The sequence below is a fragment of the Mobula birostris genome, chromosome 19 (genome assembly GCF_030028105.1).
Source record: "Mobula birostris isolate sMobBir1 chromosome 19, sMobBir1.hap1, whole genome shotgun sequence".
Lineage (NCBI taxonomy): Eukaryota > Metazoa > Chordata > Chondrichthyes > Myliobatiformes > Myliobatidae > Mobula > Mobula birostris.
In genome coordinates, this window is record NC_092388.1 from 14,811,667 (window position 1) to 14,883,755 (window position 72,089).

The following is a 72,089-nucleotide window of genomic DNA, read 5'->3' on the forward strand; positions in this document are numbered from 1 at the left end:
AAAGGTCACTATTAACGCCTTCACAATCTCTTCAGCTCCGTCTGTCAGGAGCCTGGGCTATGGTCCATTTGACTTACTGTATCTACCTTCAGACCTTTCAGCTTCCCAAGCATCTTCTTAGTAATAGTGACTACACTTGCTTCTGACCCTTGCCTTTTTTGAATTTCTGGCTTCTGATAACATTTCCAAAATGATAGTAAAGTGTGGAAGATTTCATACAATTGGTGAAAGATTAATAAAGCCTGCTGTATCAAAAGTGCTCACCACTGTTCTCAAAATGGATACCAGTATTTTAAAATCAATTCCTCTGAGTAATAACTCTGTTGCTCGTGGTATTGACGAAATGAATAAAGACATTGAGTATCAGCTATGCACAGAGCTACAAAAAAGAGAATTAAGGATACAACTAGATGAGTCATCTGTGCAAGACAATGAGATATTGCTAATGGCATATGTATACTTGATCAAAAATGGAAAAGTGTATGAAAAGATACTCTTTTGCAAAAATTTAAAAACAAGTATCAATGGAGAATCAATCTACAATGACCTCAAAATTAATATTGAGGATAAAAGTGTTCCAATTCGGAACATGATTTCTTGTCCAACAGATGGAGCCACCATATATGACAGGTCGCCATGCTGGTTTAGTGGCATCTATGAAAAGGGAAATTCCAAGTCTGTTTGTAATCTATTGTGTAATTTATCATCAACATCTTGCAATCAAAAACCTCACCCAGCGACTTTTTTCAAGCATGACTTTTGTAATATCTGCTATCAACAAAATTAAAGCTCATCCATTAAATAGCAGACTATTTCATCATTTATGCCAAGATAACAATGAAAAGTTTGGACACTTGCTTCTTCACACTGAAGTGTTTTGGATGTCAAAAGGCTGCTGCTTAAAACATTTCTTTGATCTTTTTGACACTGGTTGAATTTTTGCTAGAGGTCAACAAGAACATGGGAACAAGATTGAATTGCTACGTGGAGATGTGGCATATCTAGCTGATCTGTATGACAAAATGAACATTGTAAATATGAAACTGCAGGATGAGAATTTCAATTTAATCCACAAAAAAAGTGGAGTGTCCACTTTTATCAGAAAATTGGAAATATATAAGCAAAACATTGAGAGAAGAATGTTCTCATAGTTTCCCTGCGAGGAAAGTATGGCACTTTCTTTCACAGATGGTGATTTGCAAGAGTACTGCTTACACCTGCAGTCACTGAAGAAGGATTTTCAGAATCAATTCAAAGATTTGAATGATCTGGAAATTCCAGACAGGGTAATTAACTCATTTCTTTGCAAGGTGGAAGAACAGGATGATAGCTTGCAAGAAGAAATTAACAAAATTCAGAATGCTGAAGAAACAAAAATGCTTTTCAAAAACATCGGTTTTTCTGGCATGTGACTACACTGCCATATGAAGTTTCCTGGTCTTTGGAGAAGAGACAAACTGCTCTTCATTGCATTTCCATCCTCCTACCTTGTTGAAAGAGGCTTCAATGCAGTGAACCACATACTCACAAAATATAGAAACCGCTTGTTCATTGTTATGCCTAGGGACTTGATGTCACAACTTGAATCAGATATTTCAACTCTTGGTTAAAGCCATCAAGCTCAAAGATCACATTGATATTGAAGCTGCTGTACAGTGTACAGATACTGTGTAAGCTAGTTTTAAAGACAAATAAAAATTTAAAGCAGAATCATTTTTCTTATGTTAGCATATGGTAGACATGTTTTTACACTATTGGGGCGCCGGAAAGTATATTGTGCCTTAAAAAAGGATTGGCAAATATGAAGGTGCTTTAGGGGGGCATTGGGCTAAAAAAAAAAGGTTAGGAAACACTGCCCTAACCTAATCATGGAACAATTTACAATGACCGATTAACCTACCAGTACATCTACCTGGTAGACTATCAGAGGAAACCGGAGGACCTGGAGAAAACCCACACATTCCACAGGGAGGATACACAGCGACGATGTTTAGAGGGCGCCAGAATTGAACTCTACATTCCGATGACCCGAGCTGCAACAGAGCCGCAGTATTCACAGCAGAACAAAGAAATACAATAGAATCAATGACAAACTACACGCAAAGTCAGACAAATAATGTGCAAATAAACTGTGCAAATACAAAATAATTAGATGCATGAATTAGTGAATAAATAAATGGATTGATAAATAAGTAATACTGAGAACATGAGTTGTAGAGTCCTTGAAAATGAGTCCATAAATTATGGAACCAATTCAGTGTAGAGGTGAGTGAAGCCTGATGGTTGAAGGTTAATAACGATTACTGAAACTGGTTGTGTGGGTCCTAAGGTTCTTGTACCTCCTTCCCGATGGCAGCAGCAAGAAGAGAGCATGGCCTGGATGGTGGGACTACTTGATGATTTTATATAGCAGCATTCTCCTTTCAGATGTGCTCAATGGCGGGGAGGGTTTTTCCTGTGATGGACTGGACTGTATCCATTAATTTTTGTAGGCTCTTCCATTCTTGGGCATTGGTGTTTCCATACCAGGCTGTGATGCAACCAGCCAGGATACTGTCCACTGCGCATCAAAAGAAGTTTGTCGATGTTTTAGATGACATGCTGAATCTAGGTGTACTTCTAAAGAAGAAGAACCTCCTTCTCTGTAATGGCCTTTACGCACTGGACCCAGGACAGATCTTCTGAAGTGATAATGCCAAGAAAGTTAAAGCTGCTGACACTCTTCACCTCCAAAAGCCTAATGAGGATGTGCTCACAGACCTCCATTTCTTTCTCAAGTCGTCACTGTAGTATTCTCCCAGTGCTATGAAGGAATTGTAAGAATATAGAGGATTAATGGCACAAACAGATTGCTTCTTTGGGATGTACTTTGAAACTGGAATTGGCTTACTGTTGTCACATTTACTGAGGTGCAGTAAAAAGTTCCTCCTCTAACAGCCAGGTAGAAGCTGCCCATGAACCCAAAAGTACGTGATTTCAGACATTCTGCCCAACGGAAGAGGGGAGAAGAGAGAACGTTTGGGATGGGTGGGGTTTTTTATTATGCTGGCTGATGAGCGAGAAATCTAGACAGAGTTGAGAGGGGAGGCAGGTTTCTGTGAGGTGCTCGGCTGTGTCTACCACTCTCTACAGTTTTCCTGTGGCCACATGCAGAGCATTTGCCACAGAATTCAAGTCAGAACATCAAGAGTGACTTAAAGGAGAACCTGCAGGCGGTGAGGCTCCCATCTGCCCACAGTTCCTGACCTTCCTGGTGCTGGAGGGTGTGGATTGGGAGTGGATACAGAAGAACAACTGAAACGTGTAGATGGAACAGATGCAGTCACTGTCATAGTCGTAGTCATAGTCATACTTTATTGATCCCGGGGGAAATTAGTTTTCATTACAGTTGCACCATAAATAATAAATAGTAATAAAACCATAAATAGTTAAATAGTAATATGTAAATTATGCCAGGAAATAAGTCCAGGACCAGCCAATTGGCTCAGGGTGTCTGACCCTCCAAGGGAGGAATTGTAAAGTTTGATGGCCACAGGCAGGAATGACTTCCTATGACGCTCTGTGTTGCATCTCGGTGGAATGAGTCTCTGGCTGAATGTACTGCTGTGCCCAACCAGTACATTATGTAGTGGATGGGAGACATTGACCAAGATGGCATGCAACTTGGACAGCATCCTCTTTTCAGACACCACTGTCAGAGAGTCCAGTTCCATCCCCACACCAAGAGCACGGACACAGTATATGACCCCAGCAGACTCACAGGTGAAGTGTCGTCTCACATGGAAGGACTGCTTGGGGCCCTGAATGGTAGTGAGGGAGGAGGAGTACGGGCAGGTGTAGCGTTAGTTCTGCTTGTAAGGATAAGTGCCAGGAGGGACATCAGTGGGAAGGGACGAATGGACAAGGGAGTCGCACAGAGAGTTATCCCTGTGGAAAGCAGAAAGTGGGTCGGGGGGAGAGGAATGATATGCTTGGTGGTGAAATGATGGAAGTTACAAATAATTACGTGCTGGATGCGGAGGCTGGTGGGATGGTAGGTGAGGACAAGACGAACACTATCCCTGGTAGGGTGGCGGGAGGATGGGGTGAGGGAAGACATGCGCGAAATGGAAAAGATGTGGTTGAGGGCAGCATTGATGGAGGAGGAAGGGAAACCTCTTTCTTTGAAGAAGCAGGACATCTCCTGAGTTCTGGAATGAAAAGCCTCATCCTGAAAGCAGACGCAGTGGAGATGAGCAATTGAGAGAAGAAGATAGACATCTGTAGATAAGCTCTCTCCAGTGACAGAGCAGCGAGATCAAGAAAGGGGAGGGAGGTGTCAGAAACAGACCAGGTAAATTTGAGGGCAGAGTGGTAGTTGGAGGCAAAATGGATGAAGTCGATGAGTTTGCATGGGTGGAGGAAGCAGCAATGCAGTTGTTGATGTAGCGTAGGAAAAGTGCGGGACGGTCACCAATGAAGGCTTGAAACATAGACTGTTCCACGTAGCGTACAAATAGGCAGGCATAGCCAGGACACGTGTGAGTACCCATGGCTACACCTTTTGTTTGTAGGAAGTGCGAGGAGCCAAAGGAAAAATTATTTCGAGTGAGGATAAGTTCCATTTGGCAGAGGAGGGTGGTGGTGGAAGGGAACTGGTTGGGTGTGGTGTCTAGAAAGAAATGGAGAGCTTTGAGGCCTTCCTGGTGAGGGATGGTGGTGTATAGGGAATGGACATCCATGGTAAAAATAAGATGACAGGGGCCAGGGAACCTGAAATCGTTGAAAAGATCCAGAGCATGCGAAGTGTCACAGATGTAGGTAGAAAGGGACTGAACTAGAGGGGATAAAACATGAGTTCAGTGGAGCAGGAACAAGCTGAATCAATGGGTTTACCTGGACAGCGGGTTTGTGGATATTGGAGGTAAAAACAGGAGGTGTGGGGTGCGGGAACTATGAGGTTGGTGGCAGTGAGTGGGAGATCCCCAGAGTCAATAAGGTAGGTGATGGTGTAGGAGACAATGGTTTGGTTTTCCTTAATGGGGTCCTGTTCAAGGGGTAAGTAAGAGGAGGTATCTGAGAGTTGGCACTGGGTCTCAGTGAGGCAGAGGTCAGTTTGCCAGATTACTACAGTACCTCCCTTATCTGCGGGTTTGATGGTGAGGGTGGGACTGTTGCGGAGGGAGTGGAGAGCAGAGCCTTCGGAAGGAGCCAGGTTGGAATTGGAGACAGAGGTGTTGAAGTCTAGACAGTTAATGTTCCGTCGGCAGCTGGCAATGAGAAGGTCTGGAGCAGGCAGGAGAACAGGATGAAGTGTCCAGGAAGAGGAGGAGGGCTGAAGCCAGGGGAAGGGGTCATCGGTGTGGGGTAGAGAGTCCTTGCCAAAGAAATAGGCTCAGAGACGGAGGCAGTGGAAGAAGAGCTCAGCGTCATGGCGGGCACGGAACTCACTGAGGGTGGGTTCTTACTGAGGACAAAATGTTCTGCCTCAGAGAGGGAAGGTCAGAGGAGATGGTGAAGACGGCACGGATGAGAGCTGGGTTTGGAGGAGGGAAGGGGGGATGGCAGTGTCTGAGGGGAAGGGGGGTTTGGGGTGAGAGGAAGATGGAGTCTCCGAGGACCAAACAGCTGGCGGTGGGACCTGAGAGAGACGGGATTGCGGAGTGGCGGTGGGGAGTGGGGAGACGGGGGTTCCAGTGGCAGCGCGTGAAGACCCGGCCTGGAAGTCAAGGCCAGAGTTGGAGTTGGAAGTTGCGCAATCCGCACTTTGGAGGTGTCCGAGGTCGTTGGAACCTGAATTGATGGTGATGAAGTCCGGGTTTTGAAGCTGCTCTGGATCATTCGAGCCGTGGAGTCATCAGCAGGGATTGCGGTCTGGAGACGTCCAGGCCAGCCAGTGTTGGAGACGGCGGGTTCTGCGGTCTGTATCCTTAATTTGCTTCTGCCTGAACTGGGGTGTTGTAATTTATGAACTTGGGTTGGAATACAGACTTTGTTCTGGCTGTAGTTGCAACATCGTGGCCAAGTGGTCAGTGGTCATTTATAAAGATAAGGTTTATTGGGAGTAGCTTTACAAACTTTATTAGCTGAATCAGGGGTTAGGTTAGGGTTTAGGGACATGATATGGGGAAATTAGAGGTCAGGCCAGAACATGTTGTGTTCTGTGTTGTTCTGCCAAACAATTTGAGCATGCTCTGTTGGCATCAGAATGTGCGGTGATCTTGCAGGCTGCCCACAGCACACCCTCGGGAGCGATGGCTGTGAACAGAAACAACACATTTCACTGTATGTTCTAATGTCCACGTGGTTCATCAACTTGAACCTTGGTTCGTCACATGTATGATGCATTTCACGGTATGTTTCAATGTACATCAAATGATACGGTGAAATGTGTCATTTGTATCAACAATCGATACAGTCTGAGAAGTGCTGGGGGTAGCCCAGCCTGCAAGTGTCACTATGCATCCAGCACCAACATACCATACCCACATGGTTTCCTTCCAATTTTATGTTATATAAATGTGATTTGGCGGTTGTTGTTTTCTTTTTCTTCTTTTATATATATATAAAGATGATTGTAAGATGTATTGCTCCGGGAGTTGGTTCCTAATGGGGTTTTTTTTCCTCTTTTTTTTGTTTTATAGTTAGTGGGTTTTTTTTAGTTAGCTGGGGTTCTCTTTTTTCCTTCTTTTTCTTTTATAATTTTTTTTCATTAGCATATATATGCTTTTTTTTCCAGCTTTATTAATTATATATATACTAATTTGTTGAATTTCTGTATTTTATAGCTGTAGAAGATTATATATTAATAAAAAGATTTAAAAATGAGTAACAAACCCACAAGGACACGTTGAGGAGAAATCAGTATCAATAAGGTGGTCTGCCAATGTCTGACACCATTAGGTATTTTGTATCAGTTCTTTAATACACCTTGGACTGCAGTGAAACACATTTGAATGAAGTGCAGTAAACTACGAGGTCATAAGGGCACCAAAGTCACACTGTGTTGGATGCTTAAGTGTCGACATTTCCCAGCTGAGTAACGGGCACAGTTGAACGTATTCTGCCATCAGTTCATATAGATCTCAAGCAGGCAACTTTCATTACATCACTTCCTCTCCAGCTATTTTTTCTCTCTATTTGAAGGTTTGTTTAGCATTAATCACCAGAGTGAAGTCACTCACACCTTTCTTGGAGAACAGTCGTGCATTTATGCCTCTGCTGTCTTGTGGGCAGCTATGCTGTATGAACCATGCCCAATAACTGAGGTAACTTCCTTACTCCTATTACGTAGCACCTCTTAACCACTGACCTTTAAAATACACTTCCCCTCCTGTAAAGTATTACTCTGGAGAAAAATGTCTTTCTAATTCCTGTTAGGGATTACGTTTATCTAAGTTTACTTTATGGTCTGTATTTTATGCATTATGAACAGTTGCATGTAATTTTCAAAAGCTTAGCTGTGTTTTTCAACAGATAATGGTGAAAAGGCATAAATATACTCTTAATATTTGTCACTGGGAATGAAAGTTTGCTGCATGCATACGTATCCATTATCCCAGCTGCTCTGAGAGACCGCCTATGAAGAAGGTATGTAAAGTAAGTGCTATAAAGTTTCTCTCTTACTTCATAGCGCTAGGAATGTATCATTTTGCTTTGGGTGTGGTACTAAATGTATCGCATGTATATCAATTAAACTCTGACACTAAAGAAGTGGATAAGAACTGAACTTCTACAAAGTTGATCCCAAATGTCAAGTCAAGTCAAGTTTATTGTCATTTAACTATATACATGTATACTGCCAAACAAGGCAATGCTTCGCCAGACCAGAGAGCACATGACACACAATGGTTTAGGGTTAGGAAGTTAAGAATTAAATCTACAGGTGAATTACGCCGAGGTAAGCAGAGTAATATGCATAAATTAAATGTTGTAGGCTTCAGGACAAATTATCCGGTGACACTTTGAATGCAATGTGGCAGGGAGTTCAGAAGCCTAAAGGCCTGAGGGAAGAAGCTGTTTCCCATCCTGACTGTTCTTGTCTTCATGCATCGTAGTTTTCCATCTGATGGTAAAATGTCAAAGAGGATACTGGATGGATGAGTGGGATCCATGACAATACATGATAATACTAAGGGCCCTGCACATTCAGCGCTCCTGATAAATGTTCCTGATGGACAGTAGGGTGGCCCCTATGATCCTCTTGGCTGTTCTCACAGTCCTTTGTAGGGACTTCCGGTCTGATGCTCTGTAGCTCCCATACCAGATGGAGATGCAGCTTGTCAGCATGCTCTCAAAGGTGCTCCTGTAAAATTCTGTTAGGATGGTGAAAGATCCAAATCTATTCCCCTCGCCAGATTTACCAGAATTAGAATTACTACTATCGACAAGTGACACAAAATTTGTTGTTTTGTCGTAGCAGTGCGTTACAAAGATAAGTAAATAGTGTAAAACAAAGAAATTATGAGGGTTATTCTTGACAATCCATGAGGAAACAGCAAGGGTTGTCTAGTCAACGTTCATACATGTTTTCTTCTATAACTTCCTATAAAAACTTTCATCTGACTCCTCTTGAACAGAACTAGTGTGTAGATTGATGAGGGTTGTTCATGGGTTCATGGACCATTCTGGAATCTGATGGTGAAGGGAAGAAGTTGTTCCTAGATCAGTGAGTGCTTTAGACTCCTGTACCTCCGCCCTTGTCTGTAGTAATGAGGGTATATAATGATTGATAACACCTACTTGGGGCACCAGCTCTTGATGTCCTTGATGAGGGGAGGGTTGAGCTGTGATCTACCATCTCTGCAGCCTTTTGCAAACCTACATTGGAGCCTCCATACTGGAAGCTTCAATGCATAATGGACCTGGGGTTGAGAGAGTGAACAGCCTTAAGTTCCTCGGCATACACATCACCAAGGATCTCACATGGTCTGTACATACCGGCTGTGTGGTGAAAAAGGCACAGTAGTGCCTCTTTCACCTCAGACAGTTGAGGAAGTTTGGTATGGGCCCCCAAACCCTAAGGACTTTCTTCAAGGGCACGATTGAGAGCATCCTGACTGGCTGCATCACTGCCTGGTATGGGAACTGTACCTCCCTCAATCACAGGACTCTGCAGAGAGTGGTGCGGACTGCCCAGCGCATCTGTAGATGTGAACTTCCCACTATTCAGGACACTTACAAAGACAGGTGTGTAAAAAGGACTGAAGGATCATTGGGGACCTGAGTCACCCCAACCACAAACTGTTCTAGCTGCTACCATCTGGGAAACGGTACCACGGCATAAAAGCCAGGACCAACAGGCTTCGGGACAGCTTCTTTCACCAGGCCATCAGACTGATTAATTCGCGCTGATACAATTGTATTTCTGTGTTATATTGACTGTCCTGTCGTACATACTATTTATTATAAATTACTATAAACTGCACATTGCACATTTAGACGTAAATGTAATGTAAAGATTTTTACTACTGATGTATAAGAAGTAAAGTCAATTCAATTCAATACCAGACTGTGATGCAACCAGGGAAAATTTCTGCAGAAATTAAACTCATTGATCCAAATTTGCCCAAGCCTCCCCATCATTGTTGTATTGTCTCTTTCTTATTTGACGGATCCAAGGAATAAGCGGCCCCCGTTGATGAGCTAACAGAATCAAAATACGCCACCTCACTCTGAGTGGCCATCACATTCACCAAGTCAAATCCTGTGTACAGAGTATTTTAGAGACTGCATCTACATGCAGATACTCGCCAGCCATAAGAGGACTCTGGTTAGGCAATGGTAAAGGAGTATCTAGTGTGAACCAGAAAAGGAAATCACATGCTGGTTCCGTTCAAGAGGAATCAGATGGGGATTTTTATAGACCGTTATTAATGAAAACATATATGTATGCAAATTGACTGGTCTGCGGAAAAGGCTGTGTCAAACATTCAGGCCTATGAGGAAGTCTTATTCCACCAGCTCCCTGTGAGCTCAGAGCCTGGCTTCACAGCACCAGTGTGAAGTGTGGCTCTATGGTAGACATGTGTCATATACAGCAGATGACAACAAAGAGGGAAGACCTCCTGTGTACAGTACTATGTCACCTCCACACACTCCAGACAATGGAATCTCCATAAGTCTATTTCCATCTGCCAAAATGAATAATTAGTTTGTTTGTTATGTACAATATCATGGGTGATCGTGGTCTTTCCATGACTATGATTGTTCCAGGCAGTTTTTCTCCACAGAATTACTTTGCCTTCTTCTGGGCGGAGTCTTTACAAGACAGGTGACCCCAGCCATTATCAATACTCTTCAGTGACTGTATGCCTGGTGTCAGTGGTCGCATAACCAGGACTTGTGCCGTGCACCAGCTGCTCCCATGGCTACATGTGGCCCTGATTTTTTGGGGGGGGGGGGAAGGGGGCTAAGCAGGTACTACACTTTGCCCAAGGGTAACTTGCAGGCTAGCAGGGGGAAGGAGTGTCTTACACCTCCTTTGGCAGAGACATAGAGACATATCTCCACCTCTGTTACCCAAAATGAATAATTACATGGTTAATTGTCAGTGAATTATATGAATTCTATTAATATTATGGTGAATATTCCTGATAGAATATTTGTAATGCAAAAACATTCCAATGGCAATCTAATTTTTTTAAAACAAAATCAGGACAATATTTGAACCCTAGCAGTCAGATTGGATCCACTGGTGACTGTGGGAGGAAATTACACCAGGGAAGCACTTTTCATAATAAAGAAGGTTCACAGATGCAGGTTCTGTTGTTGATATCCTAACTTAATTAGATCTGCCGATGCAGCATTGTGTCTACAAACGGTGCCGCGGTGGAGGGAACTTGGCTTAGTTTTCGCAGTGAACATTTGGTTTCAACTGCACACCCCCAAGTGGACAAGTCCAGGTTGAAATGGAGTTGAATCACCAAGAACAAAACCTCGCGTTCGTCACTTGTTCCGGTGTAATGCTTTATGATTGCACGGGCACGTTGCATGTGGCGCCATAGTAGCGTAGTAGTTCGTGTGACACTATCGCAGTTTGGGACGGTCCAGGGTTTGGAGTTCAGTTCGGGTGCTGTCTGTATGTCCTCTCCATGGAACGCATGGGTTTTCCCTGGGTGCTCCGGTTTCCTCCCACAGTCCAAAGATGTATTGGCTAGGTTAATTGGTCATTGTAAATTGTCCTGTGGTTGGATTAGGGTTAATCGGGTTTATTGGGGTTGCTGGAGGTGGTGTGGCTCAAAGGGCACACTCACTAAATACGTAGATAAACACGACCTGTGACTTCTCTTTCACAATGAAGCGGCTTCTGACTTTTCTCCTGTTCAGTTGCAGCACAAGTTAATGAATAAAGAATGATAACAAGTTATCTTTACGGCTTGAGAAGTAAACCTGGATTAGTGGATGGAACAGCAGTCACTTTGTCTTGTTTCCCTGCTGAGTCCTTGAAGTTATTAAGACAAGGAGGGAATGTGCTTTCATAGTAAGAAAATGCCTCATTTTTCCAAAGGTTGTGGGTGCTTCTGTTATTACCCCACTACTGAAAGCAGGAAAAACAAAATAAACGTATTCAGAACGAGCATAGGAGTAGATCCTTTGTGCCTGCTCTGCCATTCAATAAGATCTTAGCTGATTGCTTTTCTCTGCATTGCACTCTTGCACCAATTCCTTTTCATTTGTGACCTTTAATACACAGAAAATCCATTGACCTTCACCTTACATGTTATGTTATCTGCACGACACATCAACGTCACCACCCTACCCACCATCAAGGAAAGGTGCAGGAAAAGGGCCAGTAACATCATGAAGGATACCACCCGCTGTGCTCAGGGACTGCTTGAACCACTCCCATTGGGGAGGAGGCCATGTAGCATCCACCCTAGGACCACCAGACTCATAAACTGTTACTTTCCCCAGGCAGTAAGGTTGATCAACACCTCCACACACCCTACCACACCCTTCCACTACTTTATCATTTCCTATCAGACTCCAGGATAGGTACATGGAGCTTAGAAAAATAGAGGGCTATGGGTAAACCTAGGTAGTTCTAAAGTAAGGCCATGTTCAGCACAGCTTCGTGGGCCGAAGGGCCTGTAACGTGCTGTAGATTTTCTATGTTACTACTCACCCTATGTACAGACGCTCCTGTGGCTAGTATCACTTTATGGACATACAATCAATCTCGGTATATAAGTTTATCTAATGTATTAATGATAATTGTGATTTTTTATTAGTGTGTTCTTTATCTTATTGTGTGTGTGTTTTTTTAGCTGCATCAGATGTGGAGTAACAATTATTTCATTCTCCTTTGCACTTGTGAGCTGGAAATTTCATTAAACAATCTTGGATCTCGAACCTTGCAACAGCTTTCTTGGGTTAATTCCTAATATTCCCAATGGGTTTACAGATTTCTTCATAATTCACTGTTTTTAAGACTGGTTCCTGGGAACCAGGAAACAGATCAGCCTCTATCTACTCTTCTGGGTACCAGAAGACTTTTGTGCACTAAGTTCTTGTTATTCAGGAGTAATAGTGCTAAGACCCTCTCTGTTGATTTCAATACACCCTCAAGTAATCTTGAATAGGCACTATACTATCCTACGAGCATTAATCAGACATCCCACCCTGCAAAAACTCATTTCAGGGAGGTAGCATCCCCCCTCCCACCCCAGTCAACCTCCAAGGGTGTATGTAATACTTTGTTTAGTGATTTTGTCTAATCTGTAAACCATGTTAGGTTTATGCGGAAAATGCGACATTAAAATATGTACTTCATGTTTATTCATCACGTAGGACATCAATAGAGTAGCTCCTTAGCAGCTAGTCAGGTAGTTTAAATAACAAGCAATACACATAAAAAATGCTGGTGAACGCAGCAGGCCAGGCAGCATCTATAGGAAGAGGTACAGTCGGCGTTTCGGGCCGAGACCCTTCGTCAGGACTAACTGAAAGAAGAGGTAGTAAGAGATTTGAAAGTGGGAGGGGCAGGGGGAGATCTGAAATGACAGGAGGGGGAGGGATGGAGCTATGAGCTGGAAAGTTGATTGGCAAAAGGGATACGAGGCTGGAAAAGGGAGAGGATCATATCATTTCGGATCTCCCACTCCCCCTCCCACTTTCAAATCTCTTACTATCTCTTCTTTCAGTTAGTCCTGATGAAGGGTCTCGGCCTGAAACGTCGACTGTACCTCTTCCTATAGATGCTGCCTGGCCTGCTGTGTTCACCAGCATTTTTTGTGTGTGAAACTTAATGACATATGCCAGTGATATTAAACCTGATTCTGATTGTGAGGAGGAGGAGGATATTAGCTTTTGAGCTTATTGTGGTGGGGAGAGGTGCTAAGTACATATTCTACACTCTTTGTGACAATATTAAGACATGATGCAGTGATTGAATTTATTAATGTTTTGTTTTAGGCCTCCATTTCAACAGGGAAAATGTGCCTTCTGTCCAGTTGGAACTGCAACACCCATCTTAAAGCGAGCATCCGACCCCAAACGGTGTTTGTTTCTACTTACCCAGCTCTTTGGCATTGCAGCCACTGCTGCAGGTTGCAAGATGAATTGGAAACAAGACCCAAGACTGTTTTGGAAGTTCTAGAGCTGGAAGTGAGGCAAGGAAGAATATCTGCTTCTCTTTAAGCCGGACAGGATTGTGCCAGAACGGCTGAAGGCCAGTTCTGGAGAGAAATTGCAAAGATGTTCAGCTGCAACAGCATTGTTCTTAGGACCTGAATCTATTCTGAAGCACTTTTTGGTGAAGTGATGTCATCAAGGATCAACTTTATCCACTAAGTACATTTACATGTATTAGGAATTCCCTGTGATGTGTTGGCCAGGGTGTGACATAAAACAAAAATCAACATTCATCAATTATAAAGAATAAAGAATTATATAAAAATAAGGGTGGAGATTAAAGTGAGGATATGGAATAAAAGGTGCATAAATACATAGGTACTAGCATGTACTTACAATGTAAACAGCATTATACAATAGGGCTTAAAGTGCTTACAGAGCACTGTAGTGACAGGGGGTATTAGATAGGTCAGCGGTCCCCAACCACTGGGCCGCGGACCGCTACCGGGCCGCGGACTGCTACCGGGCCGCAAAGCATGTGCTACCGGGCCGCGAGGAAACGATAAAATTTGGTGATATGAGTCAACTGCACCTTTCCTCATTCCCCGTCACGCCCACTGTTGAGCCATTACGCGTACGAGGTCATTACCCGCTGTCATCTATGTCAGCGCGGGAACGAGATCAACTCCTCGAGCTTGCAAATGACGGCGGGCTGAAAAGTATGTTTGACATAACATCTCTGCCGGCATTCCGGATCAAAGTCGAGGCTAAATATCCTGAGATAGCCATGAAAGCACTGAAAAAGTTGCTTCCATTTCCAACATTTTTCTGCGAAGCGGAGTTTTCTGCAACGCATGCAACAAAAACTTAATTGCAGAATAGACTGGACATAAGGAACCCCCTTCGAGTATCGATGTCTCTCGTCACCCCTCAACAGGACTGTGTTGTTGCAGGGAAACAAGCCCAGGGCTCCCACTGATTCAGCGATATTGGTGTGTTGCAATGATTTTATATGTTCATACAGGGAAAATAAGTGCTGTGTGTTTAATATCCAAATGTTAATTAAAATGTTTTGATGCTATTGACTTACTTATATAACCTAATAACAATTACAGCATGGAAACAGGCCATCTTGGCCCTTCTAGTCTGTGGCGAACTCTTACTCTCACCTTGTCCCACCGACCTGCACTCAGCCTATAACCCTCCATTCCTTTCCTGTCCATATACCTATCCAATTTTTCTTGAAATAATAATATCAACCTGCTTCTGCCACTTCTACTGAAAGTTCATTCAACACTTACTTCAAGCTCCCTTATCCTCCCCTGATAATTGACATCACTATATTCATGCGAGGAAAATATGCGCTGTGTGTTTAATATTAAATTCATTAGCTAAACCCTTTTAGAAACGAAATTGAGTGTATTAGCCACTTATCACCTATATTCCGGTTGTGATTAACATCAGCCACCCCCCCCCCCCCCACCACCGGAACAGAATCGCCAAAAACAATTGCAGGAAAAAAAATCGGCACGTACACGCATGTGCGCTGGTGTCCGTGCAAGGCTTCATGGCCATTGTAGTCTTTCTCTGGGTAAACACAATGTACTTGACTGCTACTATTTTCCGTTGGCAACCCTACCCCACCCCCCACCCCCCGGTCGGCCGGTCCGCAAGAATATTGTCAATATTAAACTGGTCCGCAGTGCAAAAAAGGTTGGGGACCCGTGAGATAGGTACTTGGTAGGACTAATCAAAATAGGACATACATGGTAAATGGTAGGGCTTTGAAGAATGCAGTAGAACAGAGGAATCTAGGAATAATGGTGCATAGTTCCCTGAAGGTGGATAGGGTGGTGAAGAAAGCTTTTGGTATGCTGGCCTTTATAAATCAGAGCATTGAGTATAGGAGTTGGGATGTAATATTAAACTTGTACAAGGCATTGGTACGGCCCAATTTGGAGTATTGTGTACAGTTCTGGTCACTGAATTATAGGAAAGATGTCAACAAAATAGAGAGAGTACAGAGGAGATTTATTAGAACTTTACCTGGGTTTCAGCACCTAAGTTACAGAGAAAGGTTGGACAAGTTGGGTCTTTATTCTTTGGAGCGTAGAAGGTTGAGGGGGAACTTGATAGAGTTGATGTAGATAGACTTGATTTAAAATTATGAGGGGGATAGATAGAGTTGACGTGGATAGGCTTTTTCCATTGAGAATAGGGGAGATTCAAACAAGAGGACATGAGTTGAGAGTTAAAGGGCAAAAGTTTAGGGGTAACATGAGGGGGAACTTCTTTACTCAGAGAGTGGTAGCTGCATGGAACGAGCTTCCAATAGAAGTGGTAGAGGCAGGCTCGATATTGTCATTTAAAGTAAAATTGGATAGCTATATGGACAGGAAAGGAATGGAGGATTATGGGCTGAGTGCAGGTCGCTGGGACTAGGTGAGAGTAAGCACTCGGCACGGACTAGAAGGGCCAAGATGGCCTGTTTCTGTGCTGTAATTGTTATATGGTTATAGAGGGGGTGAGGGGCTAGTTAGAATGGTTGATCAGATATACTGCCTGGGTGAAGAAAATGTAAGGTGGCGTGACGTTTTCGTTTTAATAGCCCTACAGCGATACATAACATGAGCAGCCAGGGTAGGTTGCACAGCAGTTAGTACGACGCTATTACAGCTTGGAGCATTGGAGTTCGAGGTTCAGTACTGATGTCATCTACAGGGAATTTGTACATCCTCCCCGTAGAACGTGTGGCTTTTCTCCAGGCGATCCTGCTTCCTCCCACAGTCCAAATACGTGCCAGTTAGTATGTTAATTGGTCATTGGAAAGTTTAGGCTGAGATTAAATCAAGGGCTGCTCAACAGTGTGGCTCGAAGGACCGGAAGGACCAATTCCTTGCTGTATCTCAATAAATGATGAATAATAAAGAGAACATGAGATTAGTCCTTCCTGCCCATGAGTGAACAGTTCTTTCCTGTGTACCATATGCTACTCTCCCCATCACATGATATGTGCTCATGATATCACACCTTACTGGCAGCGCTAACGTCTTCAATGTTGGTCTCAGCAGTATTAGGATCTCCCTTCAGTAACTCTTCATCAGCTTACACTTGCTTTCTTATCATCACTCCCACTACTGCGTAACTTATCTCTGTCTTTTATATGTCATTAATGTAGAATGGAAATAGTTGAGACCCGATCGTTGGTTCTTTTCTAAACTATCTCAGTGCCAACCCCCCCCCCCCACAACTCACCCATCCAACCTTGCTGTCTATTAACCAATCCACAATCCATACAAATTTACTCCCAGTCCTGTGATTCCTCACTTTCGTGTGACCTTCTCTTCCAAAAAAAATCAAGTAGTTCCACTTGTCTTAACTTGTTAGTCACACCTTAAAAATTGCTCAGCTGAATTTTCAAATGTCATTCACTTCTCAAAAATATTTCCTAGCTCTGCCCAATCATTTTAAGATTTTCTAAGAGCACTATTACAATTCCAAACTAATAAATTCCAGCATTTCTCCTATTGCTGTTCACCGACTGACAGGTCATCTGCTCTCCATTTTCTCCTTTGAATGGTGGTATTATTCTTGTCATGACTGCACCAGACCATTCTGGAATTGACGCACACATACACACAACACACACGAGTCTGCAAATGTGCCATAGTCTTCAGCCAGAAGGCTGTGAATCTGAGGAATTCATTGCCACCGATGGCTGTGGAAACCAAATCATTGGGTATATTTAAAGCGGAGGCTGGTAGGTTCTTAATTGGTAAGGGTGACAAAGACTACAGGGAGAAGACAGGAGAATGAGGTTAAAAAGGGAAAATTATCAGTTAGGATTAAATGACGGAGCAGATTCGATAGTCCAAGTGGCCGAATTCTGCTCTTACTATATGTCTTACATGTACTTTTAAAGCTCTAGGAAAGTGGATCATATTGTGCTCATTTTTTAGTGTTACATGGCCCAGTTTGAACTTTACATGCGCTAGTTGTATAACAGTGTGAAGTCATGCTACAGTCAAAATTGGACCTGGAGATTCCACGTTCTATCCACATCACTGAATCTCATTATTCCTAGGCATAAGGAGTATATCAAATATAGAACCCACTTCTAATCTTAACTAAATAAACTGGAACGAAAATCTCAATACTATGAACATAGTAGAACAGTTTCCACAGAGTTGGGAACACAACTGGCTGGTTGTATCTTACTGACTGAAGGGAATATTTCCTGACATATAAAGACTTGACTGGCTAGGTTCAGACCGATTGCACGCCGCCCAGATACCTCTCAGTATCCACACATTGTTCTAAAATTAACAGGAATGCGGAATTTTCCACACTGTCTTTAACTGTGGCATGCACATTTTATGGGTGTCTCGGTGGTGTGATACACCCTAGCTTCCAGCACTCCACTGAGGGAGGAATCAACATTGTTATGGAAGTACGAGACTTCAGGGTAGGTTAGGAACCCTGGATAACGAAGTGTAGATGTTCCCGTGAGCAAAGATCGTACTCTGTATGAGTCTTCAGAGAAGATACTTCCCAACTGGACCCGGACTTTGTGGAAGAATGTAATTGAGGCTCAGATTTTTCCAGGACTGTCACAACTGAGATTGTAAGCTTCAGTGGCAATGTGTTTGGCCACATACTTTTGCCTGAATTGCTCTCTATATGGACACTAAAGTCAAGTTGATTTTTATCTTATTTGGCAAACAATCTTTCCAGCCAATTGCAGCAGGTTTCTCCCAACGTACTGCTCATGACTTCATGGGGGAGATCACACAGGCACGAGATTCACAGAGTAAGGATTTCATCTATTTTGATTTCAGAATGAAAAAGGGTACATCTTGAAAACTGGGAGGTGCCAGCAGTTCTGGCTTCTAATAAGTGCAGCCGGCCATTGACTGCTCTCACATGCTCGGATGTCTCAGGTTTCTTTGAGGTAAAGTACAGGTTGTGGGCAGGGTTGCTGAGAGCATGTCCATGGTATAACAGGCTCATCGGGCCATGCTGTTTCCCATAAATGTGAGCTTTCTATGAAAAGATTTTAAATAATTAAAGAGGGTAAATAAGATATAACGCAGAATTTGCCATATACACATCATAGAACATAGAACATTACAGATCAGTATAGGGTCTTCAGCCTCCAATGCTGTGCCAACCTTTTAACCTACTCTGAGATCAATCTAACCCTTCCCTCCTACATAGCCCACCACTAATAAAGAAACTTAGACATCCTTGAAACTTTAAAGTCGAAAGCTAAGACATCAGCATTTGCTCCCCTGAAACGAAACCTCCGCAGATGCCTTGCGGCTGGCTCTTCTGACAGTGGGTCTGAAGGATCTTCTGGCTCTCTGACTTACAGGAGGTTCCTCAACCTGATGTTCTAACATTTCATCACCCTCCTCCATTGACATTTGAAGATAATATCTATACACCCTGTCCTCGTTATATGCAGGGGATACGCTCCCCGAAGTTGACGCATAATGTGAAATCGCATAATGTGAATAATTATTTAAATTGAGAAAATAGGGATGCGTTCCAGAGGGCTTCCTAAATATGTTTTATCTGTAATTTATTCACATTTTCATACCAATACGACACAAAAGCAGTACTACAAGATAACATTTGTATTATATTTCATCAATTTAAGGTAATATTTGACGTAATAAATCACAGAAAGTTAACATCCGGGGGTGTACAGTACTCACCAATAGTGGCAGGTGTGTTCGCTCCGGGAGATGAGTGGTTGTTGTGGTGTCGGGCAGCTTTACATGGATAAGGTGGATGGCTGTGGTTATCAGGGTCATATCAAGCACAGCAAGGGGTGAAGGAAGACTCACAGAACTCTTAGAACTGCCGGAAGAAGGTGTTACTGATTTGAATAAAGTGGTGAGGGTTGTTTGCTTGGCAGCATTTTGTTTTAAATTTGCTTGCAGGGAAGAAGGGTTGACAGCAGGGAACGACTGAAATGCTGACTCCGTTCTAAACGTGGGTCCACGACCATCGCCATTTGTGCCAAGTGTTCCGACTTCCACCATACCCTCACCGTTGGTAAACTTCCGGGATTTTCAAAATCGTCTGTTGCTTGCAGCATCTGAGAGATAGTTCACGGTAAATAAAATATGCATGCCTTGAATGTGGATTACACCTTGGTCAAGTGGTTGAATCAGCGATGTTGTGTTAAGCGGCAGGAAACGCACTGTTATGTTAGGATGAATGCTGTCCAAATGTTAAGGATGGGCTGGCGCATTGTCAAGCAACAAAAGAACTTTAAAGGCAAGATTCTGTTCCTGTCAGTAGCGTCCCAGAGCTGCGTTACCTTCAGCTGATGCCGCGCTGTTTATAATTTCCAACTTCTTTTCAAGTGTTAAAGCGGTTCCCTGCCGCTTGGCTGACGGCCCAGGACATGACATCGGACGCTTAGGTAAAACCAACAGAAGTTTAAGATCGCGCATCCACACCTTGCAAAAATCAATGCAAGAGTGGCGGGAGAGAGATTGAGAGGCGCGCACACCTGACTTGTACTAGCGGGAAAGCGGTGCTTCTCTTCCCAACAGTGAGACTGTGAAGCGTGCGCACGTGACTTGTATTGGCAGGAAGGCAGTGCTCCTCGCATAACTGTGAATTTTGGACGCATATAACGAGACGTTGGTAGAAATAGGTTCCTCGCATAACTGTGAATCCACATAGTCTGAAGACGCATATAACGAGGATAGGGTGTAATTTGCATTAAATGTACATTCCTTTAAGGAATGTACACCTATGAGAGGTAAGTAGCTAAACCAGTAACTAACAAGATAAATTAAACATAGAAATAGATTTTAAAATAGAAGGTCTTTTAGGACTGTTAGCATGGCTGAGTGAATCATAGGGGTCTCCCTACCATCCATCGGGCTCATCTATCAGGACCACTGCATATGCATGGTCTTTAGTATTATTCAGGATCCCATCCATCCATCCAGCATCCTCTTTGACTTTCTACTATCAGGCAGGAAACTACAATGCATAAAAGCAAGGACGATCAAGATGAAATACAGTTTCTTCCCCAGGCCACCAAGCCTCCGAACTCCCTGCCACATCGTACTCGAAGTGTCACCGGTCAATCTGTTCTGTTAATTTATGCACCTTACTTTATTTATTTATGTGTAATTCATCTGTAGATTTTATCCTTACTTTCATAAGTATTGTGTGTTATGTGCACTACTGTTCTTTACACCCTGGTTCGGAGAAACGCCTCATTTGATGGCATAAGTGTATAAAGTTAAATGACAATAAATTTGACCTAACAGTTGTGCCTGCATCTACTAGTTTGAGTGGCTGCTCATTCCACACTCGCACCACCATCTGAGTGGAGAAGTTCACCCTCAGATTCCCACTAATTATTTCACCTTTTACCCTAATCCTATGGCTTCCAGTTCTTGTCTCACCCAGCCTGAGGGAAAGAAGCCTGCATGCATTCGCCATTTCCATTTTTGTACACATCTGTAAGATCTCCCCTCATTCTCCAGTGCTCTAGGCAATAGAGTCCTAACTTACTCAGCCTTTCCCTTTAATTCAGGTGCTCAAGTCAATGTTCAAAATTCAAAGTAAATTTATTATCAAAGTACATATATAACCCTGAAATTCATTTTCTTGTGGGCGTACTTAATAAATCCATAATAGAATAATAACAATAATAGAATCAAAAAAAAGGCTGCATCAACTCAATCGTTCAACCAGTGTGAAAAATATAACAAACTATGCAAATACAAAAAACAAGTAAATAAGAATAATAAGTAAAAAAGTAATAAATATTGTGAACATGAGATGAAGAGTCCTTGAAAGTGAGGCTTGGTTGTGGGAACAGTTCAATGATGGGACCAGTGAAGTTATCCCTTTTGGTTCAGAAGCTCGATGGTTGAGGGATATAACTGTTCCTGAACCTGGTGGTGTGGGTCCTGAAGCTCCTGTACCTTCTTCCTGATGGCAGCAGTGAGAAGAGAGCATGACCTGGGTGGTGGTGCTCTCCGATGGTGCATGCTACATTTCTGTGACAACAGACCCGGTACGAGGCCTAGGGAGGAAGGGGGGGAAGCCCATAGGATGGGCAAGGAGTTACAGTGAGAGGGACAGAGAGAGAAAAAACAGGGGAAAAAAGGGAAAAGAAAAATAAAGAAAGAAGGAATGGGGTATGAGGGGAAGGTGGGGCATTAATGGAAGTTAGAGAAGTCGATGTTCATGCCATCAGGTTGGAGGCTACCCAGATGGAATATAAGGTGTTGATCCACAGCCTCCTCTACTGTCAAGATGAAACCATACTCAGGTTGGAGGAACAACACCTTATGTTCCGTCTGGGTAGCCTCTAACCTGATGGCATGAACATTGACTTCCCTAACCTCTGTTAATGCCCCACCTCCCCTTCGTATCCCTTATTTATTTATTTATTTTCCCTCCCTCTGTCCCTCTCATTCTATGGCCCACTCCTTGCCCATTCTATGGGCTCCCCCCCCACCCTTCTTCGTCCGTAGGCCTCCCGTCCCATGACCGTCTCCGTCTCCAGCCTCGTATACCTTTTGCCAATCAACTTTCCAGCTCTTAGCTCCATCCCTCCCCCTCCTGTCTTCTCTTATCATTTTGGATCTCCCCCTCCCCCTCTCAAATCTCTTACTATCTCTTCTTTCAGTTAGCCCTGACGAAGGGTCTCGGCCCGAAACGTCGACTGTACCTCTTCCTAAAGATGCTGCCTGGCCTGCTGCGTTCAACAGCATTTTTTTATGTGTGTTGCTTGAAATTCCAGCATCTGCAGATTTCCTCGTGTTTGCGTAGTTTAAATAACGTTAGCTATGCTAATGAACGAATGACACCTGTTAAACTCACCTCAACATGTCTTTTACATTTTAACCCACCATGGACAATAGAAAAGTCACTGTTGCAAACAGTGCAGCAAGCAACACTGTCATTATTTTTGAGGTCGACTGTAAAGCCCGTCCGCAGAGAAAACGGATAGGTCTACTTAGCATGAAAAGAGACCAATCAGGATGCTAACAGGAATTCTGCAGATGCTGGAAATTCAAGCAACACACATCAAAGTTGCTGGTGAACGCAGCAGGCCAGGCAGCATCTGTAGGAAGAGGTGCAGTCAACGTTTCAGGCCGAGACCCTTTGTCAGGACTAACTGAAGGAAGAATGAGTAAGGGATTTGAAAGTTGGAGGGGGAGGGGGAGATCCAAAATGATAGGAGAAGACAGGAGGGGGAGGGATAGAGCCAAGAGCTGGACAGGTCATAGGCAAAAGGGGATACGAGAGGATCATGGGACAGGAGGTCCGGGAAGAAAGACAGGGATGGGGGGGGAGGGGGGACCCAGAGGATGGGCAAGAGGTATAGTCAGAGGGACAGAGGGAGAAAAAGGAGAGTGAGAGAAAGAATGTGTGCATAAAAATAAGTAACAGATGGGGTACGAGGGGGAGGTGGGGCCTTAGCGGAAGTTAGAGAAGTCGATGTTCATACCATCAGGTTGGAGGCTACCCAGACGGAATATAAGGTGTTGTTCCTCCAACCTGAGTGTGGCTTCATCTTTACAGTAGAGGAGGCCGTGGATAGACATGTCAGAATGGGAATGGGATGTGGAATTAAAATGTGTGGCCACTGGGAGATCCTGCTTTCTCTGGCAGACAGAGCGTAGATGTTCAGCAAAGCAGTCTCCCAGTCTGCGTCGGGTCTCGCCAATATGTAAAAGGCCACATCGGGAGCACTGGACGCAGTATATCACCCCAGTCGACTCACATGTGAAGTGTTGCCTCACCTGGAAGGACTATTTGGGGCCCTGAATGGTGGTAAGGGAGGAAGTGTAAGGGCATGTGTAGCACTTGTTCCGCTTACACGGATAAGTGCCAGGAGGGAGATCAGTGGGGAGGGATGGGGGGGACGAATGGACAAGGGAGTTGTGTAGGGAGCGATTCCTGCGGAATGCAGAGAGGGGGGGAGGGAAAGATGTGCTTAGTGGTGGGATCCCGTTGGAGGTGGCGGAAGTTACGGAGAATAATATGTTGGACCCGGAGGCTGGTGGGGTGGTAGGTGAGGACCAGGGGAACCCTATTCCTAGTGGGGTGGCGGGAGGATGGAGTGAGAGCAGATGTACGTGAAATGGGGGAGATGCGTTTAAGAGCAGAGTTGATAGTGGAGGAAGGGAATCAGGATGCTCACTCTTGCTCTCCTCTCCCTCTGAAAACAATCGATTTCCGGGATATTGGGCGTCAGGGAGCCGCTATCAGTATGCAGGAGACTCCCAGAACTTCCAGGAAAGGTGAGATGTCTGATTAACACGTATTAAAAAGCACATAAACACTTTAAAATACTATGAAAGGCTGTGATATGATTAAGTACGAGTTAGGGTTAGTAAGCTGTGGGCATTCTATGCTGGTGCTGGAAGCATGGCCACTCTTGTTCAATGTGTTGATCATTGACACAGCCAACACATTTCACTGTATGTTTCAATGTACCTGTGACAAACAAAGCTAATCTTTATCTTTTTAACAAAGTAGTGCATTTGAGTGCATTGACACTTATAAGCAGTATTGGTTTTGAAATCAATAGGTGCAACTGTATAAACAAGAACAAAAACAACAGGAATTCTGCAGATGCTGGAAATTCAAGCAACACACATCAAAGTTGCTGGTGAACGCAGCAGGCCGGGCAGCATCTGTAGGAAGAGGTGAAGTCGACGTTTCAGGCCGAGACCCTTCGTCAGGGACCACTAAACAAGGACCACTTTCAAATGGCCCCTTGCAAGGCCACTTGCCACAAGTAATCTGGAAACAGATCAACATATTTAAATAGGCAGAGGTTAGTTTGTCAAGGTCAAAAGGGAATGCAAATATTATTGGGACAAAAAGCAGACATGCCACCAGGACAATGACCTGCACTCAAGGATGTTAAACAGAGTAACTGCAGAGCGCTGTTAGCTGAAGTTTTTCAACACTCACTGAGATCTGGGAGGATTCCTGCAGACTGAAAATCATAAATGTTTAAGGGAGAGAGACCAAAAGCAAGGGAACTATAGTGCAGTCAACTTAACTTCTTTTATTGGTGAGATGCTGGAATCCATAATAAAAGGGGAAAAAAAGTCACGTAGAAGCTTAGAGCAGTCAAATCCGGTCATAGTGGTTTTATTAAAGTACAATTGTGCTTAACAAAGTCGTTATGAATTACAGAGGGGCACAGAGGTGAACCTGTAAATACTGCTACAACAGCCATGTATTCTTTCTGGGCACCTATCACCTGGTGGTTCTCTCTCCCCTCCCCCCACTTTTCAAATCTACTCCTTGGCTTTTTTCTCCCCCCAGTTCTGCCGAAGGGTCTCGAAATGTCGACTGTTTACCATAGATGCTGCCTGACCTGCTGAGTTCCTCCAGCATTTTGTGTGCGTTGCTCGGATTTCTGGCACCTGTAGATTTTCTTTTGTTTGTGATTTATCCTGTAAATGTGATGTATTTGGGTTTCAGGAAGATGTTTGATAAATTTTCACATAAAATAAGAATTCATGGGGATAAAAGTGTGTAAAAATGGTCTGGTGATTACATATGGGGGGCTAGAATAATGCAACATTTTCATGGTGAAAGGATGTAAATGTCGACGTTCCACAAGAATTACTTTTGCATTCTAATTTTTTACTATCTACATCTGTGAGATAGAAGCGGGAGTGAAACGTAAGGTATCTAAGATTGCTGAATAATCTGTCAAGGCTGGGATGAAGACATCCTGCAACAGAATGAAAATAGGTTGAGGGAATAAACAAAAAAAAATTGAAAAATGGAATTTCTTACAGGAAAGTGTCAAGTCCTGCACTTTGATAGGAGGAATCAAAAGACAGACGATTCTCTAAAAAGGAGAGATTGCAATGAGTGGAATATATAAGGATTTACTGTTGCTGTACATAAATACAAGTAGTTAGAATAGAGGTACAGAAAATAATTGTGAAGACAAATGCCATGTTGGCCTTTACTGCAAGGAAGTTGGAATTTAAAAACAGGGAAACAGCCTTATAGTCGTACAGGGCCCTGGTGATGTCACACTTGTAATACAGTTGACAATTTTGGTCTACTTATTTAGGAAAGGATATTGTTTCATTGAAGGCAATTCAAAAGAGATTCATAAAGCTAATCCCTAGGACAAGGGTTTGTCCTTTCCTTTCAGCAAACAAATTTAGATCAGTAACCTCAGGAATTTAGAAGAAATGAAGAATGATCATAAAGGACCATAAGAGGAATGAACTTTGAACAGTACAGCCCCTTTGGCTCATGATGTTCTGCTCCACCCTAACAGGACATTACAAAGTAGATGTTGAGACATTTCCTAACTGGGAGAGTCTCAAATGAGGGCACTGTGGATGAAATTACCGGAGAGACAGAGTCACTGGTAGATACAAAGCAGCTTCTTTATTCGATGTAACAAGGTACAGCAGGCATCTTCACGGATGGAGATGCTTTCCGCAGAAAGGTCCGCTAGCTAAATGTGGGCTCGATATTTATATGCTAAATACAAAGGTAATCGCTACTTAAAAAGTTACAGAAAATGCATAGATAATGCTTCCCATTGAAGCTACATACATCACACCTTCGGAATTCATCCTTTCCTTCTGACGCCAACATGTCTGGGTTGGTATCTGCAGCCTTTAGGAATGTAAGTTAAGTCTATGATACATTTATTTGGCATTTCCCGTGCTAACATAGAAGACAGTTAATACAATTAATATTTATAATGTATAGGTGATACTACCTTCGAAACTACAGTATCAGGTCAAACTACCAGAAGTATCTGGTATTCACACTTTTTAGGAAGCCAATTGTGGTGGGCTTTGTCAAACAGTTAAAATAGAAGTATGGTGGCCAAAGTCATTTAAGTGTTAACAAATCATCTACCCAGAAAGAAATCCACAATAACAGGCACATAGTTAAGAACAAGAGAAAATCTGCAGATGCTGGAAATGTATGCAACACACACACAAACAAAATGCTGGAGGAACTCAGCATGCCAGGCAGCATCTGTGGAAAAGAGTACAGTTGACATTTCGGGCTAACTGGAGAAAAACAGATGAGAAGTAGAGTTCACACAACACAACAGGAATTCTGCAGATGCTGGAAATTCAAGCAACACACATCAAAGTTGCTGGTGAATGCAGCAGGCCAGGCAGCATCTCTAGGAAGAAGTACAGTTGATGTTTCAGGCCAAGACCCTTCGTCAGGACTAACTAAAGGAAGAGTTATCTTCAGTTAGTCCTGACGAAGGGTCTCGGCCTGAAACGTCGACTGTACTTCTTCCTAGAGATGCTGCCTGGCCTGCTGTGTTCACCAGCAACTTTGAGAAGTAGAGTTAAAAGGTGGGGAAGAGGAGGGAGAATCACAAGGGTGATAGTGAAACTGAGAGGGGGAGGGATGAAGTAAAGAGCTGGGAAGTTGATTGGTGAAGGAGATACAGGGCTGGAGAAGGGGGGGATCTAATAGGCAAGCCATGGAAGAAAGAAAGAAAAGGAGGGGAAGAACACCAGAGGGAGTTGATGGACAGTCAAGGAGATAAGGTGAGAGAGGGAAATGGAAATGGGGAATGGTGAAGGGAGGGGGGCCCATTACCAGAAGTTCAAGAAATCGATGTTTATACCATCAGGTTGGAGGCTACCCATACAGAATAAAAGGTGTTGTTCCTCCAACCTGAGGGTGGCCTCATTCGACAGTAGAGGAGGCGATGGATTGACATATCAGAATGGGAATGGGAAGTGGAATCAAAATGGCCGACCATAAGAGAATCAGGGAATTGGCGGCTAGGTGGAAGTGACACAGAAGAGGAGCTGAAATTAGCAATCATCATATTAAACGTTGGGGGCAGGTGCTCTTAACTTTTGCTGTTATGTAGGATTTTTCACAACTGGCTATCAGCAATCTGCAACCAATAGATAAGTCTCATTTTTCAGCCGTGATCAGTGCCTTTACCCAAGTTCAAGGGTCGAATTATTCTCTTTCTAACTTTTTAATCTATCGGATGCATTGATTATTTCAATACATGAAAGGTATCAAAATCTTTCTCGTCTTTGGATAATCTTCAAACTTTTCCAGATACCACCTGCAATGAAAAGATAAATTATTATACATCTTAACAGTACCAACAGAAATATTTTATAACAATTTCCAGTATTTGGACAATATTTACAGTACTTTCCTTCACGTTTTTGGCCAGCTGATTCTGAATCCGTTTGAATGATCACAACCCTTCTGAAATAAATGCTTAATGAAGTCACAGGAAGGCTGGAAGAGCTCACCAGGTCAGGCACCATGGAAGGATGAACAGAGTCAATGCCGAAGGTCAGGGACCCTTTGTCGGAACTGCAAACGAGCTAGTTATCTCCATTTCCGACAAAGGGTCTCAGCCCGAAACATTTTACTGTTATATCTCCCAGAGGTACAGCCTGCCTTGCTGAATATTTTCAGCATTTTCCATTTTTGTTTCAGATTTCCAACATCTGCAGTTGTTTTGATGTGACATGCCTGCCCTTTCATGGTGTTAGAGCTACCTTGGTAAAGGTTATTATTAAAATACATATATGTTACTTTGAGATTCATTTTCTTGCAGGCATTTATAGAAAAATAAAGAAATAAATAGAATTTACTAAAAACTATACTAAACAATGACTGGCAAGCAACCAATGTGCAAAAGAATACAAATTGTACAAATAATAAAGAAGTACAGAGAACACGAGCTCTGAGCTGATGAGCTTCATGAACGTGAGCTTCAAAGTGAGGTATAGGTTGTAGAATCAGTTCAGAGCTGTGGTGAGTGAAGTTATCCATAGGTAACCTGTCTTACTGGAGGAAAACCAGCTTGTATTACTTTCTCAAACAGGAGAGAATCTGCAGACGCTAGAAATCCAGAGCAACACACACAAAATGCTGGAGGAACTCAGCAGGCCAGGCAGCATCTATGGAAAAGAGTACAGTTGATGTTTTGGGCTAAGCCCCTTCTCTGAAACATCGACTGTACTTTTTTTCCCCTGTAGATGCTGTCTGGCCTGCTGAGTTCCTCCAGCATTTTGTGTGTGTTGTATGTATTACTTTCCTTTACCTTTTTATAATCTTTCTAACTAAAGTAGTACAATAATATTATAAATCTTTTGAAGCTCCTGTAATATTTACAACCTCTGTCCTCTAAGGGGAGTTTGTGCGTCCCATTTTGGTAACTGCAGTGTTAAACAATTTGAATAATTCAAATGTACTAAATAAATTCAAACTCTAATTAGCACTAGTTCTACTTAAAACTGAAATATGAGTACAAAGCAAAAGGCAACATGGATCTAAATCAAATGCTAAACACAAGCGATTCTGCAGATGCTGTAAATCTTGAGTAACACACACAAAACGCTGGGGGATTGCCCAAAACATTGACTGTTTATTCCCCTCCACAAATACTGTCTGACTTGCCAAGTTCCTCCAGCATTTTGTACATGTTGCTTTAAATGTAATATGGTAGTTTGGAAGGTTTTATAAAATATCATTTACATCAAAATGGAAAAGTTAGACTACTCAGTGCATAAATTTACAGTTGAGGAACATGGAAAAATTTCCAAGGTTAATAACGCTGCATTACCGGCAAGATTGAAAAGAGTAGCTGAAAAATGAACTCAAAAATAAAGTTTGAACAAGATTGAGGAAAATTTTAGAAAGAAATAAATGCTATATTTAAAGCCCAAAGAAACTAGAAAGTGTGTAGAACATTGTGCCGCGATTCCTCCTCATTACAAGTGAGCATTAAGAAGAATACAAGAAATTCTGCAGATGCTGGAAATCCTGAGTATCAACACAAAATGCTGGAGGAACTCAACAGGTCAGGCAGCATCTATGGAGTGGAACATTTTGGGCCAAGACACTTCATTGGGACTGGAAAAGGAGGGGGAAGCTCACTTCCTCCCCTTTCCTTTCCGGTCCTGATGAGGTGTCTCAGCCAAAAACATGAACTGTTTAATCTTCTTCAAAGATGCTGCCTGACATGCTGAGTTCCTCCAGCATTTTTGTGTTTCTGAGCATTATTTATGTTCTGGTCTGATGCATGTTGAGCAGTCATTGTGGAGGACGTGACCTTTTCATGTCCTGCAAGGATCGAAAGGTCGTTCCTCTACAGACCACAGAACCTGCTGTCTCCAACATCAGCAGGCCTGGATGTCTCCAGACCGCGATCCCTGTTGCCGGCCTCAATGGCTCTAACAATTCAGAGCAGATTCAAAACCTGGACTCCACCACCATCAATGTGGGTTCCAACGACCTCGGACACCTCCGAAGAGCCAATTGAGCAACCTCCAACTCTAACTCTGGCCTTTACCTCCAGGCCGGGTCTTCACGCGCTGCCACTGGAACCCGTCTCCCCTTTCCCCACCGCCACTCCTCAATCCCGTCTCCCTCAGGTCCCACCACCAGCTATTGGGTCCTCGGAGACTCCATTTTCCTCTCACAGCACTATCCCCAAACACTCCAAACCTCCCTTCCCCTCAGACACTACCAACACCCTTCCCCCCCCCTCTGATCCCAGCTCTTATCCATGCTGGGTCTTCAACATCCCCTCCCTGAGGCAGAACATTTTGTCCTCAGTAGAGGCCTCACCTTTGTCCCTCTGCACTCACACCTCTGAGTTCCGCGGCAACGCTGACCTCTTTTTCCGCCACCTCCGAGGCTATTTCTTTGGCAAGGACTCCCCACCCCACACTGATGACCCCCTTCTCTCATCTTCAGCCCTCCTTCTCTTCCTGGACACTTCGCCCTGGTCTTCTGCCTGCTCTGGGCCTTTTCACTGCCAACTGCTGACGGGACATTAACCATCTAGAATTCAACACTCCTGTCTCCAATTCCAACCTCACTCCTTCCGAACGCTCTGCTCTCCACAACAATCCCAACTTCACCATCAAACCCACAGATAAGGGAGGTGCTGTAGTAGCCTGGCGTACTGACCTCTACCTTGCTGAGGTCCAACGCCAACTCTCAGACCCCTCCTCTTTCTTACTCCTCAAACAGGACACCATTGAGGAACACCAGCCCATCGTCTCCCACACCATCACCACGTTATTAACTCTGGGGATCTTCCATGCAACGCCTCCAGCCTCATAGTTCCAGCACCCCACACCTTTCATTCCTACTTCCTACCCAAGATCCACAAATCCACTTGTCCAGATAGACCCATTGTTTCAGCTTGTTCCTGCCACACTGAACTCATATTGGCATACCTCAAATCTCTTTCATTCCCCCCCCCCCCCCCCGGTTCAGTCTCTTCCTACCTACATCCGTGATACCGCACACACTCTTGATCTTTTCAAGGGTTTCAAGTTTCCTGGCTCCCATCATCTTATTTTCACTGTGGATGTCCATTCCCTGTACACCTCCACCCGGACAGCCTCAAAGCTCTCCATTTTTTCCCGGACGCCAGATCCAATCAGTTCCCCTCCACCACCACTCTCCTCCTAGCTTAGCAGAACTTATCCTCACTCTAAATCATTTCTCCTTAGGCTCCTCCCACTTCCTTCAAACAGAAGGGGTACCATGGGTACTCGTATAGGTCGTATGCCAGCTACGTGGAACAATCTATGTTCCAAGCCTACACTGGTGACCGTCCTGCACTTTTCCTACACTACATCAACAACTGCATTGGTGCTGCTTCCTGCACCCGTGCTGAACTCATCGACTTCATCCAATTTGCCTCCAACTACCACCCTCCCTCAAATTCACCTGGTCCATTTCCGACACCTCCCTTCCCTTTCTCGATCTCACTGTCTCTGTCTCTGGAGACAGCTTACTGTATCTGCAGATGTCTATTACAAACCCACAGACTCTCACAGCTACGGGGACTATACCTCTTCCTACCCTGTTACTTGTAAAAACACGATCCCCTTCTTTCAGCTCCTCCATCTCCACCGCATCTGCTCTCAGAATGAGGCTTTTCATTCTAAAAAAAAAAGTGTCCTCCTTTTTCAAAGAAAGGGGCTTCCCTACCTCCACCATCAATGCTGTCCTCAACCGCGTCTCTTCCATTTCAGGCACATCTGCTCTTAGTCTACAGTCCCTCCCACCCCCCCCCCACCGCCACCCCACCAGGGATAGGGTTCCTCGACCTCACCTACCACTCACCAGTCTCCATATCCAGCACGTAATCCTCTGAAATTTCCGCTACCTCCAATGATACCCTACCACCAAGCACATCTTTCCCTCCCCCCCCACCTTTCTGCTTTCCACAGGGATCACTCCCTACGCGACTCCCTTGTCCATTCACCCCTCCCCACTGATCTCCCTCCTGGCACTTATCTTTGCAAGCCAAGCAAGTGCTACACCTCCTCCAGGGCCCTAAAAGGTTCTTCCAAGTGAGGCAACAGTTCACCTAATATTCTGTTTAGGTAGCTTCCAACCTGACGGCATAAACGTCAATTTCTCAAACTTTCAGTAATGCCCCCAACCCTACCCCCTCCTTCACCATTTCCCATCCGCTTTTCCCTCCCTCACCTTACCTCCTTGCCCACCCATGGACTACCTCTGCTCCTCCTCTCCCCCCTGCCCCCTTTCACTTTCTTCCATGGCCTTCTGTCTCTTTCACCATTCAACCTCTCGGCTCTTTACTTTATCGCTTCCCCTCCAGGTTTCACCTATCACCTGGTGTTTCTCTCTCCCCTCCTCCCACCCACCTTTAAACCTACTCCTCAGCTTTTTTTTCTCCAGTCCTCCAAAGGGTTTCAGCCCAAAACATCGACTGTTTACTCTTTTCCATAGATGCTGCCTGGCCTGCTGAGTTCCTCCAGAATTTTGGGTATGTTGCTCGGATTTCCAGCATCTGCAGACACATTATACTTTATTGTCGCCAAACAATTGATACTAGAACGTACAATCATCACAGCGATATTTGATTCTGCGCTTCTCGCTCCCTGGATTACAAATCGATAGTAAATACTAAAAATTTAAATTATAAATCATAAATAGAAAATAGAAAAATGGAAAGTAAGGTAGTGCAAAAAAAAACCGAGATGCAGGTCCAGATATTTGGAGGGTACGGCCCAGATCCGGGTCAGGATCCGTTCAGCAGTCTTATCACAGTTCAATTTTCTCCCTGATTGTGGAAGTCATTGACCTTTTGGTGTTAGAACCTAATTATTTGTGTCTTGGTGTCAGAAACTAAGTATTTGAGTTCAAAAGTCAGGAGGTTATGTTGCAACTTCCATAAAGCTCTGGAGTATCGTATACAGTTCTGGTTGCCCCGCTATTAGAAGGATGTTGAGGCTTTGGAGAGGGTGCAGAAGGGGCTTACCAGGAAGCTGCCTGGTTTAGAGGGCGTGTGCTATCATGAAAGGCTGGATCAACTTGGGTTGTTTGCTCCAGAGTGGCAGAGGCTGTGGGCAGATCGGGTAGAGATTTATAAGATTATGAGGGGCATAGATGGAGTGGGCAGAGAGTATCTGTTTCCCAGGGTTGAAATATCTAATACCAGAGAGCGTGCATTAAAGGTGAGAGGGGGTAAGTTCAAGGGGAATGTGAGGGGTAAGTTTTTTTTATTCAGAGAGTCACGGATGCCTGGAATGCACTGTCTGGTATGGCAAATACATTAGGGGCTTTTACAAGATGTTTGGGTAGGCACATGGATGCAGGAAGATGGGGTGGGGGGAGAGAATATGGATATGGTGTACGTAGGGGGAATTAGTGTTTGGATGTTTTTGATTAGCTTTTTAGCTGGTTCAGCACAACATTGTGGGCTGAATTGCCTGTTCCTGAGCTATACTCTTCTATGTTCTATATATAACGCAACCCAACTGGGATTGCCGAAAATAACGCACAAAGAACGCTTCCTAATCGGGAGATGGTGTTGCATATCAAGAAATCAAACTGCTTTTCTCTGAACTAAGCTGAAATTTAGAGAGCAGGCAATTGCTGAAACCGTGTCTTCTCCCACTTGACGTGCCTGCTGCAGCTCCTCACGATGCCGAAGACAATGCTCCCACAAACATAGAGTAATAACGACAATATATGTTTCTGAGTTTGATCGGGGCATCCTGCAGATAACAAACTGAGCTGAACTGATTACGCCTGGACCCTTTTGATTTTCGACTTTGCGCTTTATAGTGTTTTTCACTCGCCTTTTTTCCTATGTTGCCGTTTGTGCGATTTGCTTTTTTTACACAATGGGTGGGGGGGTGGTTTTTCTTTGAATGGGCTCCATGGTTCTCTGTTTCATGGCTGTCCCTGACGAACCTCAGGGTTGTGTACTGCATATATACTTTGATAATAAATGTACTTTGAACTTTGACATGTGTTTGGCATGGTAGCGTAGCAGCTTTGTAGCACCAGAGATCAACGTTCAATTCCCGCCGCTGTATGTAACGAGTCTGTACACCCTCCCCGTGACTGTGCGTTTTCAAAGACATATGGTTAGGGTTAATAAGTAGTAAGTTATAAGCATGCTATGTTGGCATCGGAAGCACGGTGATACTTGGATTTTGACTTTTACTTGTGGGCTGCCCTCAGCACACCCTCGGACTACACTGGTCATGGAGGCAAATGAGACATTTCACGGCATGTTGTGGTGTTTGGACATACATGTGACAAATAAAGCTCATCTCTCTTGCTGATGAAGTTGCCTCGGCCCGAAACATCAATTGTGTAAAGTATAAAGTTCAAAGTAAATTTATTATAGAGTACATATATGTCACCACATGCAACCCTGAGATTCATTTTTCCTGTGGGCATACTCTGCAAATCTATAACAGGATCAACAAAAGATCAACCAGAGTGCAGAAGACAACAAACTGTGCAAATGCAAATATAAATAAATAGCAACAAATAACAAGACAGAGTCCTTAAAGTGAGATCATTGGTTGTGGGAACATCAAGGGATGGGCAAGTGAGTATAGTCAATGTCTCTTGTTTAAAAGGGGCAGTAACTGTTTTTGAATCTTCATTTCTATAGATGCTCTCTGATCTGCTGAGTTCCTCCAGCAGTTTGTATGGATTACTCTGGGATTTCCAGCATCTGCAGAATCTCATGTTCATGATCTCTCTCACTTAACTTTTTCCTGCTTGTTTGCATTCTTATTAACCTGTCAATTAAAGTAAATCAAATTCAGAAACAAGTACGGTAATGATTTTAAACTGAACCTACCGATGATGTTGTACAGCCCGAGTAACAAGCATGAGAAAGGTAAATACAGCAAATGCTGTACTCGGCAGTGACCAGCAGGCTACAGCAAACCCCATCCATTCAACTATTTCTCCAAAGAAGTTGGCAGCGGTCACATATTCAAACAGTCCTCCTTTAAAATATTTTCAAAGAAATTATTTGGAGATATTTAGAATAATTTATTAGAAAGCTTTAATTGCTACTTTTCTAAAACACTCACCTTGTGGGATTTTGTATCCAGTTTCACCAGGTTTTCGCAGGTTTCTGAGTATGTTGTCAGAATGCAGGTTCACTAACAATCCAAGAAACCAGAGAGCTGACCCTAAAAGCAAGAGTTCATATGTAACACTAACTCCCTACAGTTTCTATGCTACTTGAGAGATAAATAAGGCTTTAGTTGGCAAGAAAAAACAAAGAGAATGTGTATTTCTATAGCAAACTAGAACATAGACCTTTTTGTTGCTTCATCGGGCTAAGAGCAGACCCAATGTATTTTGAAACTACTCGCTTATTGTACAATTAAAATGTTGAATTTTGGGCCAGGTTTGTTTATTGACAATACTACTTTTATGGACAATGCTCGTCTGGAGTCAGCTCTCCTCTGCCCTCCCTAATTTCACATTGTGCCTTGCAAGTGAGAAATGAGTTGCAAGTCAGATTCTGGTAGGTGTGTGGGCTATTGAGCATAATCCAACCCACTTAGCTTGGAATTTATCAGGATTCACCATCAATATACAGTAACAAGATGGCAACTATTAGCATCTTAAATCAAGTATATAAAGTGCAGCAAGTTTTCGAAGTTTCATCCAACACCACTGAGACTCACCATTCAAATATAAGGCATAAAGTTGAGACACTGATGCCAGAAAATATTAGATCATGTCTATTCAAGTAAACTTTGACAGTGCATGTTCTACTAACTACTGCTGAGTAACATCTGTCACCAAATAGTTATATTTAAAATCATGTAATCTATTTTTTTCTGATTTTAGCTATTATTGTTATTAATAGAAGTATCTTTCTGTCTCTTTTCTTTACCTGTTAATCCCAACTTGCTTGACCTCATTTGGTGTGATTTTATATTGAATCGTATGGTAGTGTAACAGTTACCCTAACGCTATTAGCAGACACCAATAGAATCATTCATATGGCCAGTGATGTTGTAGGGATGGAACTGGACTCTCTCACGGTGGTGTCTGAAAAGAGGATGCTGTCTAAGTTGCATGCCATCTTGGTCAATGTCTCCCATCCACTACATAATGTACTGGGTGGGCACAGGAGTACATTCAGCCAGAGACTCATTCCACCGAGATGCAGCACAGAGCGTCATAGGAAGTCATTCCTGCCTGTGGCCATCAAACTTTACAACTCCTCCCTTGGAGGGTCAGACACCCTGAACCAATAGGCTGGTCCTGGACTTATTTCATAATTTACTGACATAATTTACATATTACTATTTAACTATTTATGGTTCTATTACTATTTATTATTTATGGCGCAACTGTAACGAAAACCAATTTTCCCCGGGATCAATAAAGTATGACTATGACTATTACAGCACCAGTGACCCAGGTTCAATTCCCGCTGCCTGAAAGGAGTTTGTTCCTTCTCCCTGTGACCGTGTGGGTTTCCTCCGGGTGCTCCTGTTTCCTCCCACATCCCAAAGACATATGGGTTAGTAAGTTAATTGGTCACATGGATGTAATTGTTGAGCCAGAAGGGCCTAATAAATAACTGAACAGAATTTCCTGTTTTAGCCACTGCAGCCCCTATATTAACTCAGATGAGTTGGTAGGGGGAGCTGCTCTATTATGTGAAATGAAGAAGTGTACACATCAGCGGCACTTTGAAGCAGCCACATCAATGGCATTCTACTTCCGGATTTATAGACAATAGACAATAGGTGCAGGAGTAGGCCATTCGGCCCTTCGAGCCAGCACCACCATTCACTGTGATCATGGCTGATCATCCACAATCAGCACCCTTTTCCTGCCTTCCCCATATCCCTTCACTCTGCTATCTTTTAAGAGCTCTATCTAACTCTTTTTGATGTCAATCCATTGTTGCCAGTGATTTATCATTTCAATATTTGCAATCTGAAGTTGAAATCTGACAGACCTTCAGGTTGAAAGCAATATCAATATGATTTAGCAGCAGATAACAGAAGAAACAGAAACCAGTGAAGCCCATTTGGTTTTCTTTGCCTGCTTTTCCATTCCCCAAGTTCATGCTAATCATTCTCCTCACCATCTGTTTCTAGCACTAACCCCATATTTCTTGTTTCCCTTGACACGGGTTCCCAACCTTTTTCACGCAATGGTACTCTACCATTAACCGAGGGGTCCATGAAAACCAGGTTGGGAAATCTTGCCTTAATAACAAACAGTTCCTCCATCTTTCCTGAACATACCAAGTTCAGAATTCTAATGATTCACTAACTCCGGATGAATACCGAGACCCCAGCTTTGAGACATTGCTTTTTGGTGTAATATTAAACCTGCATCTATCCTGTCAGGCCCCAGAAGAAGCTTGATCATTTCACTGAGATCACCTCTCATTCCTCTCTTCATCCTCAGGCAATTTACAGAATTTGGTATGTTTCTCTGACCACACCATACAGACACCTTGCTTTCGGGTGATGAAGGCTCACTCACCCCTTCTTCTTGGCACCTTGCTCAGTGCATTGTGTATTTCATCGTCTCCAATGGAAGTTACTCGGATAACACACTATAGAGCACTAGCCATCCACATCACGTGGAAGCCACAGCAGCTCAAGATCAATCTGCAGCATGAACAATGCTCAGTCTACAGCATTTGAGCAAAAGCACAGTAACAGGCCCTCTGGTCCAACGAGCCCACACCCACCAGTTACATCCACCTGATCAATTAACACGTACATCTTTGGAACGTGGGAGGAAACCCATGTAGTCACGGGGAGAACGTACAGGCTCCATACAGACGTTGGCGGAATTGATCCGGGTTGCTTGCCCTGTCATAGCGTTATGCTAGCTGCTACACGACCGTGCCACCCCTAAAATTACGTTGAGGAAGAATAACTTAATCACATGTTGGGTACAGCCTGTAGAAATTTGCAAAAGCAGCTGTGATAATATTTTTTACTTCCCTTGCCATCACAGAGGCTTGAGCCCATAACGCCTGAGATAGCTATTTCATTACAGTCAAATGACATTGACAGAAGCTACGTTTGTCTCCACAAGTGAGGTTCACCTAAGCAAACTACCAGGTACCAGTTACGTCACAACGAACAGGAGCCCGTTTCGTTCAGCTAGACGACAGCAGGCTCAACTACTGACCTGAGGCAACCTATCCAGTCATTAAAGCTATTTAGCCATCCAATGACTGCACTCAATCCCTGTTTTATGATACGATTGCCCTGGCCCAGAGCACAAGCCAGAAAAACAAGGTAAAAGAATTTAACATTCTACAATTCCTTTACAAAATATTCACAATGTAAACTTTAATCTAAACTCTTAACATGGCTTTGTCAGTAATTCACCTTTGTAATCTCTTCATTGAATAGTTCCTTCCCACGTGTAGGAGGGTATTCAGCCCATCAAATCTCAGAGTATTCCCATCAATCCCATTCCCCCACTTATCAGTCTGTGGCCTCTATTCTCCACATACTTAATAACACCTCTGATTCCCCCACCACCCACCAATATTTGGGACAATTTTCAGACACCTACAAACCTAAAAACAAGCATGTCTTTGGGCCATGGAAGGAAACTGTTAAGTGGTTACAGGCAGCATGATAGCGTAGTTATTGGCGTAACATTTTTCAGTGCCTGCAATCAGCGAGCGGGTTCAATTCCTGCCAGTGTCTGTCAGGAATTTGTATCTTCTTCCTCCAGGTGCTCTGGTTTCCTCCTCTAAGCTAAAGTGACACTTCTCATCATTTTATACTCTCGTGATAGTTGTGTGAGGTTTACATGTTGAAATGCAGGTAGATGGAGCTTGTCAGCCTGGGAAGGCAGTCCACCTAAGAGAGGGAAAACTCTAATTTCAAACCTCTGCTGCCTTGCGGCCATACCCACTCATGGGAAAGGCTTCGGGAGTAAACCCTGAGGACAAATCCGGAGCTGGAGTTCCTAAGGCAGTCCGACGTTGCCTTCAACCTCGTTCTGGCAACTCCTGCGATGACACTGGTGCCAAGCTGTATCGGCCCTTGCCCTTCCCTTGGATAACATCGGTGTTGTGGAGGGGGGAGACTTGCAGCATGGGCAACGGCCGGTCTTCCATACAACCTTGCCCTGGCCTGCGCCCTGGAGAGGACACTCCAGCGTCGCCTCACCGCGACGGCAAAACACGGATAGACTTTCCAGGCGCAGATCTGTGGTTTCGCGAGACTAACGTATGCCACCACCACATGTTGAAAAGATAAGGCAAGAAAAAGACTAGTTTTGTTTGTTACATGTACATTGAAACACGCTGTGAATTGCATCATTTTGCTTAAATGACCAACACAGTTTGAATAGGTGCCTGGGGCAGCCCAGAAGTGGCATGCTTCCAGTGCCAACAGAGCATGCAGAGAGCTTACTATCCCTACGTCTTTGGAATGCCGGAGGGTGGCTCTACAATGGGTAGTCAAAACTGCCCAGTGCATTACCAGCACCAGCGTACCCACCACTAAGTACATATATACAGAAAGGTGCTAGAAAAAGGCTAGTAACATCATGAAGGATCCCACCCTTTTTCATGGACTGTTTGTCCCACTCCCGTCGGGGAGGAGGCTACATAGCATCCATGCCAAGACCAATTGGCTCAAAAGCAGTTACTTTCCCCAAGCAGTAAGGCTAATCAATACCTCCCCCCCCCCCACTACCAATACTTCAATATTTCTTGTTAGAGCCACCTTATGGAGTGCTCCTCTGCCTAGCATCACCTTATGGACATGCTATCTCTCTATCTGTATAGGCTACCTTATGTATGTATTTATATTCATTGTGTTTTTTTATTATTGTATTCTTTATCTCATTATATTTTTTGTGCCACATTGGATCCAGAGTAACAATTATCTCATTCTCCTCTACACTTGTGTACTGGAAATGACATTGAACAATTTTGAATCTTCAATCTAAACAACCTTGAATATATTTGCAGAAGACAGCTGCTATGGTTGAATAGCTACAGTCAGCTGGCGGCCACAAGAAGAGCGTGGGTGTTGTCAGAACACCGAGACCACGTCTACAGTATCTCACTCACAGCATTCATTTCTTTGTGATAGAGACAGAGACCTCATTGTTATTAATCTAGGGTACCACAAATGGTTCTTCCTATTGATGGATTGCTAACTGCAGTCCTCAAGTGACTCAAAGTCAAAGTAAATTTATTATCAGAGTAACTATAAGTTACATATACTACCTTGAAATTCATTTTCATGAAAATAAAGAAATACAACAGATTTATGAAAACCTATACATAAATAAATCCTGATAAACAACCAATGTGGAAGAGACTAACAGTTCAAATAAAAAAATAAGAAACTCCTGGATTCCTTGGCTGCGTACATCTAGGGAATACAAACTCCTGTCCCATCAAAACCCGTGAGATTGAGATGGCTCTCCCAACACAAGCCCTGGTTTGTGGGGATGCTGTGTAATTTGCTACCCTGTTACAACTCAGTGCCAAGAAATAACAGACAGCACACGGAATACGATTAAAGGGATTAAATTTATGAATCTTACTTAACCAAATGTGCACAAGTTGGAGCTCATCTTGAACTTGTCTATCTCTCACGTGCTGGGCCTTCGGTCCGCGTGAAAGCGCACACCACTTTCTGAACGTCGCTCACAATCCATCTCGAACAAACGGGTCTCCCACCGGTTCATATCCTATGACTGGTTCACCCCAGCGTCTTCTCTCTTCATCTCCCGCCGAACAAAATACCCAGCTCACACTGGTGTCAGGAACACAACACAAAAACACTCTCCCCTCATTGGACGGCTCACATTTCAAAGCACCCATAACCTCTAAATATAATAACCTAGACACTGCTTCTACAGAAAGACCACTCTGTTAGCAGTGAAACCTTTCCCAGGGTGTTACATATACGTAGTACTGAGAACATGAATTGTAGAGTCTGGAAAGCGAGTCTGTCGGTTGTAGAAACAGTTCAGAGCAGTGGTAATTGAAGTTATCCACGCTTGATCAAGAGCCTGATGGTCCCATCAGTTGTAGAGTAATAACTGTTCCTGAACCTGGTGGTGTGGGACTTGAGGTTCCTGTATCTCCTACCCAATGGAAGTAATAAGATGAGAGCATGGCCTGGATGAGCAGGGTCCTTGGTGATGGATGCTGCTTTCTTGTGGCAGCACTCCTTGTAGATGTGAGGTTTTCCAGTGATGGGCTGGACTAGATCCATCACTTTCTGAAGAGTTTCCTGTTACTGAGCGTTGTTGTTTCCCATGCCAGGCCATGATGTAACCAGTTAGTGGTTAGCTTCCCTTTAGTTTTGTTCCACAGAACTGGTGAAACAATGTGCTTAAAAATCAAACCTTGAGTATGTTAAACACACACACACACACACACACACACTCTCGCTCTTTCAAATTTCTCAACACTCTCAAAGCCTCTTGCAATTTTCTGCAGCTGTACCGCGCGGAGCATTTTAACAGGTTGGTACAGAGGGGTCACCGCACAGGATCAGAAAAAGCTACAAAAAGTTGTGAACTCAGCCAACTCCATTATGGGCACTAACCTCCCAGCATCAAGAACACCTTCAAAAGGCAAGGCCTCAAAAAAGTGGCATCCTTCATTAAGGACCTCCATCATCAAAGACAGGCCCTCTTCCCATAGTTACTCTCAAGGAAGAGGTATTGGAGCCTGAAGACACATACTTGATGTTTCAGAAACCGCTCCTTCCCCTCCTCAGATTTCTGAATGGACAATGAACACTATCTCATTATTTTTTTCCTATCTTTTTGCACGACTTAGATATATATGTACTTCCTATTGTAATTTATAGTTTTATTATGTATTGCAATGTACAGCTCCAGAATAATGAGGAACCATTTACATGCAGTACCCTTTTAACAAATACTCACAAGGGTAAAATTATCTAACCCACTCTCAGTTTCTCTCTCAACCATGGATTAATTTTGCAGTCTCTTAAGCAGAGTCTACATTAGTGAATTTTTGAGCTCAGCAGACAACTTGTTTCACATTTTGATACAATGTTTTCAAAAGCTCGTTGTTTAGCGTTTCAACATTCCAGTCTACTACCTTCCTGATACACTTCAGCACATTAACAATGCCTCAAGTCAAATAATTTCTACAATTAAAAAAACTGCCACAATAATTCCACAGTTTAGAAAAGAACTTCCAAGTTATCTTGAATCAAATGTTGCAACATTAATTTCTATCAATTACAAAAGTAAATGGTTGAAGCAAGCTCAGGCTTTGTATCATCAAAAAACTTCAGAATCAGAAACAATATTACTGGCATATGTCATGAAATTTGTTCTTTTGTGTCAGTAGTACATTGCAATACATAATACTAAAAACTATAAATTCCAATAAATCATATATACAGATTAAATAAAATAAAATTAAATAAAAGATTAAACAAGTAGTGCAAAAGAGAAGAAGAAATACAGGGTTAAGTGTTCATGGGTTCATTGTCCATTCAGAATTCTGACTGCGGAGGGGAAGAAGTGGAAGGTTCCTGAAAACACGTGTACATGTGTGTGTCTGTGTGTGTGTGTGTGTGTGTATATACACATGCAGGTTCTTGGACCTCCTCTCTGATGGTAACAATGAGAAGAGGGCATATCCTAGGCGATGGGGGTCTTTAATGATGGATGCCACCTTTCTGAGGCATCACATTTCTGAAGATGTCCTGGATGCTGGGGAGGCCAGTGCCCATGATGGAGCTAGAGACCTTTCCCAGACCGAATTTTCAACAGAATAGCAAGCCGAGTGTGTCATTCACTCAGTACTAGTGGTTGGGGGAGAAACCGTATGAACAAAGTCCAAAGATGTGTGATCACTAGGTCAGTAGTATTTAAATTTTGTTGCAAACACATGAACAAAATGCTGGATCAACTCAGCAGGCCAGGCAGCATCTATGGAAAAAAGTACAGTCAACGTTTCGGGCCGAAACACTTCAGCAGGATGGAGGAAAAAAAAGCTGAAGAGTAGATTTAAAAGGTGGGGGAGGGGAGAGAGAGCCACCAGGTGATATGTCAAACCTGTTAAGGGGAGGGATGTAAAGAGCTGGGAAGTTGATTGGTGAGATGAGGCAAGAGAGGGAAGAGGTGATGGGAAATGGAAAACAGGGTGGGGGGTGGTTTGGGGGGCATTACCAGAAGTTTGAGAAATCGACGTTCATACCATCAGGTTGGAGGCTACACAAACAGATTATAAGGTGCTGTTCCTCCAACCTAAGTGTGGCCTCATCACAGCAGTGCAAGAGGCCATGGATAGACATATCCGAATGGGAAAGTGGAATTGAAATGGGTGGCCACTGGGAGATCCCGCTCATTATGGCAGATGGAGAGTAGATGCTCAGCGAAGCAGTGTCCCAATCTTTGTCAGGTCTCACCGATATACAAGAGGCCACACTGGGAGCACCGAACACAGTATATGCCCCCAACAGACTTACAGGTGAAATGTCACCTCACCTGGAAGGACTGTTTAGGGCCCTGGAGAAGGTGTAGGGGCAGGTGTAGCACTTGTTCCACTTGCAATGATAAGGTGGGGCGGGAGCAAGCTGAGACAATAGGTCGGCCAGGACAGGCAGGTTTGTGGATCTTGGGTAGGAGGTAGAAACGGGAAGTGCGAGGTGTGGGAACTATAAGGTTGGTAGCAGTGGATGGGAGATCCCCTGAGCAGATAAAGTTGGTGATGATTCGTATAAGCAAGTGTTTAACTGTGACGAAACTGCAATTTATTGGAAAAAATTGCCGAGTAAGACATATATTTCGAAAGAAGAAAAGCAGGCTAAGGGACACAAGACATCGAAGGACACGTTTACCCCAATGCCTATTATTAACGCCACTGGTGATGCTGTCCTTAAGCCTCTACTAGTGTACCATTCAGAAAATCCGAGGGCACTTAAAGGCGTTGATAAGAAAACACTTCCCATTGTGTTCTGTTCACATCCAAGTGGTTGGAATACCCAAGTGCTTTTTTCTGAGTACGTGAGCAGATACGTTAGTCCTTTTGTTGAAAAATACTGCAGAGAAAATAACCTCGATAATAGGTGTCTTGTGATTGTCGATAATTGTGCTGCTGATCCACCTGACATTACCGAGTACGGCAGTAACATTCGTGTTGTGTTCTTACCGCTGAATACGACATCGTTGCTGCAGCTGTGTGACCAAGGCCTAATAGCCACAATTAAGGCTTACTATACGCAAAATGTGATGCGTTTTATTGTAAGTGCTATTGACAGACAGGGCAACTCCGAAGCATCTTTGCACGAGATCTGGAAAGACTACAATATAAAACTGGCAATCGCCAACATTGGAGATGCTCTCGATAGGCTAACAGTCTCGATGAGAAATGGCGTTTGGAGGAAACTACGTCCCGAAGCAGTGAACGATTTTAAAGGCTTCGAACCATCAACAATAAATACGACAATAGTGAGCTTGGCTAAGGAGGCTGGGTTTGTGGAAATTGACGAAGATGATGTTGAGGAGGTTTTGGCATCCCATGACCAAGAATTGACAGATGAAGAGCAGATGCAATTGCAAGAAGAAAGATTAACAATCGAAACCAAACGCAGTAGCGAAAATGAAGTCGTCCAGGGACTGAACGTGAAGCAGTTGCGTGAGATCTTCGCTGCGATTGACAGCGCTGCAATGATTGCAGAAAAGTATGACTTTAATTTTGAAAGGACACGTAGGTTCAGGGCAGGTTTGCAGGATGTCTTGCGTGCTTACAAAGAACTGTATGATAGAAAAATGCACAAGACTCAGCAGTCAAGTGTACTGTCGTTTTTCAAGCCTTTCACATCAGCCACAGCAGATGACGAACCTCGACCTTCGACATCGAGGCAGGCAAACATAGAAGAAGATGACCTGGCTACCCTATTGGAAACAGACTACGATGAGATGACACCCCAGTCTCCTCTACCTTCCACCACCCCAATTTCCGACGACTCAGCCTAACCCACCATCCCGATTCTCGTAAGTGAAACTACACTGTACATACATTATTTCTACTTTATATAGGTTGTGTATTTTTGTGTTATTTAGTATGATTTGCTATTTGGTACGATTTGGCAGTCTCATAGCTTAAAGGTTACTGGAGAGAGTGTTTCTGCCGAGAGCACATGCGTGAGATTTTCGCTGCGCTAGGTAGTGCTTCAATTATTGCAAAAAGTATTTCTACTTTATATAGGCTGTGTATTTATCATATCATTCCTGCTTTTACTATATGTTACTGCTATTTTAGGTTTTGTGTGTTATTTGGCATGATTTGGTAGGTTATTTTTTGGGTCTGGAACGCTCAAAAATTTTTCCCATATTAATAAATGGTGATTGCTTCTTCACTTTACGACATTTCGGCTTACGAACCATTTCATTGGAACCTCTGCCTTTGGATGGCGGGGGAAACCTGGGTATACATTTAGTGGAACTTTATTGGTTACTTCTTGTACCTGATAAAGTGGCCCCAGCGTGTATGTTCATGGACTTCTGCTGCTGTAGCCCATCCACTTCAAGGTTCAATGTGTTGTGCATTCAGAGATGCTCTTCTGCCCACCACTGTTAATTTGGTGGTTATTTAAGATACTGTTGCCTTCTTGTCAGCTTGAATCAGTATGGCCATTCTCCTCTGGCCTAATTAACAAGGCATTTTCACCCATAGAAATGCCACTTACTAGAACATTTTTAGTTTTTCATGCCATTCTCTGTAAACTCTAGAGACTGTTATAAGAGAAAATTCCAGCAGGTAAGCGGTTACTGAAATACTCAAACCACCCTGACACCACAATCATTCCACGTTCAAAATTACTTAGATCACACTTCTTCCCCATTCTGATGTTTGGCCTGAACAACAACTGAACCTCCTGGCCATGTCTGCATGCTTTTATGTCCTGAGTCGCTGCCATATATTTTGCTGATTAGATGTTTGCATCAATGAGCAGGAGTACAGGGGTGAATAAAGTGGCCACTGATAGGATAGTTGTCCATTTGTGATACTAACTACTGCAGACCAAGTTTAATGGAAGAAAGAGCTAGATGTCAAGTTGATCTCTGGCAACAAATAAATTTGCGATCCAGACACACTTAAGAAAACCCACATGCACTAAAGTAAATGTTCACCAGAGGATGATTACCTGTGAGGAAGCGTGGATCAGTTATCCAATCAGAGGTGTAAACAGCATGCTTGACTAGATTCATAGCCTGTAGGTATCCATTACATATACAAAACAGCAAAGCAGTTGCAAAGGTACTCAAGGGTGTCGACTTTCCTCCTCTGATTAAAAAGGGGAATAACAGTGACCTGCATTGAAGAACAGAATTATTGCCTTTTACTTAAAAGAAAGCATAGCATGGAAGTACTCATTATTTATTATATTCTCCAGTGTATTATGGTTCCTTCAGGTTGTTACAGCTGGGAGTGGTAGTGGGGATAAGCTCCCACTACCTATTAAATACTCCCAATGGTGTGCGTCTTAAATAGCCTCTGACAATCAAGTCCAACTCCTGGCCTGCACATGTGGCTTACCTACTACACCCAGCAGAACCGTCTTTACTGACAGGAGAAGGGTCAAAGACTGGTTACCGGTGCCTCAAAACCAGGCAGAATAAGGCTTGTCAGCCGTGGTTAGTAGCTCACCTAGGAGAGGGGAAATTCTGATCTCAAGCCTCCGCTGCTTTGTGGCTACACCCGCTCCTGGGGAAGGCTAGGAATAAACCCTGAGGAAAATCCCGGATCTGGAGTCCCTATGTTGAGTTCAATGTTGACTGGCAACTCCTGCGATGCCACTAGTGCCGAACTGTATCGGTCTCTGCCTTTCCTTTGGATTCATCAGCGGTGTGGCAAGGGGGAGCCTGCTGCACGGGCAACAGCTTGCTCTCCGTATCGTGCTGTGCTGGCTTGCGTATCGACTGACAGAACTGCACCAACAATGTAGATAGCCAGGATGCAACGTCCATGGTCTACCCTGACCAACACAGGGCCTCTTATTATCTATGACTTTGATGACTGCCATGGATAGTTCTTTTTCATAGCCAACAAACTTACCTTTTTAGCAAACTCCACTACTTTTTGACAATAGAATCACTGAATGGCTACATCCATTTAGGGTCAGTGTCAGAGCAGTGCATCTGGTTATATTAACCCACCATCTCCTTAAAATCTCTGCCACTTCTTTCATTCTAAATAATTATCGTTGCCATTCACTCTTGCAAATGCTGCAATTGTATCTGCTTCCACAGTGCAGTGTATTTCAGATCACATCCTTTCATTATAGAAACTATTAAAACCCTCATGCAAAATTCTATGCCTCCTAGTTTATTTTTAAAAGGGTCAATGAGCCTGTGCTGCACAATTACACCCATGTGACCAATTAACCTACTGCCACATAAGTCTTTGGAATGTGGGAGGAGACCAGAGCATCCGGAGGAAACCCATGCAGTTATGGGGAGACCGCACAAACTCCTTACAGACAACAGCGGAAATTGAACCTAGGTCTCTGGTTGTGGAATAATGTTACACTAACCACTACACTATGGTGCTGCCTCTCCATCAACAGGAAAGGCTTCTTTGTTCATAACCTTCAAGAATCTTATGACCCTCATCAGAAATGCACTTCTCAACACAAATACACCACCTCCTTTGTGTTAAGGACAAGACCCTAGCTTCTACATCTACCCACATAATTAAAGATCCACAATCCTGGAATGAATCGTTTTAATAGATATTCTCTCCACTTTATCTAGGGTCTTTTTCTTTCTGAAAGTGGAGCTGCCCACAAAACATCACCATGTATTGCCAGTGCAAACTTGATCTGGCCTGTATTAGAAACACCAATGCCCAAGAATGGAAAAGCCTACAAAAATATATATATATATACTGCATACCGCCCAGTGCATCACAGGAACAGCTCTTCTATCCTTTGAACATATGTACAAGAAGTGCTGCCACAAAATGGCAGCATCCCTCATCAAGGACCCCACCATCCAGATGATGCTCTCCTCCTGATGCTGCCATCAGGAAGGAGGTACAGCAGCCTTAGGTCTCACAGAACCAGGTTCAATAAGAGTTATTACCTTTCAACCAGCATGGATATCTTCACTCACCTTAACACTGAGCTGACTCCATAACCTATGGACTCATTTTCAAGGACTTAACACTCAGTTTTTTCAGTATTATTTATTTACTTATTTAATTTATTTTGTATTTGCATAGTTTGTCTTCTTTAGCAAATTGGTTGTTTTGTCAGTCTGTGTTTTTTTCACTGACTCTGTTATATTTGCTTGTTCTATTGTGAATGTCTGAAAGAAAATAAATCTCAAAGTAGTACATGTTGGCAAGTACGTACTTTGATCATCAACTTCCTCTGAACTTTGAAAGTTGACAGATTGATTTCTTTTTTTCAAGTAATACTACAAAAGAAGTTTCCAATGGAACAATTTGGGACGTTTTTAAAGCTTATATCCGTGGTCAGATTATTTCCTATTCAGCTGGTTTGAAAAAATATGCTAAGAATGAAATACTCTTGTTGGTGGATAAAATTGAAGAAATTGATAAAAAAAACACGTTATTGCTCCTAGTAAGGAGCTGTACAAACACAGAGTTGAACTTCAATTGGAATATAGTTTACTATTAACATCCTTGATTGAAAATCAATTAATGAGAACTAAAAGTGATTTTTATATTCATAGTGATAAATTGGGTAAACTATTGGCTGATCAATTGAAATTTGCTTCGGTTAAACGTCAAATTACTAAGATTCACAAACACGCTGATACTTTGACAGTTGATCATGACGGGATAAACAAAACCTTTCAAGAATTTTATACCTCTTTATATCACTCTGATTTTCCTCATGATTTTAATATCATGCATGATTTTTTAAGTAAACTGAATTTTCCGAAATTATCACCCAAAGATTGCTTATCATTAGTAACTCCTATTACAGAGGAAGAAATAATAACTGCAATCTCATCATTGATTTCTGGTAAAACACCCGGTCCGGACGGGTTTACAGTGGAATTTTTTAAATCCTTTTCCTCTATTCTCTCTCCGTGGTTGTCTAGAATATTCAAAGAAGCAATCAGTTTAGGTAAATTACCACGATCATTTTATGAAGCCTCTATTTCCTTAATTCTTAAAAAGAATAAAGATCCTACTGATTGTGCATCATACAGACCGATATCTCTTTTGAATGTAGATTCAAAAATTTTAGCAACTAGGTTAGAGAAGGTATTACCTCAAATTATATCTATGGACCAAACTGGATTTATTAAAAATTGTTATTCATCCTTTAATATTAGGAGGTTAATGAATATTGTTTATACTCCCTCACTTACTACCCCGGAACGTATTATCTCACTAGATGCTGAGAAAGCCTTTGACAGAGTTGAATGGTCTTATTTACTTAGTGTGCTTGAGAAATTTAATTTTAGTTTGATATTTATATCTTGGATTAAATTGTTATATTATTCCCCGGTAGCTTCGGTTTGTACTAATAATCAAAGATCTCCCTTTTTCCGTCTATTTCGTGGTACTAGGCAAGGATGCCCTCTTAGTCCTTTACTATTTAATATCGCCCTTGAACCTTTAGCAATTGCTATCCGTGACTCGCCCAACATTTTTGGTATTACCCGCGGAAATGAAATACATAAATTATCACTATATGCAGATGACTTGTTATTATGTATCTCTAATCTGGAGAAGTCAATTCCTGCTATTTTAGCTTTGTTGGCTCAATTTAGTAATTTTTCTGGCTACAAGTTAAATCTTAATAAGAGTGAATTATTTCCCCTAAATAAGCAGGTACCTATTTATGGATGTTTACCATTTAAATTGGTTACTGACTCATTTATATATTTAGGGATTATAATTACGAAAAAGTATAAAGATTTATTTAAAGCTAATTTTTTTTACCTTTAATTGATCAGATTAAACTCTTGTTTACTAAATGGTCACCAATATCTTTGTCTTTGATTGGTTGGATTAATGCTATTAAGATGATTATTTTGCCTAAATTTCTATATGTATTTCAATCGGTTCCAATTTTTATCCCAAAATCTTTTTTTGATAATGTTGATTCAAAAATTTCCTCATATATATGGCAGAACAAAAATCCTAGGCTAGGTAAAAGGTATTTACAGAAATCTAAAAAAGAGGCGGGGCTCACCCTCCCGAATTTTAATTTTATTATGGGGCAATTAATATTCGATACTTAAAATTTTGGTTACGAGATTTGGATGCAACTTCAAGTCCACATTGGGTAAATCTTGAATGTAATTCATTACAAGGGTCTTCTTTAGGTTCGGTTTTAGGAACTTCGCTTCCTTTTACTTCTTCTAAATTGTATAAACAAATGAATAATCCAATAGTTAAGCATACTTTACGTATATGGTTTCAATTCCGAAGATTTTTTGGGTTCAATCAATTTATGTTAGCAAGTCCTATTATATCTAATTTCCTTTTTCAACCTTCCACTATGGATCAAGCTTACTTTGATTGGAAAATCAAAGGTATAGTACGTTTTCGTGATTTATTTTTGGATAATTGTTTCATGTCCTTTGATCAACTTTCTAATAAATATAATTTACCCAGATCTCACTTTTTTAAGTTACATACAGATTAGAAACTTTTAAATTACTGTTTCTCCTAATTTTCCACACTCATATCCAATGGATATTTTGGAAAAAATTTTAGATCTAAATCTCTCTGAGAAAAATGTTGTAGCAATTATTTATAATATAATTATGAATTTAGGTCCTGATGTTTCCAATAAAATTAAAACTGACTGGGAAAAAGAACTTAAGATTATTATACTGATTGAAAAATGGGAAAAAATTCTTCAATTAGTTAATTCATCCTCTATATGTGCTAAACATGTGTTGATACAGTTTAAAGTAGTGCACAGGGCTCATATGTCCAAAGATAACAATCTCATTATTATTCTTATATTAATCCTATATGTGATAGATGTCATTCCGAGATAGCTTCTTTAACTTACATGTTTTGGTCATGTCCTTTGTTGGAAAAAATATTGGAAAGATATTTTTGATATTATTTCAATGGTTTTGAAGACAGACTTACAACCTCACCCAATTACTGCTGTTTTTGGATTACCAATGATAGACTCAAATCATTTAACCTCTTCAGCTCGTCGGATGATTGCATTTCTTACTTTAATGGCTAGAAGATCCATTTTGCTGAATTGGAAAGAGATTAACCCTCCTACTGTATTTCACTGGTTTTCACAAACTATGTTGTGTTTAAATTTGGAAAAAATTAGAAGTGTGGTTTATGACCCTTCCATTAAATTTGAAAAAACTTGGAGGATATTTATTCAGCATTTTCATAGGATGTAATTTGACCATTTCCAAACTTATTTTACTTCTCTGTAGTGTTGGTTGAGAGGAACAGAGTCGTCGACACAAAGGTTTTCTTTTCTTCCACTTTTACGTTATTAAAATTGTCCAGGTCTTTTTTTAGTTTAGTTGATTAATTCTATTGAGATTAGTTTCTTTTTGAGGGGGTTTTGTTTTTTTTTCTTTTTTCATGATTTTTGTCTAGATATTTTCTTTTTGTCCTGTATTTTTCATTGGTATCCTACATGATTGAGAGTTTTGTCAATTAAATACTATTTGGTTTTATAATTACTCATGTTAAGTATAACAATGTATTCCCAACAACTTTGTATTATTGCTATGTTATGTTTATATTCTATGAAACTAATAAAAAGATTGAAAAAGAAAGAACTTTGAAAGTGTGGTTTTCAGAACTATATACAGGTCGACCTTCACTAATCCGGCAGCATTGAGACTTGAGGAGTGCCGGATTAGTGAAAGTGCCGAATTACAGAAGGATGACATTAAGCATAATCAGTGCCGGATTATCGAAGGAACCAGATTACAGGTAGTCGGATCAGTGAAGGTCGACCTGTACAATACTCCAGTTGTGGCTGAACCAATGAAGAGGTTAGATACATTCCTTTCTTTCATAATTGCATCCTGTCAACAACATTCTGCCCTTATTTCCCCCCCCCGCCAAAATCCTCCCCTCACTTTGTTCTTCCTCTTATCTCTCCACAATCTTTTCCAACCTCATGAATTTTCCCTCTCCTAGAATTTTTATCTACTTACCCCAATCCTCTTAAAGATTTTATTTTAAAAGATTGAAGATTTTTATCACATCTGCATCGAAACACACAGTGAAATGCATCATTTGCATCAGCGGTGCTGGGGGCTGACCGCAAGTGTCACTAACTAACCGGTACGTCTTTCAGATGTTGCAGGAAACAGGAAGAAACTCATGCAGTCACGGGAGAACATACAAACTCCTTACAGAAATCACCGGGAACTGAATCCCAATCTTACACTAACTACCATGGTTTGAGCTTCTTTTCCTATCCTCTTCTCCTTTCTGCCACCCTGCACCTCAGTCACTCCTCAATTTTCTCTCTAATCACTGAAGGATTTTCCCTGACATGAAGTCCTTTTCCACCGGTCTTTGTCCTCCTTCTGCAGTACTGAGTGATTGTAGAATCAAGGGCTGCTGCCTGATTTGGAGGTATTTCTACATGCAGGGTATATTCTACCATGTCCTTTCAGTTTGCCTGCACCTTTTCCTTTGTAATAGCAATGGCAACTTATCCCTGCTCTCTGACACTTATGGACCCCTGGCATACAGCTAGTGTCTTCCACAGTAAAGACTGAAGCAAAGTACTCATTACGTTCTGCCATTTCTTTAGAAACCATAGAAACATTACAGCACAGAAACAGGCCTTTTGGCCCTTCTTGGCTGTGCCGAACCATTTTTCTGCCTAGTCCCACTGACCTGCACCTGGACCATATCCCTCCATACACCTCTCATCCATGTACCAGTCCAAGTTTTTCTTAAATGTTAAAAGTGAGCCTGCATTTACCACTTCATCTGGCAGCTCATTCCACACTCCCACCACTCTCTGGGTGAAGAAGCCCCCCCCCCCAATGTTCCCTTTAAACTTTTCCCCCTTCACCCTTAAGCCATGTCCTCTGGTTTTTTTCTCCCCTAGCCTCAGTGGGAAAAGTCTACTTGCATTCACTCTATCTATACCCATCATAATTTTATATACCTCTATCAAATCTCTCATTCTTCTATGATCCAGAGAATAAAGTACTAACCTATTCAACCTTTCTCTGTAACTCAGTTTCTCAAGTCCCGGCAACATCCTTGTAAACCTTCTCTGCACTCTTTCAACCTTATTAATATCCTTCCTGTAATTAGGTGACCAAAACTGTATACAATACTCCAAATTCCGCCTCACCAATGTCTTATGCAACCTCACCATAACATTCCAACTCTTATACTCAATACTTTGATTTATAAAGGCCAATATACCAAAAGCTCTCTTTACGACCCTATCTACCTGTGACGTCACTTTTAGGGAATTTTGTATCTGTATTCCCAGATCCCTCTGTTCTACTGCATTCCACAGTGCCCTTCCATTTACCTTGTATGTTCTACTTTGGTTTGTCCTTCCAAAGTGCAATCCTCACACTTGTCTGTATTAAACTCCATCTGCCATTTTTCAGGCCATTTTTCCAGCTGGTCCAAATCCCTCTGCAAACTTTGAAAACCTTCTTCACTCTTCACTACTCCTCCAATCTTTGTATCATCAGTAAATTTACTGATCCAATTTACCACAATATCATCCAGATCATTGATATAGATCAGGGATCCCCAACCTTTTTTGCACTGCGGATCGGTTTAATATTGACAATATTCTTGCCGACTGGGGGGTTGGGGGGGTGGTGGGTAGGGTTGCCAACGGACAAGAGTAGCAGTCAAATACGTTGTTTACCCAGAGAAAGACTACAATGACCATGAAGCCTTGCGTGGGCACCAGTGCACATGCGTGTACGTGCCAATTTTTTTCCTACAAATCATTTTTGGTGATTCTGTTTAGTGGGGGGGGGGGCGGGAAGTGTTAATCACAACCGAAATATAGGTGATAAGTGGCTAATACACTCAATTTCGTTTCTAAAAGGGTTTATCTAACGAATTTAATATTAAACACACAGTGCATATTTTCCTCGCATGAATACAGTGATAAGTCAATTTTCAGGGGAGGACAGGGAGCTTGAAGTAAGTGTTGAACGGACTTCCAGTAGAAGTGGTAGAGGCAGGGTCGATATTATCATTTAAAGAAAAATTGGATAGGTATATGGACAGGAAAGGAATGGAGGGTTATGGGCTGAGTGCAGGTCGGTGGGACTAGGTGAGACTAGCGTTCGGCACGGACTAGAAGGGCCGAGATGGCCTGTTTCCGTGCTGTAATTGTTATATGGTTATATAAGTCACTTATTAGTCAATAGCATCATAACATTTTTAAGTAACGCTTGGATATTAAGACACACAGCACATAATTTCCACGTATGAACATATGAAATCATTGGAACACACCAATATCGCTGAATCAGTGGGAGCCCTGGGCTTGTTTGCCTGCAATAAGACGGTCCTATCGAAGGGTGATGGGAGACAGCGATACTCGAAGGGGGTTCCTTATGTCCAGTCTATTCGGCAATTTAGTTTTCGTTGCATTCATTGCAGAGATATGTTGGAAATGGAAGCAACGTTTTCAGTGCTTTCCTGGCTATCTCAGGATATTTAGCCTTGACTTTGATCCAGAATGCCAGCAGAGATGTTATGTCAAACATACTTTTCAGCCCGCCGTCATTTGCAAGCTCGAGGAGTTGATCTCCTTCCCGCGCTGACATGGATGACGCGCGGGTAATGACCTCGCGTGTGTTCAAGTTCAACAGTGGCTGTGACAGGGAATGAGGGAAGGTGCAGCTGACTCATATCGCCAAATCATATCGTTTCCTCATGGCCCGGTACCGGTCCGCAGCCCGGTGGTTGGGGACTGCTGATATAGATGACAAATAACAACGGACCCAGCACTGATCCCTGTGGCACACCACTAGTCACAGGCCTCCACTATCACTCTCTGGCTTCTCCCATTGAGCCAATGTCTAATCCAATTTACTACCTCACCATGTATACCTAGCGACTGAATCTTCCTAACTAACCTCCCATGCGGGACCTTATCAAAGGCCTTACTGAAGTCCATGTAGACAACATCCACTGCCTTCCCTACATCCACTTTCCTGGTAACCTCCTCAAAAAACTCCAATAGATTTGTTAAACATGACCTACCACACACCAAACCATGTTGACTCTCCCTAATAAGTCCCTGTCTATCCAAATACTTGTAGACCCTATCTCTTAGTACTCCTTCCAATAATTTACCTACTACTGATGTCAAACTTACTGGCCTATAATTTCCCGGATTACTTTTTGAGCCTTTTTTAAACAAGGGAACAACATGAGCTATCCTCCAGTCCTCCGGCACTTCACCCATGGATACCGACATTTTAAATATATCTGCCAGGGACCCTGCAATTTCAACACCAGTCTCCTTCAAGATCCGTGGGAATACCCTGTCAGGTCCTGGGGATTTATCTACTCTGATTTGCCTCAAGATAGCAAGCACCTCCTCCTCTTCAATCTGTATAGGTTCCATGACCTTACTAATTGTTTGCCTTATTTCCATAGACTTCATGCCAGTTTCCTTAGTAAATACAGACGCAAAAATCCCATTTAAGATCTCCCTCATTTCCTTTGGTTCCATACATAGCCGACCACTCTGATCTTCAAGAGGACCAATTTTATTCCTTACTTTCCTTTTGCTTTTAATATACCTGTAGAAGCTCTTTGGATTATCCTTCACTTTGATTGCCAAAGCAACCTCATGTCTTCTTTCAGCCCTCCTGATTTCTTTCTTAAGTATTTTTTTGCACTTTTTACATTCCTCAAGCACCTTATTTGCTCCCTGTTTCCTATACATGTTAAACGTCTCTCTCTTCTTCTTTATCAGAGTTCCAATATCCCTCGAGAACCAAGGTTCCTTATTCTTACTCACTTTGTCTTTAATCCTGACAGACAAACTCTGCACTCTCAAAATTTCTCCTCTGAAGGTCTCCCACTTACCAGATACTCCCACATACTTGCCAGAGAACAACCTGTCCCAATCAACGATTTTTAGATCCTTTCTCACTTCTTCAAATTTGGTCTTTTTCCAGTTTCGAACTTCAACCCGCGGACCAGATCTATCTTTATCCATGATTCTTTGTTCCACATTACTATCTCACCAGCTTCACATTCCAGTGGTCCAATATCAACTCTCACCTCCCTTTTAGTCTTTATATCACTGATCTCTTGGTTGGCACAGTTGTAAACTTAATACATAGAGCACCTCAGCATGATGCTATGCTTATTTTCTAACCAACTCTAAGGTCATTCGAACCCTAATGTGGTAAACTATATATATATATATATATATATATATATATATGTTGTAACTGGGTTATCTGTCTGGACACGCCCTTCTGCTGACTGCTCCTGTGACTCCTCCCACAGACCCCTGAATAAAGGTGATTACGCCATTGCTCCTCCTCCTCAGTCCAGGGGCAGATACTCAGCATGATGGAGGTCACATTTTACTGCTAATAAAAGCCTTTCAGTATTTACTCTACTTTCAGTCTTTTGGAGTTATTGATGGTGCATCAATTTTATTAGCAGTAATTTTAAAGCATGGAACGTTCTCAGACCTGACAAGTTAGACCTCGACCCGCAAACACCTGAAGCTGGAAACGCTTTTGAACTCTGGCTGGCCTGCTTCGAATCATACCTAGAGGAGATTGAAGTGACGGAATCCACAGCGAAATGCAGAGTTCTCCTCTCCAGGGTCAGTCCACGGGTCTACTCGATGATCAGAGACCAGCCAAGCTACGACGGCGCGATGAGTACCCTCAAAAGACAATACCCGGGGCCAGTAAACACTGTCTACGCGCGGCATCGCTTAGCAACATGGCAGCAGTGGCCCAAGGAGTCGAGTGCTGAGTTTATCTAGGCACTACGGACGCTCGTGCAGACCTGCGGCTCCCAAGAACTGACGGCAGAACAGCATGCGGAGCTCCTAATGAGAGACGCCTTTGTCACAGGGACCAGGTCAGTGTATGTGCGCCAGCGGCTGCTAGAACAAGCTGATGTTACCTTACGTTCGGCGATTGAGCTGGCCGACACGCTGGAGGCCGCTTTGCACAACTCTGAAGCTCCCCAGGTACGCATCTCCCAACGGCCTTGTGGGCACCGCAGGCCCCGTAACCCACCGGCAAATTGACCTTGGCTGCTGCCAGTCACAAGTCCGCGAAGTGCTACTTCTGCGGACTCGAGGAGCACCCCTGGAAACACTGCCCGGCCCGAGAAGCTACCTGCTCCAGCTACGGAAAGAAGGGCCACTTCGTCAAGATCTGTAAGTCAAAACCGTGAGCGGGATCCAGCAGCGCCGCGTGCAAGACATGGGGGTCGCCAACTTTCCTGCACGCCGCCTCCACATGCGAGACATAGGGGCGGCCATCTTGGTCGTCGCCACCTCCCACCGCCTACGACCAACTGGTGCTCACAGGGCACCCCACCACGCCGGATCAAGACAGCGACTCAACCCTGGCCTCTGTGACCCTCCACCAAAGCGCTCCCCACCAGCTTGCAAGGTCAATGATGGACATCCTGGTGGAGGGGTGCAGGACAGGCTGCCTGTTTGACACGGGCAGCACGGAGAATTTTATCCACCCGGACATGGTGCAGCATTGCGGACTCGCGATACGGCTGGTAAGTCAGAGGGTCACCATGGCTTCCGGGTCGCATACAACAGACATCCAGGGGGGTTGCGTAGCGACGCTAGTGGTGCAGGGCACAGAATATTGAGACTTTACATTACTGGTCATGCCTCATTGCATCACGGATATCGTCAGATAGCACAGTACGAGGTGTACTCGACCATAGACCTAAAATCCGCTTACCATCAGCTCCCCATCCGCCGGGAGGACCGCCCTTACACCGCCTTCAAGGCGGAAGGCAGGCTTTATCACTTCCTGCACGTCCCCTTTGGTGTCACGAATGATGTATGTCTTCCAGAGGGAAATGGACCGGATGGTGGACCAGTGCCAACTGAAGGCCACGTTCCCATATCTGGATGATATCACCATCTGCGGTCATGACCAGCAGGATCACGACAACAACCTCCAAAAATTTCTCCAAGTGGCCAAAGCTTTCAATCTCACCTATAACAAGGACAAGTGTGTGTTCGGAACCACCCGCCTTGCTATCCTTGGGTGTGTCGTGGAGAATGGAGTCATTGGCCCTGCCCCCACCTGTATGCACCCTCTGTTGGAACTCCCTCTTCCCAACACCCTCAGAGCCCTCAAAAGGTGCCTGGGCTTCTTTTCATATTACGCCCAATGGGTCTCTAACTACGCAGACAAGGCCCGCCCCCTGGTCAAGTCCACCACATTCCCCCTCTCTGCCGAGGCCCACGCGGCCTTCAGCCGCATCAAAAGGAGACATTGCCAAAGCAGCAACGCATGCGGTGGATGAGGCCATTCCCTTCCAAGTAGGGAGTGACGCCTCCGACTTTGCACTGGCTGCTACCCTCAACCAGGCAGGAAGGCCGGTGGCATTCTTCTCCCGTACCCTTCAAGGCCCTGAAGTTTGGCACTCCGCGATGGAGAAAGAGGCCCAGGCCATAGTGGAAGCTATTAGGCACTGGAGGCACTATCTCGCCGGCAAAAAGTTCACCCTGCTGACTGACCAGCGCTCAGTCACATTCATGGTTAGTAACCAACAGCGGGGCAAAATCAAAAATGATAAAATTCTGAGGTGGAGAATCGAACTCTCCACCTACAACTATGACATCATGTACAGGCCTGGGAAGCTCAACGAGCCCTCCGATGCCCCATCCCGGGGAACGTGAGCCAGCGTGCAGATCGACCGGCTATACGCCCTACATGCAGATCTTTGCCACCCAGGGGTCACACGGCTTTTCCACTTCGTGAAAGCCCAGAACCTGCCTTACTCCCTTGAGGAGATCAGGACGATGACCAGGGACTGCTAAGTCTGCACAGAGTGCAAACCGCACTTCTACTGACCCAAAAAGGCACAACTCATCAAGGCCACCCGCCCCTTTGAGTGACTGAGTGTTGACTTTAAGGGCCCCCTTCCCTCCACCGACCGCAATGTGTACTTTCTTAACATTATCGACAAGTACTCGCGGTTCCACTTCGCCATCCCCTGCCCCTAAACCACTACCACGTCAGTTATAAAAGCCCTGCGCAAGCTCTTCACTCTGTTCGGATACCCATGCTATATCCACAGTGACAGAGGGTCCTCGTTTATGAATGACGAGCTGCGCCAATACCTGCTGGCAAGGGGAATTACAACTAGCAGGATCACGAGCTATAATCCCTGGGGGAATGGACAGGTAGAGAAGGAGAATGCCATGGTGTGGAAGGCCACACTCTTAGCCCTCAGGTCAAAGGGACTGCCGGTCTCCTGCTGGCAGGAGGTCCTTCCCGAGGCACTCCACTCCATCCGCTCCCTGTTATGCACGGCCACCAATGCCACCCCTCATGAGCGGCTCTTTTCTTTTCCCAGAAAGTCGACCACTGGGACCACCCTACCAACTTGGCTGACGTTCCCAGGCCCAGTGCTGCTCCGGAAACATGCGAGGAGCAATAAATACTCCCCGGTGGTCGAGAGGGTTCACTTACTTCATGCGGACCCTCAGTATGCCTACGTGGTTTTACCTGATAGGTGGGAGGACACGGTTTCCATATATATGTTGTAACTGGGTTACCTGTCTGGACATGCCCCCTGCTGACTGCTCCTGTGGCTCCTCTCACAGACCCCTGAATAAAGGCGATTGTGCCATTGCTCCTCCCTCAATCCAAGGCAGATACTCAGCATGGTGGAGGTCACATTTTACTGCTAATAAAAACCTTTCAGTATTTACTCTACTTCCAGTCTTTTGGAGTTATTGATGGTGCATCACCTTCCCTCTCACATTATCCTCCATTTTTTTTCTATTATCCATGTACCCATCTAAGAGGTTCTTAAATATATGTATCTGTCTCTACCACCACCCCAGGCACCCACAGATCTGTGTAAAAAAAAATGCCCCCCCATACAATCCTTCCATCACTTTAAAAGTATGCCTCCTCATATTAGCATTTTAAACACTTTTTTCCCCACAATTACTTAGAACCTACCGCACAAACATACTCAACTATCTGGCATCTGCACTTACCACCCCGCCCTTCGAGCCAGACCACCCAGTATTCCTCCTAAGCACGGGACAATTTACCATGACCAACAGGTCGGACTTTTCGACTGGGAGGCAACACACACTCCTTAATGACAGCGGCACGAATTGAACGCAGGACGCCTGTACTATAAAGCGTTGTGCCGACCATGCTTACGAGGTGGCATTATGAGATGGTGTGACCGAATACCTTGCAAGATTGATCAATTATTTGCAGCATATCAACGCTCATTGAAGGGTGAATAGTTTTACCGAGGCGAACAGATGCCTACAATTACTAGAGACTTACCTCTGGCTGTAGTGACAAATAAACATGCCGAGCAAGAGCTGATTAGGAAGTAGCAAGGGTCTGTCGTAAACCCTGAAAAAGAAATACAGTGGGATTGCCAGGGCTGGGATCTCTTGGAAAAACCAAGCAACCTTAACGTTGATGCGAAATCTGTATGCATCGGTGACATGCCTCCCGTAAGGCAAATTTATCTGCCTGTACAAGAAAATGCAGCCACCCAGAAGCATAAGCAGCCACGACAGCACCTTTATCAGGAACTCGCTTTCATTATCCACATATAAAAGGAACCGAGACATCGTGTGCCAGAACATCATCGAGAATTGTTAGCGGTTGTCAAGCCTTTTGCTTACGCGGAAGGCAAAAAAAAGGCGTTTTTCGCAAAGGTTGAAATTCGACTGCAAAATACGGCGCCAGTAAGGTGAATATCGGTTATCACCGTGCACTAGGGAAAGCTAAATCTCTACACAGAGCTCATTGGAAGGAAAAAGCTTTTCCCGGGCGGCGCTATTAATTTACCAGTTCCGTGGGACCACCCCCGCATGTAAATGACGGGAAGACGGAGAACGGGTTTTAATGCGGAACGGATAAGAAGGCGCTGGGGGGGGGGGGGGGGGGGGGGGTGGTGACTTGACTTGACTTGACTTGACTTGACTTGACTTGACTTGAGTGGAAGCCGGCTGTGTTTTGCTTGATGCGTGAGTGTGTTTTGGAACCTGTTGAGGGAAAGAGAGTGGGGAAGGAACGGAAATTGCTGGGAGGGGGTCGTGTGGGTCCGGTAATGGCGGACAAGATAAGAGGCGGGATTGAGGGAAAGAAAGTGGAGAAGGAGAGGGATAGAGACTTGGGACCAGAGGTAGGCAGCTGGGGAGAGGTGGATTATTGTGAAGGGAAAAATAAAGGGAATGAGGAGGTAGTGAGGGGTCGGATGAATAAAAACCAAGACAAAGGGAATAAAAGAATAAGAAATGATAGTGGAGAAAGCTCTGAAAGTGAGGAAGATGAACAAGCTCAGAGAGGAGGTGTTGTCATAATTAGGTTTAATGAGAAGGCTCAGGGACATATGAAGAAAATTAACCCGTTTGTGCTAACAACAACTCTGACAAATAAGATAGGGGAAATAGTATTTGCAAAAGTCCTTAATGATGGCAACTTATTGGTAAGATGTGCGAATGAGGAACAACTTGAGAAAGCACTCAAGCTAAAAGAGATAGGAAAATGCAAGGTGGAATACACTGGGAGGGTGGGAGCACAAAACAGTGGTTGTAAAGGAGTGATCACGGGGATACCAATGAGTATAAATATGGAGGAGATAAAGAGGAATATCAAAGGAGGGAAAGTAATGAATGTTCAAAGACTGAAAACAACAAAGGAGGGAGTGAAAAGGGAAAGTGAATCAGTATTGATTGAATTTGAAGAAGAAAGAGTGCCAAGGAAGGTGTTCCTGGGTTTAATGAGTTACCCAGTAAGGGTGTATGTGCCAAAGCCACTGAGGTGCTATAATTGTCAAAGGTTTGGACACGTGGCTAAAAACTGTAAAAGGCAGAGGAGATGTGCTAGATGTGGGGGTGATCATGAATATGGAAAGTGCGGAACAGGAGTTCAACCAAAATGCTGCAATTGTGGAGGAGCTCATAATGTTGCATATAGTGGGTGTGAGGTTGTGAGACGGGAGACTAAAATTCAAGAAATAAGAGTGAAAAGAAAGATCACTTATGCAGAAGCTGTAAGAATGTCAAGAGAACAGAATAATGTTCCTAATGAACAGGGAGCAATAGGGATACAAGAGATGCAACAAAGAACAAATGACAGGATTTATGTAGACAAAAAGGCTCTAGTAACATTCATTGCAGGAGTGATTAATAGTACTGCTGAGGTAAAGTCAAAAAGTGACACAATTCAGCTGGTGGTAAAAGCAGCAGTAAACCATTTAGGGTCAGTAGGACTGACATGGGAGGAAGTGAGGGAGAACCTCAGTGATCAGTCAAGCCAGGAAGTGTCATGTGTTGGTTAATACTAATTATGGTGATTCTTTTACAATGAAATGCAAGGAGCTTACTGGCCAATAGCCAGGAATTCAAGCACTTTATTAAAGAAATGGTTGTAAAACCAGATGTAGTGTGTATTCAGGAAACTTGGTTGAAACCAACTTTAGACTTTGTGGTATATGGGTATACAATGATAAGGAAAGATAGAAATCTAGGGGGAGGAGGGGGTTGTGCTATGTTAATCAAGCAAGGTATACCATATAGGGTACTGGAAAAAGGAGATGATCAGGAATACATAGTGGTGGAAGTGTGGGAGAGAGGGAGGGAGTGGTTATAATTAACTACTACAATCCATGTAAAAGGTTGGATTTGGACAGCCTATTAAAGATACAAGGACAAAACAGACATAAAGTAGTGTGGTGTGCAGATTTTAATGCTCATAGCACAATATGGGGGGATCAGATTACAGATCCAAATGGAAAGGTAATTGAAGATTTGATGGAAGAAAGGGATTTGGTGTGTATGAATGATGGTAGCGGCACAAGGATAGATATAACAACAGGAACTGAGTCAGTGTTAGATATTACGTTAGTGTCTAATACCTTGGCTGGCATTAGTAACTGGGGAGTTTGGACTGCTTCAACAGTAGGCAGTGATCACTACCCAGTTTTGTGTTCAGTGGGTGAAAGAGTTGAAGTAAGACCAGGTGGCGGAACCCCAAAGTGGGTGTTTGAAAAAGCTGATTGGGGTAAGTTCCAGAAGTTGAGTGAAGAAGGGTTGACAAAGATTGATATTTCTGGAAATGTAGATGAATTAAACAGTCAGGTGACTTCAGCAATTATCATGGCAGCAGAAGGATCTATACCTAGGAGTAAAAATAGGATGAATAGAAAACTGGTACCATGGTGGACAGAGGAATGTTGTCAGGCTGTAAAAAACAGAAATTGGCATTCAGGAAAGAATAATGAGCCAACACCCAGGTGTGTTAAGCAGGAGGGAAGGAACAGATGATATAATTGATGATCCATTTACATTAGCAGAAATGGTGAGAGCAATAAAGAGATCGAGACCAACCTCCCCAGGGAAAGATCTGATATGCTCTGTGATGCTAAAAAATCTAGGAGAAGGAGCACTCTTGAAGTTGCTGCATTTTTATAACAGAGTGTGGGAGGAGGGAAGATTACCAAGTGCATGGAAAGAAGCAGTAGTAATTCCAATAAGGAAGCCTGGCAAGGATCTGTCAAAACCCACTAGCTACAGACCAATTGCATTAACATCAGGTATATGTAAGATAATGGAAAGGATGATAACAGAAAGGTTATCATATGAGCTTGAGAACAGAGGAATGCTGGCAAGTTATCAGAGTGGTTTTAGAAAGGGAAGGAATTCCATGGACTCGGTGATTATGTTAGATACTGAAATAACGAAGGCCCAGGCAAATAGAGAGTCAGTAGTGGCCGTGTTCTTCGACATTGAAAAAGCCTATGATATGATGTGGAAGGAGGGATTATTAATTAAACTGCACAAGATGGGGATTGGTGGGAGAGTTTTTAATTGGATTAAAGATTTTTTGTTTGGTAGAAAAATTCAAGTTCGGATTGGATCAGAATTATCAAAACAGTACATAGTGGAAAATGGCACACCTCAAGGTAGTGTGATTAGCCCATTACTTCTCACGATTATGAGCAATGATGTCTTCACAAAGGTACCAGTGGATATAGGTAGGTCACTGTTTGCGGATGATGGGGCCTTGTGGAAAAGAGGCAGGAACATGGACCATATAATTAGGAAACTACAAGAAGCAACTGATGAAGTGGTGGAGTGGGGTTATGATTGGGGATGTAGATTTTCAGTAGACAAAACTCAATCTGTATTTTTTACCAGGAAAAGGGTTGAGGTAGGGAAGAAGTTAAGGATGTATGGGGTTGAATTAGAAAGGGTTGCATCATTTAAATTTCTGGGAGTTATATTTGATTCACGATTAACATGGGCAGACCATATCAGGAAAGTTGAGGAGAAATGTAAAAAAGTAATAAATGTGATGAGATGTTTGACTGGTAAGGAATGGGGAGCAAGTTGTTCAGCTTTGAAGAGAATGTATGTGGCTTTAGTAAGATCTGTATTGGATTATGGAAATATAGTATATGGATCAGCAGCTAGGTCTCTTATAAGGAAACTGGATGTGATTCAGGCTCAGGCCTTGAGAGTGTGCAGTGGGGCTTTTAAAACGTCACCAGTGTCAGCCCTACAGGTAGAAATGGGAATAATGCCTTTGGAACTAAGAAGGATGCAACTGATGGCAAAGTACTGGGCTAACTTGCAAGGGCAGAATGATTCTCACCCTACTAAAGGAGTGTTGCAGGAGTGCTGGGAAAATGGGAGGTTTCACAGGGATACCTTTAGTCGGGTAGGGAATGATATCGCGAAAGAATGTGGAGTATTTGATCTGAGGATAAGTCCTTCAGTAGTTTATCCGGTTGTACCTCCATGGAAGCTTATATGGCCTGACATAGACTGGCATTTGTTAGAGGTAACAAGGAAAGAAAGATATAAAACAGATTTGGTAAATGCATTTAACTGTCATGTGATGGAAAAGTATAGTGATTATACTCACATTTATACGGATGGTGCGAAGGAACCTGCAACAGGAGTGACAGGGTTTGGGGTGGTCATACCAGCAAAAGAAATTGGAATCAGCAGAAGAACATCTAATAAGTTAGGGGTGTTTACAGTGGAGATGCTGGCAGTGTTGGTTGCGTTGCAATGGGTGCAGAAAGCCAGACAAGTCAAAGCATTGATATGTTCAGATTCATCCTCAGTTCTAGCAAGTTTAAGGTCTTTTCACACAAACAGTCGGCAAGATGTACTTTATGAAGTCCTTCAGTTAGTTACAAGAATTGCAAATCAGGGAGGTCAGGTAAAATTTCTATGGGTTCCAGCACATGTAGGGGTGAAGGGGAATGAGAGGGTGGATGAGTTGGCAAAGAGGGTTTTAAAGAAAGAAAATGTGGAAATGCACATTAGTATCAGTAAAGCAGCGGTTAAGTGTGTAATCTGGGAAAAAGTCAACCGAATGTGGCAAGAAAGATGGGACAGGGAGGGGAAAGGGAGGCATTTATATCAAATACAAAAGAGTGTTGCAGTTACTAGGGTAGGTAATGGAAACAGGAGAGAGGAAATTGTGTGGACTAGGTTAAGGCCTGGGGCATTGTGCATTAAACAAAACATTGAAAATAATAGGGAAACACCAGACAGGACTGTGTGAGGAATGTCAGGAAGAGGAGTCAGTAGAACATGTAGTTTTGTGTTGCAGGAAGTATGGGATACAGAGAGAGATGATGAGAAATAAATTAAGGGAGTTGGGGATGCAGGAATTCACATTAAAAGGGTTGCTGGGCATGGGTGAGAGAGCACAAGTCCGGGTATTTTTAGCGTTTTTAAGGGGTACAGGGGTTTTTTATAGAATATGATGAATAAACAGGAATAGGATACTAGGATGGTCAAAGATGGGAGGGTGAAGTGTAGGGGTGTGTGTGTGTGTGTGAGATTGGGTGAAGGGATTTAGAATGTATGTCTAGTACACATTCTGGAGCAGAGGGTGGTGGTAATGCACCATTAAGCTGGATGCCAACCGGCGTAAGACAAGATACAGACAGACAGACGGAGAGCGAAGCAGCCAATGGCAGCAGGCATCAAAGTTGCTGGTGAACGCAGCAGGCCAGGCAGCATCTCTAGGAAGAATGGCAGCAGGGCTGTTTCTTTCCAGCAGTTTGCTGAGTACCAAGTGGACAGTTACTGAACGGGGGATAGCTTCAAATGTTTCAATGCTTATGTAACGTTATTGTTTCACGCATAGACGGACAACTGACAGCTATACTTCGAAACTCAAATCCTACAAATCTGAAATGAAAATATCGATCACTAAAATACTTACTGTTTCCACAATTTTTTCCTAGCTGTTCTCAGTTGTTACAATATTGTCTTTCCTTGGTTCCTTTTACATTCCGTGGCCACTGTGTTAGGTAATCCTGTAAATTAAGCTTTGCAGACAAATGATATGTTGCTAAGTATCTGGGTTTCTCAATTACACTTCAGATGCTTTTTCTTCCCGACAACACCCAAGCAATTAGTGCTGAACTGGCCCTTCCGGCTACGCTGCCACACAACCCCCGACATACCAGATTAATCCTAACCTAACCACAGGACAATCTACAACGAGCAATTAACCCACCTGGTACATCTTTGGACCGTGGGAGGAAACCAGAGCACCTAGAGAAAATCCACGCATTCCACAGGGAGGACGTGCAGCCTCCTCACAGTTGATGTCAGAATCGAACTCCGAACTCGAACACCTCGAGCTGTGTCTTGCCGCCTGGCTCCAACGAATCACAATCTCCCCGCCGGGTCGTATCCTCCAACCGGTTCTCTCCAGCGTCTTCTCTCTTCATCTCCCGCCGAACAAAAGACCCAGCTCACTTTCCAAAACACCCCTCATCTCTCACCATAACTCAAACACTGCTTCTACATAAAGACCATTACGTTAGCAGTGAAACATTTCCCAGGGTGTTACAGTATGTATGCAGTGTTCAACTCTGTGATTTCTTGTCTCCAATAGCCCGAGCTTTTCCACCTCAAGGCCGCTTCAGTTCGCCTCCTGGCGCTTTTTCGGGGGCAGCAGGGCACTAGATCATTCAATCGATCTCCAGACTGTAATTTGCAGGTTCAAACAGTTCCAGGAACACATCTAAAATTAAAAGATGTAGAAAAAGTGAATTACCTCTTACTATCTCTTCTTTCAGTTAGTCCTGACGAAGGGTCTCGGCCCGAAACGTCCACGGTACCTCTTCCTATAGATGCTGCCTGGCCTGCTGCGTTCACCAGCAATTTTTATGTGTGTGTTGCTTGAATTTCCAGCAGCTGCAGATTTCCTCGTGTTTGAGGAAAATAGTGTTTGTGGTCTTCTGCTGCTGTAGCTCATTTACTTCAAGGTTTGATGCGTTGTGCATTCAACGATGCTCTTCTGCACACCGCAGTTACTATAACCTTCCTGTCAGCTTGAACCAGTCTGGTCATTCTCTTCTGACATCTCTCATTAACAAGGCACTTTGTTCCCCAGAACATTTTTAGTTGTTTTGCACTGTTCTCTGTAAATGCTAGAGACTGTTGAGCATGAAAATTCCAGGAGATCAGCAGTTTCTAAGATACTCAAACAACCCCATCTGGCATCAACAATCATGGTCAAAGTTATTTAGATCACATGATATCCCCATTCAGATTAATGAGGGTTTTAGGGGACAGGCCAAATTTCTTTAGTTTTCTCAGGAAGTAAAGGCACTGGTGGGCCTTCTTGGTAGTGGACTCTGCTTTGCTGGACTAAGTCAGGTCATTTGTGATATTGACCCCGAGGAACTTAAAGCTTTTGACCTGTTCCACTTGCGCACCACCGATGTAAATTGGGTCGTACGGTCCGCTACTCCTTCTGAAGTCAACAACCAATTCCTTCGTCTTGCTGATGTTGAGGGATAGGTTATTGTCTTCGCACCATGCCACCAGGTTCTTAATTTCCTCTCTGTACTCAAACTCATCATTACCTGAGATACGGCCTACAATTGTTGTGTCATCAGCAAACTTGTATATTGAGTTTGATGGAAACTTGGCTACACAATTATGGGTGTACAGTGAGTACAACAGGGGGCTGAGTACACAACCTTGTGGGGCACCGGTGCTCAGAGTGATTGTAGAGGAGAGCTTGTCCCCTATTTTTACAGCCTGGGTCCTGTCTGTGAGGAAGGTGAAGATCCAGCTGCAGATCTGAGTGCTAAGGCCCAGGTTCCAGAGCTTAGGAATCAGTTTATTTGGAATGATGGTATTAAAGGCAGAGCTGTAGTCAATGAAAAGGAGCCTTACACGTATGCGTCTTTATTCTTTAGGTATTCTAAGGAGGAATGTAGGGCCAGAGAGATGGCATCTGCCGTTGACCTGTTGCTCCGGTAGGCGAATTGCAAAGCGTCGAGGTTGACCGGTAGGCTGTGGTTGATGTGTGCCATAACCAATCTCTCGAAGCACTTCATAGCAATTGATGTCAGAGCCACAGGTCGATAGTCATTCAGGCATGCCACCTTGCTCTTCTTCGGCACTGGGATTATCGTTACCTTCTTAAAACACGAGGGGATCTTAGACTGAAGCAAGGAACAGTTGAAGATGTCAGCAAACACTCCAGCTAGCTCGCTTGCACAGGCCCGGAGAACCCGTCCCAGGACGCCATCTGGGCCCGTCGCCTTCCTTGAATTTACCTTCAGGAAGGCCCTTCTAACGTCCTCCTCGGTGATGATGAATCTTGATGCCACCAGGTCCGGTTCATCCGGAGGGAGAGGGACGCTCCTATTCTGTTTGAATCTTGTGTAGAATACATTAAGTTCATCAGGAAGAGAAGTGCCACAGTTATTGATATTCCCAGCCTTATCTTTGCACCCAGTGATCTCATTTAGACCCTGCCATAGTCTACTGGCATCCCTCTGGTTAGCCTGGGCATCCAACTTGCCTCGATATTGCCTCTTGGTGTGCTTAATGGCTTTCTGGAGTTCACGCCTGGATTCCGTATAGCGACTGGTATTCTCGGACCTAAAAGCCGCAGCTCTAGCCTTCAAAAGGGACTTAACCTCGAGGAGGACTTCCGGGTCATCAAGGGAATGGCGGCGTAAGGAAAAAGTCTCTCGACAAAAAAGAAGGTAAACTGCCCCATAATCGAATTTAGACAAATACTTAATATTGCATAACTATATTAATAAAAGGGGCAAGGATGATGTCTAAGAACAAGATTAAAAAGTCCGCTCCGAAGGCTGATAAACATAAAGAGACGCAGCAAGGCGACGGGCCTAGCTCCCCCACGGCAAGCCAGGACGGATATAATGAGGGGGAATCGGTGACTCTGTCCTTGATTCTCGGAGAGATTCGCGAGTTCCGACAAGATAACAGCAAACAGCTGGAAGATATTAAAGGAGAAATAGTAAAAACTAACTCGCGGATAGATGAAGCCGAAGCGAGGATTGTTGGAATTGAAGAGAAGCTACAAAACGCAGAGGAGGTGATAGCAGAAATGCTGAAGCTGCAAGACCAGCTCCAGTGGAAACTAATAGATCAAGAAGGCCGGTCGAGAAGGGAAAATGTGAGGATTTACGGAGTTCCCGAAGGAACTGAAGGTAAACCTCGATTGATGATTCCCTTCGTGGAGAAGCTACTTAGAGAGAACCTTGATATACCGGCCGCAAAAGACCTACAGATAGAAAGAGCTCACCGCGCGTTGGCACCACAGCCTCCAGCAGGCGCCCAGCCCAGATCGATTCTGGTCAGATTTCTCAGTTACAGAACGAAGGAAGAGGTGCTTAAAAGGGCATGGCAAAAGAAAGGTTTCATGTGGAACAACTGTAAAATCAGTTTAGACCACGACTACGCACTGGGGATTCTTGCCAGACGGAAGGAATATACGGAAACACGGGGAGTCCTGAAGGAAAACAACATCAGATTCCAGACCCTGTATCCAGCTCGGCTGAGAGTCTTTTACGACGAAGGGACAAAAACTTACGCTACGGTGGAGGAGGCAACATTGGACCTGGCGGACCGGGGACTACCTATTAAAGTTATCACCCAACTGGAGTCGCTACTGGAGAGGATTCGGCAGAAGTCGTGGCAGTTAGTGCGGCGAGGACGCTCCACACGAACCAGAGTGTCAAACTACAAGGAAAAGCTGCAAATATTCAGACGCGAATGTACAGAGAACACAGATTAATTAAGAGAAATGACTGAAAAGAGTAAATCGGACTTAAAGGTAAAATGAAAACTGGTAACTGAAAATAAACTAGACGGAATAACTTGAATGATAGCAATATGGTCGAGACATAAATAGGAGAAAATTCTCTATGATTATTCAAACTGCTGAGGGCCCTCTAACACAGGGTGAAGATAGAGGTTATCCCTCTGAACTGAGGCAGGTCGGTGCTCAGGCCTCACTGTGGGAAGTCGGGAAAAATTTTCAAATGTTGCATGTTCAGAAATGTCTAGGGTGTGGTTATATGTCTTGGTTTACTGTTGAGAAGGGATTGCTTACTGTTTGGTTAGAAAAGGAGAGTTTTTTTTCTACTAGAGAAAAATGCAAACTGAATTGGTAAAAATAATTTCCTATAATGTTAATGGGGTTTTGAATCCAATTAAAAGAAATAAGATTATGTCTAAATTGAAAAAAGAGAGGGCACAAATAGCTTTCCTCCAGGAAACACATATGAGCCAATCTGAACATGGAAAATTAAAAAGAATGGGCTTTAAGCATGTATTTTATTCATCATATAAATTGAGTCACAAAAGAGGGGTAGCTACTTTAATATCAAGTACTCTTAATTATGAACATATTTCAGAGACTAGAGACAAAGAAGGACGGTTCGTAAAAATCACAGGAAGAATAGAAGGTACAGAAATAACATTGCTGAATGTTTATGCTCCTCCAGGTTGTGAATGGTCATTTTATAGACACATTTTTGACCTAATGGTCAGTTCTCAAGGGTAGTAATTTGCGGAGGGGATTTTAATATTAGATTAAATCCTATATTAGATTCTTCAAGAATAGTTACTCAGAATAAACCTCTGACTCGGAAAGTGAATTCATTGATGGATGAGTTGGGAATTATAGATGTCTGGAGGGAATTACACCCTACTAGTAAAGATTATACATATTACTCTTTCCCTCATTCAGCCTATCCAAGGATAGACTATTTCTTTATCTTTAATACAGATAGACTCAGGATAAAAAACTGTAATATTGCAACAATTGATCTGTCGGATCATAGCCCAGTCTCTATGTCTCTAATCCTGGAAAGGAAAATGAGGAAAACACTATGGAGGCTAAACTCACATATACTCAATAACCCGAAAGTAATGGAGAGATTAAGGAGAGAAATCAAAGAATATTTAGACCTTAATGACACAGGAGAAACATCACCAGTGATCTTATGGGATACATTGAAAGCTGTACTGAGAGGGAAAATTATTTCCATTACCACTCACATGAAAAAAATCAAAGCACAAAAATTAGCAGACCTTCAAGGAAAATTAAAACAACTTCAAGTTGTAGATAGCAACAAAAGTAATTCAAATCGAAATTAGGAAATTGCAAAGTGAAATTGACGATATTTATACGTTGGAAACTCAAAGAAATTTTCTTTACCTGAGACAAAAGAATTATGAAGTAGGAGGTAAATCAGCTAGATTATTAGCATATAAATTACGAAAACAACAAGCAGACAATACAATTCATAAAATAAAGAATCCAAAGACAAAGCTTGTGGAGAGTACAATAGGGAAGATTCAAGAGAGTTTTGAAACATATTATCGAGAGCTGTACTCCCAACCCCAGGCCCCCAATGAGCCCTATATAGACAGTGTATTGAATTTTTTAGATCTACCTAAACTTACAGATTTACAAAATGAAAGTTTATTAGAACCAGTAACTGTCAAAGAACTGAACGTGGCCATCTCTAGGTTAAAGGCTGGAAAGTCCCCGGGTTCTGATGGGTTTACCTCAGAGTGGTACAAGTCCCTGAAGACACAGTTAGCCCCATTACTACTTAACACCTTTAATTGGATCTTGCAGAGAGGAGAAACTCCACCTTCCTGGAGAGAAGCGATTATTTCAGTTATTCCTAAAGAGGGTAAAGATAAACTAGAATGTGGCAATTATCGGCC

The 72,089-nt window shown here is 43.2% G+C and overlaps 1 protein-coding gene and 1 long non-coding RNA gene across 3 annotated transcripts in view; one reads left to right on the forward strand and one right to left on the reverse strand.

The window, feature by feature from the left end:
* LOC140212312 (uncharacterized) overlaps positions 1-14,621 on the forward strand; it is a 73,926-nt gene extending 59,305 nt beyond the window's left edge. Inside the window, exons 3-4 of one of the 2 annotated variants that reach the window (XR_011889691.1) lie at positions 7,456-7,569; positions 13,396-14,621. This is a non-coding gene — a long non-coding RNA (uncharacterized lncRNA). Of the gene's footprint in view, positions 1-7,455; positions 7,624-13,395 lie in introns of those variants that run through there. The other variant, XR_011889690.1, reaches the window with a different exon arrangement.
* Positions 14,622-26,887: 12,266 nt separating this feature from the next.
* srd5a1 (steroid-5-alpha-reductase, alpha polypeptide 1 (3-oxo-5 alpha-steroid delta 4-dehydrogenase alpha 1)) lies at positions 26,888-60,668 on the reverse strand. The gene is made up of 5 exons (XM_072283015.1): positions 60,373-60,668; positions 46,032-46,198; positions 34,947-35,048; positions 34,709-34,859; positions 26,888-27,658 (listed from the first exon to the last, which is right to left on the reverse strand). The coding sequence occupies exons 1-5, from the start codon at positions 60,666-60,668 to the stop codon at positions 27,592-27,594; spliced, it is 783 nt and encodes a 260-aa protein (XP_072139116.1). The 3' UTR covers positions 26,888-27,591.
* Positions 60,669-72,089: the final 11,421 nt, after the last annotated feature.

What these genes read in the sequence shown, in the direction of transcription:
- srd5a1 (XM_072283015.1), bottom strand. Translation starts at nt 60,668, where the DNA reads ATGTCTCGGTTCCTTTTATATGTGGATAATGAAAGCGAGTTCCTGATA. An exon ending in ATTTGTCACTACAGCCAGAG is followed by an intron (nt 46,199 to 60,372) that starts GTAAGTCTCTAG and finishes TCTTCAATGCAG; the next exon opens with GTCACTGTTATTCCCCTTTT. An exon ending in TGGATACAAAATCCCACAAG is followed by an intron (nt 34,860 to 34,946) that starts GTGAGTGTTTTA and finishes AATATTTTAAAG; the next exon opens with GAGGACTGTTTGAATATGTG.